The sequence below is a fragment of the Cupressus sempervirens genome, chromosome 8 (assembly GCF_028749045.1).
Source record: "Cupressus sempervirens isolate cs-2001-9-10 chromosome 8, ASM2874904v1, whole genome shotgun sequence".
NCBI classification, from domain to species: Eukaryota; Viridiplantae; Streptophyta; class Pinopsida; order Cupressales; family Cupressaceae; genus Cupressus; species Cupressus sempervirens.
The window spans coordinates 635,643,483-635,704,562 of NC_143125.1; the positions used below are offsets into that span (position 1 = coordinate 635,643,483).

Consider the following 61,080-nt stretch of genomic DNA (forward strand, 5'->3'; position numbering starts at 1 on the left):
CACAAGGCTCCTAACTTTAACCCTCACCTAACCTCACTTTCCTAGCCTAACCCATCCTTTTAACCTAGGTATATCCTCTTAGCCACCAAGTAATCCTAGTTTCTCATCTAATCAAATTCTTAATCATTTGCACAATCCTAATCAAAGGACTAGCAAACCCTAGTCACATGTGACATGTGACTCTTACACACTTACACATTTTTCCCCCTTCACATGTGAACCAAATGTGTCTCACGCATGTCTGAAAAACCTTGAGCCTCCATACCTCTTACACCTGTCATTGACCCATCACTTTCAAAGGTGTCTCACACATGTGCGAGAAACCTTGATCCTCCAACCCTCTTACACCTGTCATTGAACCATCACATTAAAGGTTTCTCACACATGTATAAACATCTTTCCTCCTTTGAATATTCAAAGCCCTAATCCACATGGAGTCCACTTGGCCTCCACCTCATGGACACCTCATCAATCCTGGGAGATCCTAGCCCTTCATCTTACATTGAATCTCAACCATCCATTTCATCTCACTTCCTATAAAATAATAATCCTTCCTCATTTCCATAAGTAATCTTCAACCCATTGTTATGTTGTAGGATTTGTGAGCAACCACACACCCTCAACAACAACAACATCACCACTTCTTCATTTTGGGGAGGTTTACATGTGTTGTATTGAGTATATTAAGTTAGCTTCTTATTTTTATTTCAATACATTTGCATGATTTCTCCATATCTTTCATGCATGAATATGTAGGAATAGGCTTTAGTTGCTTATTGTTTATTCCTTTGTTATATTTTATGCAATACACTCCTCTTCTTGTGTTTTGGGACACATAACCTTAGTCAACTTCAAATGACTAGGTAAAGGTGTTTTGAAAGCTTTAGCATTCTCCATAGAGAAACATTGCAACACGTTCTCAATATAATCAACCTAAGATAATGTCAATTTTTTTTTCTTCATATCTCTGCAAATCTTCATACCAAGGATTTTTTTTTTGCCCACAAATCCTTCATAGAAAATGCATATGCTAACTAGTGTTTTAGCCCCTTAAGGTGATCCATGTTAGATCTAGCTAGAAGGATATTATCAACATATTAACATAGAATAATGTAGTTGTCATCATCCAACCTCATAAAATAAACAAAATGATCTGAATGACACCTACTATATCCATGCTCATGCATAGACCTATCAAATTTTAGATACCATTGCTGAGGTGATTGCTTCAAGCCATATAAACTTTTCTTCAATCTACACACTAAGTTATCCTTACATTTGACCTTGAATCCCTATGGTTGTTATATATATATCTCTTCATCCAAATCACCATGAATAGAGTTTTTTTTAATGTCAAGCTACTTCAAATGCAAGTCTTTAGTAGCCACAATACTTAAAGCAATGTGACTAGAAGTCATTTTAACAATAGGAGAAAATATCTCATCAAAATCAATGCCCTTTTTTTGTTTGAATTATTTTACAACTAACCTAGATTTAAATATTTTCTTACCTCTATCCTCTTCTTTTAACCTATAAACGTATTTATTTTGTAAAGCCTTTTTACCTTTAGGCAACTTGCATAAATCCCATGTCTTATTTTTCAGCAAAGAGTCCATTTCCTCTTTCAATGCAGACTCTTATTGAATCTTTCTATCCATCTACATAGCTTCATCATAACATTCAAATTCACCAGCATTAGTAAGTAAAATAGGTAAGGAAACTCAGGTGCAAAAATAATTTCTACACTAATCTCTTAAGGAAAATATTGTGCGAATTCTTTTAAATCCTTACAATTTGAGATTCACTTTGGGTAAGACAACAATATTGCAATCAACCATGAATATAGAAAATAGATAGAGAAATAATAACACATATACACAAACATATGTCGGTGGGGAAAATTCTTTCAGTGAAACAACCCCACCCCTTCAAAACCTTCACAATGTATTATCTTCAACTCAAAGATTACAACACACTTACAGTAAACTCTTTCAGGATATAGAAAACTTATCCAATAGCAAAGAACAATTCACTACTCACACTCTCACACACTCAGAACTATGTATAGCCCTCAAAGTGCTTATATAATGGACTTTCCATTGTTAGGGCATCTTCCAAAGATAGCTCTTATGCATCATAGGAATTTTTCATAACTATTTCGGTTATGATTCCCTTACATGCAATTAAATATTCCAAAGATAACTTTATGTGTCATAGTAATCTGTCATAGGAATCCATCATAAGAATCCATCATAACCATTTTAGTCATGATTTCCTTATACACAATTATAGATGCCGACACATGCAAGTGGAGTGACACATCAACATGTCAACTAGACATGTACACTGACACTTAATTAGATTATTTGCAAAAAATACATTTACAAAACAAATAATAAGAATAGGAATTATCCAAGGTTGAGAAACCTTATTCCTAACATTCTCCCACTTGTTGAACACCTTATAAGAGCAATAGGAACATAACAAGAACTAACCACTATAGGTTGAAAGGCCCATAGACTTTGAACACCATCTGAACTTCTCTACACCTACTAGTTTCATCAATGCATTTGCAACATTATTTATAGTATCTATCTTCTCCAAATTTACCATTCCATCTTCCATCATATCTCTCATAAAGTGAAATTGCACATCAATGTCCTTTTTTCTGGCATGGAAAGTTGGATTCTTTGTAAGGCAAATAGCACTTTGACTATCGCAACAAATAACAACCTATCCTACATCAACACCAATATCAAAATATAATCTTTGAAGCCAAATGGCTTCCTTACAAACATGAGTAGCAGCCATGTACTTAGCTTTTATAGTGGACAAAACAACTAGGGGTTGTCTCTTACTCATCCAACTAATGGCACCACTAAACATAATGAACACATAAGCACTAGTGGATCAACTACTGTCAATATCACCTACCCAATATGAATCCACTAATCCACAAATACAAACCAAATGCAGAGCTCTAGAAAAGAACTACCATGATAAAAAAAATGGAGTAATCTGATGTACCCCTCAAATCTTGCTTAACTGCATTCCAATGTACCCATCCAAGATTAGCCATAAACTAGCCCAAAAATCCCACTTCTTAGGCAATGTCTAGTCTAGTATAGACCATAGCATATATAAGACTACCAAATACACTAGCATAAGGTACTCTAATCATGTCCTCCACCTAATAAGGAGATTTTGGAGAATCATCTACAAATAACTTTGTTCCCATAGAAATAGGAACACATAATGGTCTACAATCTGCCATGCTAACCCTTTCCAACACAGACCTCACATACTTGCTCTAACTCAACCCAAGATGTACTTCACTACCCGAAGACCTTTCATCTCAAACTATGTTGACAACTAAGTTTAAAAGTAGAAATCATACCCTTACCCTTCCCAAAAAACAACATATCATCAACATATAATGTAACAATATTAAGGCGATCATTTTCAAATTTGAAATAAACACAATGATCTTATTTTGATCTTACAAATACAATTGACAACCCAAAGGCATCAAAGTTAAGGTACCACATCCTAGGAGATTGTTTCAAACCATACAAAGACTTCTTTAATCTATAAGCCAAAGATTCTTTACCTTTAACAATGTAGTGCTCAGGTTGTGACATATAAATCTCTTCCTCCAAATCACCATGAAGGATAGCTATCTTGACATCCATCTATTCTATCTGTAAATCATATGATGTAGCAAGAGATAACATAAATCTAATGGATGTCAACTTTGCAACAAGAGAGAATATTTCACCATAATCTACTCCCTCTACCTATGAGTACCCCTTCATAACCAATCTAGCTTTGTACCTTTCAACACTGCCATTTGCATAGAATTTCTTCTTAAACACCCATTTGCTACCAATAGGTTTTTGTCCTTTAGGGAAAGGTATATGGTCCCAAGTTTTTTTTTAATCTAATGAAGCCATCTCATCATCCATGGCCTCAATCCAAGAATTTGCATCTTCCATATCCAAAGCATCTTTCATAGATCTAGGCTCGTCAGTGTTAGTAATCAAAGAAAAGGCACAACTAGAATCTAACATAGAATAACCAAACATAAATGGCTACTTCCTTACTCTTGTGGATCTCCTCAAGGGCTAAGGTTGAGGTTTTTCTTCCTCTTCTTCAAAATTGTCAGATCTACTAGAGTTCTCCTCATCACTAGACCCAACATGGTCTTTATGTTCGGTCATTTTAGGGGTAAGAGGAAATTGAACAATATCTTCCTTCTTTACCTATTCATCTGGTTGTAGCACAATAGTAGAAGATGTTAGCTCTTTAAAAATAACATTTCTTTTATACAATACCTTACTAATCATATGGTCCCAAAGCTTGTAGCCTTTCATACCAATACTGTATCTGATGAAAATACATTTGACAACTTTGTTTTCCAACTTAGATCTTTTCTCCTTTGGAACATGTGCATAAGCTTCACAACCAAACACATGAAGATGTCTAGTTGAAGGCTTCTTACTAGACAACACCTCCATGGTTTCCTTACCAACAAGAGTTGATGTAGGAGATATATTAACTAGATAGCAAGCAATGGCCACAACTTCATCCTAAAACTTTTGTTCAAGACCAGCTCCACTACACATACTCCTAACTTCTCCATCAATGTTATGTTCATTCTTTCTAAAACTCCATTTTTCTCTAGGGTATAAGGAATTTTCTTATGCCTCTCAATAACTCATTCTTTATAGAATTTTTCAAACTCTACTGAGAAAAACTCACCACCATTGTTAGTTCTCACATAGTTAATCTTCTTACTAGTCTGATTATCTACAAGAACTTTAAATTTGTTGAACCAAATAAAGACTTGTGTCTTAGTTTTCATGAAATAAATCCATGTCCTTATACTATAATCATGTATGAAAGATATAAAAAATAGAGACTTGGAGATTGAAGGAACTTTTACAGGACCAAATACATCAAAATGAATAAGATCCAAAACATCAAAAGATTTGTGACAACTAGAGTAAAATTGAACACAATTTTTTTTACCATAGACACAATGTTCATAGAATCCAAAATTGAGATTACAATAATTTCACCCATCAATGAGGTTCTTGTTCTTCAGGGTTCTGAGACCCTTCTCACCAATGTGACCAAATCTCATATGCCACAACATTGTCTTTTCTATAGCAAGTTTTCCTTCCAATGTGTTTGCACCCTCAGGTACACATGTTGCACTACCATTAGAACCAATAACCACAGTCTTCTTTACTACTTTTTTAGATGGTGGGGATGAAATGATAGTTTCTCTCTTCTTTGAAATAGAAGAACTATTACATTGAGAAATGCATGCATCAAGATGAAACAGAGTACTTGTCCTAGTACCCTTAGCAAGCACCATAGCTCTACTCATCATCTTATATCCATCTTTAGAAAAAACAACTTGCACACCTACATCATTCAACATTCTTATAGATAATAGGTTTCATGCTAGGCTAGGGATGGGCAATACACTATTGATCTCCTTTACTCATCCATCAAGGAATCTGATAGTGAGTTGTCCTCGTCCAACTATCTTTAGGTAAGAATCATCACTCAAGTACACCCTTCCATCATAAAAAACTTCATACTTTTAGAACTAGCTTTGATGAGAGGTGATGTGAAAAGAAGTAGCCAAGTCTATTGACCACACATCATCAGATGCATGTACTACCAAGGCTATAATGAAAGCATCACCATCTTCTAGAGATTTTTTTGAACCTAAATTTGAGGCCTTCTTCTTCTTCTTTGGCTCTTTACAGTCTTTACAAAAATGCCTAGTCTTATCATAGTTCCAACATTTTTCCTTGGACTTACTAGGAGTCTTTGATTTTCCATGGGATTTTGATCTACCCTTTCAAGATTTGTTGTCATTTTTCTTGTAGCTGTCATTGGATCTACTATGAAAAATAAGAGCTTCCATAGTGAAATCTAATGACTTTCTCTTCATCTCCTCGGATAACAATGAAGACACCACATCATCCTTTTTGAAAGTGACTAAAGTGCTTCCAAGAGCCATCAGAAGATGGTCCCATGAATCCAACAAGGAACATAATAGGGTCATACATCAATCATCCTCCTCTATCTTGACACTAGATGATGTCAACTATGCAATCAGTAAATTAAAAGCATTTAGATGATGTATAATAGATGCTCCTTTCTCCATTCTTAGAGAATACAACTTCTTTCTTAGGAACAACTTGTTTACTAGAGATTTGGCCTGATACATAGACCCAAGTTATGTCCACAAACTATTTGTGGTCTTCTCATCAAGAACATTCAAGAGAACTAAATTAGCTAGACAAGGTCTAATAAGACCCTTACCTTTCCAATCCTTCAAATCCTAATCTACTTGACATATTGTTGTGGGTCTCACATCAAGTGAAGTCACCTCCCATAGATCATGATCTTCAAGAAAGTATTCCATCTTAAGTTTCTACAACTCAAAATTATTTTCATTAAATTTCTTCACCTCCATTTTTCCGTATGATGAACTAGCCATCTCAAACTATAAATAAGATTCAGAATGCTCTGCACAAAACTCCCACTCAACTTGAGATTAGCTCAAAAAACCCTACCCAACAACTAGGATCAAAAGTTGATCAAGCTCTAATACCACTTGTAAGGAAACCCAAGTGTGGAAATAAATTCCTACACTAATCTCTTAAGGAAAGTATTATGCAAATTCTTTTAAATCCTTACAATTTTAGATTGACTTTTGGTAAAATAACAATGTTGTAATCAACCATGAATATAGAAAATAGATAGAGAAATAATAACACATAAACACAAAGATATGCTATTGGGGAAAAACATTTTGGTAAAACAACTCCACCCCTCCAAAACTTGCACAATGTATTATCTTCAACTCAAAGATTACAACACACCTACAATGCAAGCTCTTTCAGGTCATGGAAGACATATCTAGTAGAAACCAACAATTCACTACTCACACTCTCACACACTCACAACTATCTACAACCCTCAAAGTGCTTATATAATGCACTTTCTATTGTTAGGGAATCTTCCAAAGATAGCTCTTACATGTCATAGGAATTCGTCATAACCATTCAATTATGATTTCCTTACTCACAATTAAATATTCCAAAGATAGCTCTTACATGTCATATGAATCCATCATAGGAATCTATTGTAATTGTTTTAGTCATGATTTTCTTACACACAATTCAAGATACCAACACATGCAAGTGGAGCGACACATTAACATGCCAACTAGACATGTTCACTCACAGTCAATTACATTATTTGCAAAAAATACATTTACAAAACAAATAATAGGAATAGGAATTATCCAAGGTTGAGACACCTTATTCTTAAAAAAATAGAATACAATGAAGGAGAAAATATTTCTGTAGGTCTACTTAGCCTTGTTGATCATCTAATATTCACTAGGGTGTGTGGTATTTGTTATTGTAGATCACGAGGAATCGTTGGAACATCATCTTTTGGAGTATCATCCAACACTACATAATCATCTTCTTTCTTCTCATGTTGCTAAAACAAATCTTTGTACAACACTTTCTCATTGAATATGATATCCCTGCTTTTTACAATTTTATGATTTTCAAAATCCAAAAACCTATAACCGAATTCATTAATCCCATATCCAAAAGATACAAATTTCTTTGACTTAGCTTTCAGCTTGGTTCTATTTTTAGAGTCTATATGAGTGATTACTTCACAATTGAAGGTTTTGAGAAAAGAATAACTCACCTTCTTACCAATCCATGCTTCCTCTAGAATACCACAACCCAAAGGAGTAGAGGGACCTCTATCAATCAACTATATATAAGTATTGATAACCTCCACCCACATGTTTAAGGGCTATCTTACATGCAACCTATTTATTCTTGAACACTCCATTATTATTTTATTCATGCATTCAACCACTCCATTTCCCTATGGAGTCCTTGGAATAATTTTTTGTCTATGAATACCATTAGTGGAACAATAATCTTCAAACTCATTACTGTAATGCTCACCACCATTATTAGATCTAAGACATTTTAATTTCTTACCAGTCTCATTTTCAACCAAGCATTTCCATTTTTTAGAAGTTTGAAATACATCAAATTTATGGCTAAGGAAATAAACCCATAGTTTTCTAGTTGCATCATCAATAAATGTAACATAATAATGAGAACCCAAGGGAAGATACCTAAGCTGGTCCTCATACATCTGTATGCACCACCCCTAATTTCTCACTTTTATTTTCCTTCCCAGTCTTCATGAAACTCACTGTCTTTTATTTTCCATACACACAACTTTCATAGAAATCAATATTAACACATTTCAGACCTGGTAAAACTTTCTTTGAATGAAGTACTTTCATACCTTTCTCACTTAGGTTCCTAAGTCTATGGTGCCATAGCCTTGTATTAGAATCTACAACATTTGTTTGTTCTCCCTACTCAACTATAGTAACTATTCTCGAACACTCATTTTTCTCTGAAACAATCAAAGTAGAAGGAACAATATGACCTATAAAAAGATATAAGGTGCCTAATTTCACACCTTTTCCTACTACAAGGGAACCTTTTGAAACCTTCCAATTTTTTTTCATTATAAGTAACTACAAAACCTTCATTAACTAGTTGCCCTTCTGAAATTAAATTCTTACTCAGCCTTGGAACATGTCTTGCCTCATGTAGTAACCAATGATTCCCATTTTGCAACTTAATCTTAACTTTGCCTTTTCCAACAATCTGACATTGTTCATTATCCCCCAAATAAAAAGGCCCAAAATTCCCTTAGACATAATCAATAAAATAACCTCTACGAGGTGTAGCATGAAATGAACCACCAGAATCTAAAACCCATGAATCATCAATGGTTTCTAAAGAAAGAAGCAAAGCACCCTTTTCAAATTTGTTACTTACCACATTTTCCTTCTTGTTCCCTTATGATTTATCTCCTTCATTTTTCTTTTGAGTCTAACAATCTTTCTTCTTATGCCTTAGTTTACCATAGTACCAGCAATCTCTTGGTCCTCTGGATTGAGGCCTCTTCCCCTTTGACTTTCATCTTGATTTTCCACCATTACTGGAATTATTTGGTATCTTTGTCATTCTACATCTACTTTGTGCATTCAAAGAACTTCTTGGCATAGATCCACTTGAGGTTTTCCTACGATTTTTCTCACTCAAAATAACACCGATCACACCATCAAATTTTAGGGTATTAGATCTAGAAACAAAATAACTTACAACCATTACCAAGCCATTCCAACTTTCAAGCAAAGAACAAAAAATCAAGAGAGCCTTAATTTATTCATCAAAATTAATACCCACAGAATATAACTGACTAGTAATAGTATTAAACTCATTTAAATCATCCACAATAGATCCACCTTCTGTCATCTTTATATTAAATAAATGATTCATGAGAAATACCTTGTTTGAAGTGGAGTGCTTTTCATACAGTTTCACTAGGGTTTGCATCAACTCTTTTTTTGTCTTTGATTTTGTAATATTAAATATCACTGATGATGCCAAACATAATTGAATGTTTCCAAGTTCCTTTCTATTTGAAATCTCTTAGTCCTCATCTATCATAGTTCCCTATTTCTCAAGGATTTTCCTTCCAATAGCTTCCATAAGTTCTTCTAATAAAGATAGTCCTTCATTTGCATCTTCCATAATTGAAAGTTCTACCCATTAAACTTCTCCACCTTTAGCTTACCCTCGTCTTCCATTGCTCCAACTTAATCGTGAGACAACCACTCAACCGTAAGACCTTCTTGCAGAGGATTGCCAAAAAAATCAATATCAATGGTCTAGCCAAAAAAATATTAATTTTGACTATCTGGCTCTGATACCACTTGTTAGGATTAACCTCAAACATAAATTATAGTTACATGCAAATAGAACCAATATCACAAAATAATAAACCTCAAGGAATAAAACACAAGACACCAAGATTTAATGTGGTTCACCCAATCCCTAGGCTACATCCACCAACAAGAAGTTCAATATTATTATTATGTAGTGATTACAACTTGATTACAATTTGTAATCCCTTAAAACTCAATACTGCCACAAGAACCAATTTTTGCATCACACATTATGAAAATCTCTAACCATAAGCCTTTTTATACAATCTTTTTGCCACTTACGAAATTGGGGCAAGAATAATAGAAAAAGAGTAGCCCCAGGACCCTGTAGGGATGCTACCCTTTGACCACATCTCAGGGGCGCTATCCCCAAACCCACATAGAAATAATATGGGGAGAGAACTACACTGAATAAACCTCCAAGTTTAATTAGAATCCACATCACAACACAATGGAGTCTTGGGGAGTCATAGTTGCTAGGGGACTAACTAAAAGTGATGGGTTGGGTGAAAGTTAAAATTTGTAGAGTTTGAACATGAAGGACTGATGTAATATATAAAAGGGTTTTCATTCTTCCCTCTCTTCTTAGACATTAAATACACTATCCTCTATCAGATGCCAAATAAGGTGCGAGAAAGAGATTAAGCCTTGGTTTCTAAAGTGATTTAAGATGGGGAAATAGTAATAATACAACACCTAGAAGCGATATTCAACTGTAATGTAGTGCATGATGGCATAGCACACAATGTCCCATGGCTTACATAGGTCCTTTCAAGAGAAGCCACCTCACATGCATAGGGGTTCCTCCTTAGGGCAAAGAAATTTTGAAAAAACTCATTTTGTTTGAAACTTTGGGCTTCTTTTGAAAACTCTTCCATTCAAGAGACAAGCCACCCACCTTAGCAATGAGCTCCTCTATCATTTCAAAGTCAACCCCATTAATGGTCACCTTTCTCTTGGCCTAGGAATTCACAAATTGCATGGACACATGGTCATCATACCCTTCAATACACTCCATCAATGGTGAAATCCCGCTTTCCTACAAATAGACATATATTGCCTCACTATCTTTGATGTAGGCTTCAATTTCATCCAAATCAATCACCAAACCCTTAGTTTGCATTGATATTCCCTTGTTAGAGGACCAATATTGAGAGTGAAATCCATTTAAGATTAGATCACAAAAGATGATCTCTTTGAAATAATTGATTCCCATATTATGATCGCAAGGCATCACATTTTACTACTTCCATCTCATCTTTCCATGTATGAATGGTACATTTCCCATCGTGGTTAAGAAGTGCCAGCTATGCCTCCTTCCCATAGATTGTTACACAAGGGAATCAACATTATTGTCTTTCAATACGCTTTTCCTTAGTGATTGTAATCCTTTGACATGATCCTCGCAGATCATCCTATTGCCATCACATTAGATATTTATGGTCAGAATGCCACAAAGTGAAATATTTTCAATATCTTTTCGATCATTAAAAAATTTACAACACTCAACCCAAATAGTGACCCACCCTCCTAGCTCAATGATAATTTTCCACCAACTATACCTCTTCATAACGTGCCACAATGAATTAATTTGCTATCCACTAGACATTAGGTGGATTGTGGGTTCTGGATGACATCATCCCACTCTTTTATTCCCTCAAAGATATGACCAAGTTTAGTCAAGTCATATGCCACAATATTGCCTTCCTGATAAATATAGTTCATGTGGACCTCATGAAGCCCATCCACCAAGGTGAAAATTTCCTAAATGTTCAACTTAATCTTCCAACTACTACTTCCATCTCCCTTAACATTTTTTATAATTAACAATGAATCTCCCTCAACAATTAATGTATCAATTCTTTTTACTTCTGCTATCTGAATACCCCATAGAAGGGCCAAGGCTTTTGCTTCATTATTTTATCCCCATCCACAATTTCCCACATAGACCACTGCCAGTTTCCCCATATTGTCCCAGATAACCCCACTAGTTGTAGTCCTCCCAACAATGGTCGAGCCATCAAAGTTAAGTTTCATCCAAGAGTCTAGGGTGGGTGCCACACTATTTTATGTCTGGCATCAACTTTAGATTTGTTGAATCTTGCCATATTCATGTTGGGGCCCCATGAAGTAGTATTTTAATATTGTGGTCACTTAGAGGGTTTAGTACAAATAAATAGTATACTTTTATCATGTCATTTTTTATGATGTATAAGACACTTATATGTTTTCTTACTAAATTACAAATTTATAGTACTTTCATTATTTCACAAACAACTCTTTACTCCCTTGTTTCTCCTCTTCATCGATCTTCATCTCCCTCTCTCACTCCTTATCTCCATCCTTTTCACTCATATTTCCCTCCCAATTACTCTTCATTTCTACTTCTACTTATCCTCAATTGCTAACAATGAACATTAATACTTTGGATCTCTTCTCAAAGATAAGAAACTTGTTTTACTCAAAAGTGAGTTTTCTCCCACCACTACCACTAGTAGTTGCATGTTTTTGTGAATGCAATAATGAGTTGATAGGAAAGACAAACTAAAATTTAAGTTAATTTTTCTATATAAACTTGAAAAAAGAGTTAAGGAACAGTCAAAATCCAACCCTATGTATTTATTAGAAAGTTATCGACACAAAGGGATATTCATTCATGTGATAAATGGAAGATGAAAACAAAAATTACATAAGATCAATGAATAAAAGGTCAACCCAATACTCGAAGTGTAACCATTGATCATAGAAATATGATTTTTTTTTATTTGATGTAATTTTCTTTAGTTGTTTCAATTGATCATGTCTAGTTCATTTGAAAACCATAGAAAACCATGAAAATGAGTGGAACTATGTTGTTGGCACTCATACCTACACCAATAATCATTTATAAGACTAACACTTTTAGGTAGGTTAACTTCTGTGTGAGCTAGGTCAATACCAAATTTTTTGATTTGGTACAACACAAAGAAAGTTTCAAACATATATGATAATGTTAAGGAAGACTTAAAAACATCAAATACAATACAAAAAAAGTTTCAAGTATAACTATTTAGTTTTTTTTTTTATTGATTAATTTATCTTTGCTTTTTCCATATTCATTTCCTTTACTAATTCTTGATGAACAATGGAACTCTAAATTTTATTCATATGTAATCCATTAAAGTAAATGATATTTAATATCCTAGATTGAGTTTCTATTTAGAATTGAAATGTAGAAGTAATTTTATGAACATGGACAAAATGAATTGTGCAAAAGAAAAGTGTAGCTTGGCTACCAAATGACCACAAGGCTCAATATAATGCTAGCAAATCTTGAAAAATCAATATAAATTAGTCATAATTCTTTGTAGAAGTTAAATGCACATTTTTAGAAATTTATGAGAAATATTGTAACTCTCTGAAGGAGCTTCATATAATGTTTTACTATATATATATATATATATATATATATATATATATATATATATATATATATATATATATATATATATATATATATATATATATATATATATATATATATATATATTATTGTATCATATAATTTACATATTTAAATTTTAAAAAAAATCAATTTAAACTATTTTTTAAAATAATTTTTAAAAAAATTAATATAGAACATGTTTTAAGAAAACTAATATAGACTAATTTATAATATAATATAATATTACTATCAATACTATTAATATTTTCATTATTAAAATATAAAATTAAAAACATATTAAATACAAACTAATTTAAAAAGTACATGCAATTGAAAATTGAAACAACTGACAAAATGTGGGGTGAATCTTACAAAAAGTGGTAGACAAATTAAGACTCCTAATTGATCCAAGTCTTATGCATAAGAGGTTGCATGTAGATTAAAAAGAAAATAAATCTAAATAAGAAAATAAAAATAATTCTTTAAAATAAAACTAATTCTTAAAAGTACAACTAAGTTAATAAGTAATCTAAATTAGAAATGAACCAATCTAAAGTTAAAATCAATCAAAATTAATCAAAAGTAAACACAAGCTATATAAAATAGTTGAATATGAAGTTTCTTTTTATTTTCAAAAAAATATATCAAAATCTTTCTAAGATCCTCCAACAAATATGAACACTTCCTATTTACAAAAGTTTGTACAATTTGTATTGTTCAAAATTTTTTAAAAACTTGGAAAAACTCTATAATCTAATTAAGCTAAACTGGTTTGAAAGTAAAATTGAATTGACCAGTGACACAAAATCTGACATGCATAAATATTCAGTAGTTTTTAGATAAAAATTACAATTGCCATTACCATTTTAAAAAATTCATAAAGAATTCAAAAGTCAAATATAAAAAATGTAGAAAAAAAAATATTACATTATGCAAAAAGTTATGTTTCACAACAAATTGACATCTTTAAACAAAATTGTATTGGTTTCAGCATAATGAAAAGTCAAAAATATTCAGAATTTTAATAAGACAGAATAAAAAGTCTGCCAGTTCATGACAAAAATTATAATTAATATAGTTGAATGCCTCTTCTTTGACCGATCATTTATTGTCTTCCCTGTAAAGATGATTTTGCATTCCCCTCCTACAAAATCAAATAATTGAAGAGGAAGTTTCGTGTAACCAGTTTCTTCCACAGTGGAGGTTGTTTTGTCCTATCTATCTCCCACTGTCCTGTTTCATCCCCAAGATTCATACTTGTTGACGCGGTTTCATACTTGTCTTGGACAGCCGCGGAATACAAAGCTATTTTCTCCATTGTAAAGCTAATATATCTTAGTGGATCATTGCTGTTGTGCTCTCTAAGAAGAATTCTTCATTATGGTTCAGTGAAAAGAGAGGGCTATCTTCTTTATCCCAGATTCTGCTGGATTGTCAGATCTGATATTTCAAGGTGTGGAACTTTTCACTCTCTTTCTTGTAGACCTCATACGTATTTTTGTTTTTGTGATTGTTAATTTAGGTTTCTTTTGTTCATCTCACCAGTACAGTGTCTGTAGTTATAATCATTTGAATAGGAAGTGGTTCTTCTAAATTGTTTTTAATAGCTTGAATTATAATGATTTGAATAGAAAGTGATTCTTCTCTTAATTGTTTTTTATAGCTTAAATTATTGAAGTTTATCTGTAAAGCGACAATGCAATTCTGCAGATTAATGTACCTAAATCTAAGAAATCAAAGTGCTAGTATAAGACGGGTTCTTACTCTTTAATTGTGAGATTTTGATTTATAATAAGTACCAACAGAATTGGAGATATGTTTTTTTTTTTGGGATGTGGATAAATTCAAATTTTTAAAAGGAATTAATTTGAAGAAAGTCGTTTATTTTTCTTTTAAAAACAGTTGCAAAAGAAAAGATATTATTCTTGAATAAGACTAGCTTATATATATTATATATATACATAATAAGCTGAGAGATATCCTTCTCGAGGCGCCTATTACACTGAGTGATATTATGAAAATAGGTGCCTCGAGAACGATATCTCTTGGCTTATTTTATATATATATATATATATATATATATATATATATATAAAAGCTAGTAGCACTCGCGATGCAAAATGAAAGACATTATTTTTTAACTTATAATTCGTTATAGTTAATATATTATGAAATTTTTAATTAATAAATATTTAATATTATTATGATTTACTAATTTACAAGAATAAATAATAATAATTATATATATAATATTTTATGGTACATTATAGATTCCTTTTGAAAAAATAAATAAATCACCACTTATATAATAATTAATACAATCAATTTTATTTTTTGTTGAACTAATTAGAATTAAACTTTGGAAAGAAATCAGAGTTTTGATTTGAATTAGTGATAACTTAAGTTTTATCCTTAAAGGTAGATTATTATTTTCAGTAGAGAAAAGGTCATAGTGGGACTTCTTTAAGGAAATCAAGAGTTAGAAAGTTACTAAGGCTTCAACTTTTATAATACATGGTTTGTGTATTATTCATTAAATTAAAGTCTCAAAAACTCTCTCTTGTTTCTTTATCTCTCATCCTTCAAACTATGCCTACCTTACTCCTTAACCCCCACCCCCCCTCTTGCGCCTAAATTATCCTCTTTCTATATTTACCTCTATCTCTCCCCACTGCCCCTTCTATCTTTCTTCCATCTCCTTGCCCCTCTAGTGATTGCTTCCTTCTAAATACCTTATATATCTTTACATCATATCTCTTACTCTCTCACACATCTCTCTTTCCCAAACATATAATACATATATCTCCCCCCATAATTATTCTCTTTCCCTCTCTCCCCACCCTCCTCTCAATATATCATCTCCTATTTAACCCCTCCACCCCCGTCCACCCACTTATCAATATTATCCTCTCTTCCTTCCTTCATTACCATGTCCATATTCCCTAATTATTATAATTACCCCATCTCTCCCCTATTCCATCTACCATTCCCTCTTTCTCTTACATCCCTCCCCCTCTAACCATCTATTCCTCTTGATTACAATATAGCCCTTGGCCATGTCTGTCAACCTCTAGGCAATCTCTCTCTCTCTCTCTCTCTCTCTCTCTCTCTCTCTCTCTCTCTCTCTCTCGGGCCTAAATTATCCTCTTTCTATATTTACCTCCATCTCTCCCCACTCCACCTTCTATCTTTCTTCCATCTCCTTGCCCCTCTAGCGATTGCTTCCTTCTAAATACCTTATATATCTTTACATCATATCTCTTACTCTCTCACACATCTCTCTTTCCCAAACATATAATACATATATCTCCCCCCATAATTACTCTCTTTCCCTCTCTCCCCACCCTCCTCTCAATATATCTTCTCCTATTTAACCCACCCACCCCCGTCCACCCACTTATCAATATTATCCTCTCTTCCTTCCTTCATTACCATGTCCATATTCCCTAATTATTATATTTACCCCATCTCTCCCCTATTCCCTCTACCATTCCCTCTTTCTCTTATATCCCTCCCCCTCTGACCATCTATTCCTCTTGATTACCATATAGCCCTAGGCCATGTCTATCAACCTCTAGGCAATCTCTCTCTCTCTCTCTCTCTCTCTCTCTCTCTCTCTCTCTCTCTCTCTCTCTCTCTCTCTCTCTCTCACTCTCTCTCTCTCTCCCTCCCTCCACCTCCCCCTCCCTCCCTCCCTCCCTCTCCTCATCATGTCTCAATCTCTTTTGGACTGTAATTTTCATCCATCTGCTAATTACCACATCTCTCTCTCTCTCTCTCTCTCTCTCTCTCTCGGGCCTAAATTATCCTCTTTCTATATTTACCTCCATCTCCTTGCCCCTCTAGCGATTGCTTCCTTCTAAATACCTTATATATCTTTACATCATATCTCTTACTCTCTCACACATCTCTCTTTCCCAAACATATAATACATATATCTCCCCCCATAATTACTCTCTTTCCCTCTCTCCCTACCCTCCTCTCAATATATCTTCTCCTATTTAACCCCCCCACCCCCATCTAGCCACTTATCAATATTATCCTCTCTTCCTTCCTTCATTGCCATGTCCGTATTCCCTAATTATTATATTTACCCCATCTCTCCCCTATTCCCTCTACCATTCCCTCTTTCTCCTATATCCCTCCCCTTCTCTCATCTATTCCTCTTGATTACCATATAGCCCTAGCCCATGTCTGTCAACCTCTAGGCAATCTCTCTCTCTCTCTCTCTCTCTCTCTCTCTCTCTCTCTCTCCCTCTTCTCATCATGTCTCCATCTCTTTTGGACTGCAATTGTCATCGATCCGCTAATTACCAAATCTCTCTCTCTCAGGCCTAAATTATCCTCTTTCTATATTTACCTCCATCTCACCCCACTCCCCCTTCTATCTTTCTTCCATCTCCCTGCCCCTCTAGTGATTGCTTCCTCCTAAATACCTTATATATATTGACATCATGTCTCTTACTCTCTCACACATCTCTCTTTCCCAAACATATAATACATATATCTCCCCCCATAATTACTCTCTTTCCCTCTCTTCCCACCCTCCTCTCAACATATCTTCTCCTATTTAACCTCCCCACCCCCATCGACCCACTTATCACTATTATCCTCTCATCCTTCCTTCATTACCATGTCCATCTTTCATATTCCCTAATTATTATATTTACCCCATCTCTCCCCTATTCCCTCTACCATTCCCTCTTTCTCTTATATCCCTCCCCCTCTGACCATCTATTCCTCTTGATTAACATATAGCCCTATGTAACGCCCCACCAAGGGATCCAAAAGAATTAACCTAAAGTTTCACTAAGTTTGCTAAACATTTTTTTTTTTTTTTAAAGTAAGAATGAATAGCATACACATCAAACATATAGTAGCGGAAGCAATAACATGTAATCATCGACAACCATACATTGCAAGTTACAATTCTTAAAGATCCCAAGACGTTGAGTCACGTTTAAATTTAATTAAATTCTAAGTCTAACAACTAATACATACATAATAAAGAATAATCAGAAACTCCAATGTCCATAATATACATTTGTTCCGAATGCTCCTTGGCAAATTAATTCGGAATGCTCCATCATCCACTGTACATGTCACAGGGTATGAAAGGTTTAAAAGAATATACATATGTAAAGATCAAGATACAACATCCTCAAATCCATGATACAAGGTACAGTAAAAATATATGAAACTATTCACCATACATGATACATCCATACATCCATAATGATAAAACATCTATCATAAAATCTAACCATCCATCATAATAATCCAAGAACATAGTGAAGGTAAAAGCCAATCACGAAATCTCCAGCCACGGTGACCACGGAATGGATCTCAATGGTAAGAGTAAAAGCACTACCACCCGACTGCGTGGAACCTAAATGGTCCACTCCCACCGCGCTGAGGAGATAGTCTCAAGTTCCAAACAAGGTATCAAAACACAAAACACAAGTACTCTCTAAGTCTGGGAAATCCTAAAAGTATACTAACTCAAGGGTTCCAACATAGATAGACATCTAGACCTAGAGGCACCACAAAGACACGTAGGAAACCTAATATGCAAGTGGGAAAGTGTCATCGCAAAAGTCACGTAGAAGTTACCCGAGCAATCCCTTAGGAATCTCGGGTCCCTACTGATCCCTACGGCCATTAGTATCCTCTCGTACTGACGAGGCATACTATGGAATGCAAGGTCGTAACCAAGCGTTCTCTCTACCCCATCCTAGTCTGTACTAGCACTCAAGGCATGGGAGAGAACATACAATTATCTTATTAGGTTCATTTTCCCTTATTTAGTGTAAATGTTTTCACTTATTAAAACAACTTACAATGGGTTACTCCAGGCAGCCTCTTAGGGCCCCGATCCCCATTGCAAGCCACTTCCCGACTCTACACATAGATAACCTACCCTAGGCTCATGAAATCACAAATCATGAATCATAATAAAATCACCTCGGTCCTATACAAGCAACTGAAAAACATCATAAAAGATAAGCCACAAAATTACATCAGTTCTTCATGAGCAACAAATAAGCATCCAATAATAATCATATGATCATGACAGTTCTCTATCAGCAACTGAAGGCATCAATGATAAATCACAAAATCCAATGGTTCTCCAATGAGCAACCAGAAAGTATCCCAATAGTAAATTACAATATTGATCGAAGACTCCAAAATGATCAAGTCAAAACATGACATCATCAAGAACATAACAAACACTTCAGTCCTCTCAAGCGATCGAAAAGCAAACCAAGTATAATTGATTGAGACTCAAAAATGGTTAAGTCAAGTATCTCAAATACATACACCTTAGCTTCACACAAGGAAATTAGAAAGAAATAACAAACAGTAAATACATCCATCATAGAGCATACTATCACATTACCTTGGTTGGTTTGAAAAGATCGAAAAAAAATCATCATAACATCACATTCACAACCCCGAGCCTTTGGGGACAACCTAACCTGGTCAACGCTAAACCAACCCCATAACACTCAAACATAAACAATATATAGAAAACATCATAGTCCCACAATTGGTTTTGATTTGAAATATACAGTTGAGTTAAACAATAAGGTTTCAGTTTTCAGTGTTTATTTTCAAATAAAAAGTTTTATAGTTTAATTTGATTGATAATATACTATTGAGTAAATGTGAGGTTTCCATTTCCAGTTGAACGTATGTTTTAAACAAATAGAACCCATAGTTCACCTTTACAAATTAACCCGTTCCTAACTCCAAATGAAACACCTAATTACCCTTAATTGATCTTAAGTCAAAGTCCTAAAACAATCTAAGGTAATAATTAAATTATTAGTAATCCTTGTTGATTATAATAATCTGAGCTTCTATTAAAATCGATGTTATAATATTAAACTTGCTTACACAAATATTCGATTTAATTAATCTTAATTAAGTCAAACTATAACTAAGATTAATTAATGATACATAAGAAATCATATTATATTTATTAATAATTTATTTATTTATAAAATTATTAATAAATAATAATAAAATTTCAATATAATTTAAAATTTAATAATTTTAAATTATCTAATAACAATATTAAATAAAGTAATTCTATTTAAAACGTTTTTTTTTTTTTTTTTTTAAAAGATTTATAAAATTTTTAAATCGTAATATTTTTTTTTTAAAATAAAACACTGGTGTTTTTAAAGGCCCGCCGGCCTGCCGTCCACCTGCTGTGGCAGTCGTGGGGGAGCGTGTGGGGCATGGGAAGTGGTGGCCCCGCCCCACCCAAAATATTTAATTAATAATTTTTTTTTATTTTTTTATTTTTTTATTTTTTATTTTTATTTTATAAATGTATAAAATTAAGTTTATTTTAAATTAGATTTATTTAACAATATATATAAAATAATTAATGTTTATTAAAAGACAACCCTTCTCATTTAAGTTCAATAATATATGTTTTATTATTACATATATTTTACAATTAATTAATTCTAAATTTTTAATTTTTAATTTTTTTTTATAAACATTCACAAATATAATCTGATAGAGAAAATAATATTAACCATTCGAATTTTCAACTACAATTTTCATTTCCAAAGATTCAAACTCCTGCCAAATTTAAATTCTTTAAGTCTATTAATTAAACACAAATCCCAATTTGATCCCAATTTCCCTTTTTACCTACGAATGAGGTTTTCTAAAATGGTTCTCCAATCTAGATTTACAGATGAAATCGAATAGCAAAAAGGTCCAGAATGAAGAATTGACACATTCATACAATGAAATTTGAGATGACAAGTTCTTACAATCACGAAGTAGACAGAAATATCAAATTGCATAATTCAAGCAATGATCAAAACACAAGACCCTACCTGAATCTGATGCTAACACACAAACACCCAAGAATTGTGAGAAGATTTGCCTCCCAAAATCCGTGTCCAAATTCGTCTCTAAAAATGTTGTCTCCAATTCCCCCTTTTTAAGAATGAACCCCCAACGTTTGTGATAAGCAAATTTTCTCCTCAAACCGGGGCACTTAATTGTGCGTTCACCCGAGAAGACTCTTTGCACAACTGAGTTAACTCCAATTAACCTTTCTTATCTTTTATTTTATTTTGCATTCATCTTTCATGCGCATTAAGTTGATTTATTAAATAACTTTATTTAATATTCTACTTGACTTCTATTTTAGATTAATTTATTACTTTAATCTCATGTGCACTTCATGAAATTAAAATAACATTATTAATTTCTATTATTTAATCTTTTAATTTAATTCTCATATTTAAACTCATGCTTAGATCATGCGATCTAGAATTCTTAATAATTTAATATCTTTCAACTTTTAATTTATTTTAGAACTTAATTGATAACATATTTAATTAATTTAATTAACAATAATATTTAGCATTTATTTAAAAATGAACTCTAAATATATTATTATTAAATTAAATAAATATTATCTTGTTCTAAATTTATGTTTGAAATTTAATCTCCAAATTTAGTTCTTTTATTTAATTAATTTCTCAATTAATTAAATATTAAAGATATCAAAATAATTCTCTATTAAATTAAATCATTAATTAATCTTTTTAATAAATTTCTTTTATTTTAAACTTATGCACGCATCATGCAATGTAGAATCTTTTTAATAATTTAATATCTTTTCCACTTCTTAATTCATTTTAATAACTTAATTAATAAAATATTTATTAATTCAATTAATAATAATATTTAGCATTTATTTAAAAATGAACTCTAAATATATTATTATTAAATTAAATAAATATTATAATGTTCTAAATTATCCTTAAACTTTTATCTCCAAATCTAATTCTTTTTATTTAATTAATTTCTCAATTAATTAAATATAATTAAATATTAAAATATCATAATAATTTTCTATTAAATTAAATCATTAATTAATCATTTTAATTAAACTTAATTAATAGAAAATACATCAAGGACTCATAAAGCAACATATAAAAACCCATCATAGAAGAACCATACTAAATCAAACAAAAAGGGATATAATCACGAAATAACATCATTTGATGCATTCGGAGGGTACTTAACTCAGATACTTCTCCTAATTATCAATTAGGACAATTGGCTAAAGGGTTTAGGATTTGGACTTAAGAGTTTATCTCCCCTCTCTTACCATTGAGATAATGCGATAGGGTACGCTCATCCTAGCAATTCAGGGAAGTCGATACCCGGTACCTGCAACCTGCATAAAATTCATGCATGTACGGACACAATATTCTAAGCTAAACAGACAATGGCAGGAAGTGGTGTATCGTGTAGATCCCGACTAGCAGGTGACTACGACTCCCTTCCTTAACCACATCAGAAACACCATACATAAAGAAAACAAACACGCACACCATACACATGCAGTATGGGGTAAGTATCCATAAGAAAGCACGTGTGATAATAAACCATCTAACTAATCATCATCGATAACTGAAAATATTGAATAATCATCATACATGCATGAAATATAGAGTACCAAGTAATCTCATCATATAATAAACTGAGTGTACAACAACATCTAATAATCTCTAAAAATAATAATACTAATCATCAAACATAAATTGGCCTAAAAGAGTTTGGCAAGGATGACAGAAATGCGACTTAGGGGCAGGCACTACATCCACCCCCCTAGACTTAGGCTTACTCCTGGAAGCCTACAAGAAAAGAAAAGCTAAGGACTCACTGTGCGGGTCCCATTGGACCCTTTCCCCCCGTAGGAGGATAAGACTCCACTATGTACACTCTCTGGGCTCTATCCATGCCACCAACTGTGGGTTCTGAAGCTGCAGGTCTCTGGCCTAAGAATTGTGGTTTCCCTTGAGGGCAATGAGATGACTTGTGTCCGCGTTGTCCACATGAGAAACACTCTCCATTGAAGCTCCTCTAAACTCTAGGTGCACTAGACTGTTGGAAACTACCCCCACTAGGATAAGACTGAACACTCTGAGATGGTTGGTCATACTGGATGTGCTTGTTGCACTGAGCATTGTGATAGTTCCTAGTATTGGAACCACCACCACCACTCTGTGCTGGAGGATAAGTACCCTCCTGCTGCTGATTACCCCCAGTAGGAGGTTTCCTATTGCCACCTGTTCCCTGACCACCCTTCGATCCTGATGTTGAAGGTGCTCCTAAAAAACCCCCATGTCCTAAGTTCACACTCTACTCTATAAGGACGGCTCGATGTACCGCATCCTTGAGGGTTTTAGGTTCAAACACCTTAACACCCCCAATTAAACGGTTGTTCAAACCTCTAATGAAATGTTCTGCCAACTGCGCTGGGTTGTCACTGAATCCTGAAAAGGGCATGAGCTCAAAGAACTTGCGCTCATACTCTATAACAGTCATAGTGTACTGTCTTAGGTTATGGAACTCATCTGCTCTATGCTGCTTCCATTCCTCTAGTAGGAATCGCTCATGAAAGCTCTCTAAGAATAACTCCCATGTGACACTGTCCATGCTAATGCCCAACTTCTTTTCCTCGATAGTCCACCAGGTGGCCCCAAAGAACTCTAGGTTGGTGATAGCAAACCTCGCTTTGACATTACTGTCAAAGTCCTGCATAGCAAAAATCCTATCAAGGGCAATAAGCCACTGCTCAGCTACATATCCAGAACCCTACCCATTAAAGGGCTTGACCCTGGACCTCTGAAGGTCCTTCATCTGTGAAGATACAATGGATCTATGTCGATCCCTCAAAGGGCTCCTAGACCTAGGTCTATGCTCATGTCCTGCCCAATGTGCTCTATCCTGCTCAAGAACAGGAGGTAGGCGATCAATGATGGTTCGCATCAATTGCCTCATGTCAACCTCCTCCGAGTCAGCATGCTCCTCTCTATGGTCCTCTTCCTGATGCTCACTGATATGCTCTTCCCTATTCTCTTCCTGAATGGGGCTCTCGTGGATAGACTCATGAACACTAATACCTCTGCCTTGTCCACGACCTCTGCCACGGCCAAGGCTACGGCCTCTAACGGAAGATCTCATCCCAGATACCATCCTACAATAATATCCAAGACACAAGATGCTAAAATAACCATGAAACATACTACTGAAACACATAGATAAAAGACACATGTTTTGCAAACAAGATATTTTCAATTTTCAGTTTACCTATAATTTCAGTTTAAGTATGATTTCACTATTGAAGCCTAAGTGTTGAAGTAAGAAAAATAGGTAACTAATAGTTTACATAATGTTTCAGTTCAACTAGTTTCAAGTTCCAGTTTAAGGTTTGCATTTTTGTTCAACTAGTTAACACTAGTGGCGTTCCAATATACCCAGAGCTCCCAATGTAGAAACTCATGCTCTGATACCAGATGTAATGCCCCGCCAAGGGATCCAAAAGAATTAACCTAAAGTTTCACTAAGTTTGCTAAACATTTTTTTTTTTTTTTTTAAAGTAAGAATGAATAGCATACACATCAAACACATAGTAGCGGAAGCAATAACATGTAATCATCGACAACCATACATTGCAAGTTACAATTCTTAAAGATCCCAAGACGTTGAGTCACGTTTAAAGTTAATTAAATTCTAAGTCTAACAACTAATACATACATAATAAAGAATAATCAGAAACTCCAATGTCCATAATATACATTTGTTCCGAATGCTCCTTGGCAAATTAATTCAGAATGCTCCATCATCCACTGTACATGTCACAGGGTATGAAAGGTTTAAAAGAATATACATATGTAAAGATCAAGATACAACATCCTCAAATCCATGATACAAGGTACAGTAAAAATATATGAAACTATTCACCATACATGATACATCCATACATCCATAATGATAAAACATCTATCATAAAATCTAACCATCCATCATAATAATCCAAGAACATAGTGAAGGTAAAAGCCAATCACGAAATCTCCAGCCACGGTGACCACAGAATGGATCTCAATGGTAAGATTAAAAGCACTACCACCCGACCGCGTGGAACCTAAATGGTCCACTCCAACCGCGCTGAGGAGATAGTCTCAAGTCCCAAACAAGGTATCAAAACACAAAACACAAGTACTCTCTAAGTCTGGGAAATCCTAAAAGTATACTAACTCAAGGGTTCCAACATAGATAGACATCTAGACCCAAAGGCACCAAAAAGACACGTAGGAAACCTAATATGCAAGAGGGAAAGTGTCATCGCAAAAGTCACATAGAAGTTACCCGAGCAATCCCTTAGGAATCCCGGGTCCCTACTGATCCCTACGGCCATTAGTATCCTCTCGTACTGACGAGGCATACTATGGAATGCAAGGTCGTAACCAAGCGTTCTCTCTACCCCATCCTAGTCTGTACTAGCACTCAAGGCATGGGAGAGAACATACAATTATCTAATTAGGTTCATTTTCCCTTATTTAGTGTAAATGTTTTCACTTATTAAAACAACTTACAATGGGTTACTCTAGGCAGCCTCTTAGGGCCCCGATCCCCATTGCAAGCCACTTCCCAACTCTACACATAGATAACCTACCCTAGGCTCATGAAATCACAAATCATGAATCATAATAAAATCACCTCAGTCCTATACAAGCAACTGAAAAACATCATAAAAGATAAGCCACAAAATTACATCAGTTCTTCATGAGCAACAAATAAGCATCCAATAATAATCATATGATCACGACAATTCTCTATCAGCAACTGAAGGCATCAATGATAAATTACAAAATCCAATGGTTCTCCAATGAGCAACTAGAAAGTATCCCAATAGTAAATTACAATATTGATCGAAGACTCCAAAATGGTCAAGTCAAAACATGACATCATCAAGAACATAACAAACACTTCAGTCCTCTCAAGCGACCGAAAAGAAAACCAAGTATAACTGATCGAGACTCAAAAATGGTTAAGTCAAGTATCTCAAATACATACACCTCAGCTTCAGACAAGGAAATTGGAAAGCATAACAAATAGTAAATACATCCATCATAGAGCATACTATCACATTACCTTGGTTGGTTTGAAAAGATCGAGAACAAATCATCATAACATCACATTCACAACCCCGAGCCTCTGGGGACAACCTAACCTGGTCAACGCTAAACCAACCCCATAACACTCAAACATAAACAATATATAGAAAACATCATAGTCTCACAATTGGTTTTGATTTGAAATATACAGTTGAGTTAAACAATAAGGTTTCAGTTTTCAGTGTTTATTTTCAAATAAAAAGTTTTATAGTTCAATTTGATTGATAATATACTATTGAGTAAATGTGAGGTTTCCATTTCCAGTTGAACGTATGTTTTAAACAGATAGAACCCATAGTTCACCTTTACAAATTAACCCGTTCCTAACTCCAAATGAAACACCTAATTACCCTTAATTGATCTTAAGTCAAAGTCCTAAAACAATCTAAGGTAATAATTAAATTATTAATAATCCTTGTTGATTATAATAATCTGAGCTTCCATTAAAATCGATGTTATAATATTAAACTTGCTTACACAAATATTCGATTTAATTAATCTTAATTAAGTCAAACTATAACTAAGATTAATTAATGATACATAAGAAATCATATTATATTTATTAATAATTTATTTATTTATAAAATTATTAATAAATAATAATAAAATTTCAATATAATTTAAAATTTAATAATTTTAAATTATCTAATAACAATATTAAATAAAGTAATTCTATTTAAAATGTTTTTTTTTTTTTTTTTGAAAACGATATATAAAATTTTTAAATCGTAATATTTTTTTTTAAAAAAATAAAACATTGGCATTTTTAAAGGCCCGCCGGCCTACCGTCCACCTGCGGCCGCAGGTGTTACTGCTGCCGTAGGCAGCAGTACCACCTGATGCGGCAGTCGTGGGGGACCTTGTGGGGCGTGGGAAGTGGTGGCCCCGCCCCACCAAAAATATTTAATTAATAATTTTTTTAATTTTTTTATTTTTTTATTTTTATTTTTTATTTTGTAAATGTATAAAATTAAGTTTATTTTAAATTAGATTTATTTAACAATATATATAAAATAATTAATGTTTATTAAAAGACAACCCTTCTCATTTAAGTTCAATAATATATGTTTTATTATTACATATATTTTACAATTAATTAATTCTAAATTTTTAATTTTTAATTTTTTTTTATAAACATTCACAAATATAATCTGATAGAGAAAATAATATTAACCATTCGAATTTTCAACTACAATTTTCATTTCCAAAGATTCAAACTCCTGCCAAATTTAAATTCTTTAAGTCTATTAATTAAACACAGATCCCAATTTGATCCCAATTTCCCTTTTTACCTACGAACGAGGTTTTCTAAAATGGTTCTCCAATCTAGATTTACAGATGAAATCGAATAGCAAAAAGGTCCAGAATGAAGAATTGACACATTCATACAATGAAATTTGAGAAGACAAGTTCTTACAATCACGAAGTAGACAGAAATATCAAATTGCATAATTCAAGCAATGATCAAAACACAAGACCCTACCTGAATCTGATGCTAACACACAAACACCCAAGAATTGTGAGAAGATTTGCCTCCCAAAATCCGCGTCCAAATTCGTCTCTAAAAATGTTGTCTCCAATTCCCCCTTTTTAAGAATGAACCCCCAACGTTTGTGATAAGCAAATTTTCTCCTCAAACTGGGGCGCACTTAATTGTGCGTTCACCCGAGAAGACTCTTTGCACAACTGAGTTAACTCCAATAAACCTTTCTTATCTTTTATTTTATTTTGCATTCATCTTTCGTGCGCATTAAGTTGATTTATTAAATAACTTTATTTAATATTCTACTTGACTTCTATTTTAGATTAATTTATTACTTTAATCTCATGTGCACTTCATGAAATTAAAATAACGTTATTAATTTCTATTATTTAATCTTTTAATTTAATTCTCATATTTAAACTCATGCTTAGATAATGCGATCTAGAATTCTTAATAATTGAATATCTTTCAACTTTTAATTTATTTTAGAACTTAATTGATAACATATTTAATTAATTTAATTAACAATAATATTTAGCATTTATTTAAAAATGAACTCTAAATATATTATTATTAAATTAAATAAATATTATCCTGTTCTAAATTTATCTTTGAACTTTAATCTCCAAATTTAGTTCTTTTATTTAATTAATTTCTCAATTAATTAAATATTAAAGATATCAAAATAATTCTCTATTAAATTAAATCATTAATTAATCTTTTTAATAAATTTCTTTTATTTTAAACTTATGCACGCATCATGCAATGTAGAATCTTTTTAATAATTTAATATCTTTTCCACTTCTTAATTCATTTTAATAACTTAATTAATAAAATATTTATTAATTCAATTAATAATAATATTTAGCATTTATTTAAAAATGAACTCTAAATATATTATTATTAAATTAAATAAATATTATAATGTTCTAAATTATCCTTAAACTTTTATCTCCAAATCTAATTCTTTTTATTTAATTAATTTCTCAATTAATTAAATATAATTAAATATTAAAATATCATAATAATTTTCTATTAAATTAAATCATTAATTAATCCTTTTAATTAAACTTAATTAATAGAAAATACATCAAGGACTCATAAAGCAACATATAAAAACCCATCATAGAAGAACCATACTAAATCAAACAAAAAGGGTTATAATCACGAAATAAAATCATTTGATGCATTCGGAGGGTACTTAACTCAGATACTTCTCCTAATTATCAATTAGGACAATTGGCTAAAGGGTTTAGGATTTGGACTTAAGAGTTTATCTCCCCTCTCTTACCATTGAGATAATGCGATAGGGTACGCTCATCCTGGCAATTCAGGGAAGTCGATACCCGGTACCTGCAACCTGCATAAAATTCACGCATGTACGGACACAATATTCTAAGCTAAACAAACAATGGCAGGAAGTGGTGTATCGTGTAGATCCCGACTAGCAGGTGACTACGACTCCCTTCCTTAACCACATCAGAAACACCATACATAAAGAAAACAAACACGCACACCATACACATGCAGTATGGGGTAAGTATCCATAAGAAAGCACGTGTGATAATAAACCATCTAACTAATCATCATCGATAACTGAAAATATTGAATAATCATCATACATGCATGAAATATAGAGTACCAAGTAATCTCATCATATAATAAACTGAGTGTACAACAACATCTGATAATCTCTAAAAATAATAATACTAATCATCAAACATAAATTGTCCTAAAAGAGTTTGGCAAGGATGACAGAAATGCGACTTAGGGGCAGGCACTACACCCTAGGCCATGTCTGTCAACCTCTAGGCAATCTCTCTCTCTCTCTCTCTCTCTCTCTCTCTCTCTCTCTCTCTCTCTCTCCCCCTCCCCCTCCCCCTCCACCTCCACCTCCCTCCCTCCCTCCCTCTCCTCATCATGGCTCCATCTTTTTTGGACTGTAATGTTCATCCATCTGCTAATTACCACATCTCTCTCTCTCTCTCTCTCTCTCTCTCTCTCTCTCTCTCTCTCGCTCTCGGGCCTAAATTATCCTCTTTCTATATTTACCTCCATCTCCCTGCCCCTCTAGCGATTGCTTCCTTCTAAATACCTTATATATCTTTACATCATATCTCTTACTCTCTCACACATCTCTCTTTCCCAAACATATAATACATCTATCTCCCCCCATAATTACTCTCTTTCCCTCTCTCCCCACCCTCCTCTCAATATATCTTCTCCTATTTAACCCCCCCACCCCCGTCTAGCCACTTATCAATATTATCCTCTCTTCCTTCCTTCATTACCATGTCCATCTATCATATTCCCTAATTATTATATTTACCCCATCTCTCCCCTATTCCCTCTACCATTCCCTCTTTCTCTTATATCCCTTCCCCTCTCACCATCTATTCCTCTTGATTACCATATAGACCTAGGCCATGTCTATCAATCTCTAGGCAATCTCTCTCTCTCTCTCTCTCTCTCTCTCTCTCTCTCTCTCTCTCTCTCTCTCTCTCTCTCTCTCTCTCTTCTCACCATGTCTCCATCTCTTTTGGACTATAATTGTCATCGATCCGCTAATTAGCAAATCTCTCTCTCTAAGGCCTAAATTATCCTCTTTCTATATTTACCTCCATCACTCCCCACTCCCCCTTCTATCTTTCTTCCATCTCCCTGCCCCTCTAGCGATTGCTTCCTCCTAAATACCTTATATATATTGACATCATGTCTCTTACTCTCTCACACATCTCTCTTTCGCAAACATATAATACATATATCTCCCCCCATAATTACTCTCTTTCCCTCTCTTCCCACCCTCCTCTCAACATATCTTCTCCTATTTAACCTCCCCACCCCCATGCACCCACTTATCACTATTATCCTCTCTCCCTTCCTTCATTACCATGTCCATCTATCATATTCCCTAATTATTATATTTACCCCATCTCTCCCCTATTCCCTCTACCATTCCCTCTTTCTCTTATATCCCTCCCCCTCTCACCATCTATTCCTCTTGATTACCATATAGCCCTAGGCAATCTCTCTCTCTCTCTCTCTCTCTCTCTCTCCTCTCTCTCTCTCTCATCATGTCTTACCTCTATCTCTCCCTACTCCCCCTTCTATCTTTCTTCCATCTCCCCGCCCCTCTAGTCATTGCCTCCTCCTAAATACCTTATATATTTTTACATCATGTCTCTTATTCTCTCTCACACATCTCTCTTTCCCAAACATATAATACATATATCTCCCCCCATAATTACTCTCTTTCCCTCTCTCCCCACCCTCCCCTCAACATATCTTCTCCTATTTAACCCCCCCACCCCCGTCCACCCACTTATCACTATTATCCTCTCTTCCTTCCTTCATTACCATGTCCATCTAGCATATTCCCTAATTATGATATTTACCCCATCTCTCCCCTATCCCCTCTACCATTTCCTCTTTCTCTTATATCCTTCCCCCTCTCACCATTTATTCCTCTTGATTACCATATAGCCCTAGACCATGTTTGTCAACCTCTAGGCAATCTCTCTCTCTCTCTCTCTCTCCCCCCCCCACCCATCACCAATTCTATCTATTCAATGTCCTAAATTTTTTTTCTATCCACCCCATCTCTTTCCATTTCCCTATTTTCCCTTTCTACCTCATCTCCATCTATCCTATCATACCATTTCCCCCTAATTACCATATGCATTTGTATCTCTCTCTCTCTCTCTCTCTCTCTCTCTCTCTCTCTCTCTCTCTCTCTCTCTCTCTCTCTCTCTCTCTTTGCCCCCTCCCTTGCTTCCTCTCCCTCTCCATCTCTCTTTCTTTTTTCTCCCCTCTTCATTCCCCCATCATCATTTCCATCTATCCCCTAATGTAATTATTCTCTCTGTCTCTGTCTCTCTCGCTCTCTCTTGTTTCACTCTCTCTCTCTCTCTCTCTCTCTCTCTCTCTCTCTCTCTCTCTCCTCACACTCTCTTATTTTCTATCTCCCTCTCTCTCTATTGTTTCACCCTCTCCCTTTCCTCACACTCTCTTATTTTCTCTCTCTCTCCCTCTCCCTCTTCTCACACTCTCAATTTCTCTCTCCCCCACACATATATATCTCCCTAATTTATCACTTTAATGTTCTCCCCTTCCTGCTCTCACAATCTCTCTCTCTCTCTCTCTCTCTCTCTCTCTCTCTCTCTCTCTCTCTCTCTCTCTCTCTCTCTCTCTCTCTCACACCCTCTGCCTTTTCTTGCATTGTCATTTTATCACTCTCCCTCTTGTGTTTGACCCTCTCTCTCTCCTCACACTATCTCATTTTCTCTCTCCTACACATATCTATCTCCCTTTCTCTCATAATATCTTTATGCTCTCTCTCTCTCTCTCTCTCTCTCTCTCTCTCTCTCTCTCTCTCTCTCTCTCTCTCTCACACACACACACACACACACACGTCCTTATCACTCAATATTTCTCTCTCAAATGCATGTCTCTTATCCTTTATCCCCTTATCTCACTCTCTCTAATGCATGTCTCTTCCTTCATATCACTTTATCTCTCAATTTTTCTCTCTATATCTACCTCATGTTTCTTGAACTTCCCCCTACCCCTCTAATATTTTCTCCTTTTATAACCGCTTACTTTCTTTGTCTCATTTATATTTATCTGTCACCCTCTCTCGTAGTGTCTACTTTATGTGTCACCCTCTTTCCCTTGTCTCATTTCCTCTCACATCACACACTCATTTTCAAAATTTATTACATGTATATGCTTTGAATTTATTTATAAAACCTAATTTTATTTGTAAACTTAAACTTTATTTCAAAGCATTCGCTTAACATTCAAAATTTAACATTACTTCTAAACATTCATTTAAGTTTATCTTTAAAGGTTTGACTACATTGTAAGGTTTGTCCAAATTTTTAAATTTCAACCTTAGTTATAATTTTTTATGTAATATCTAACTCTTTGTTTCAATTTTAGTAGGTTTATAAATTGATTTGATATATAAATTTTAATATGTTTTAAATTAAATTTGATATAACGATATATTTTTAAACATTTAAATATGTTTCTAAATTAACTTTGATGTATTTTGATATTCTTTAAAAATGTATTTAAATATAAATAGAAGATTTATTGTCAATATCATAAATGCTTGTAACTAAAATAAATTTTAATTTTTATATGTTTCTAAATAAAATTTGATTTTCTTTAGCTTTTTAATATGAATAATAAAAGAAGTAATTTAAATTGAAAATTATTTTAAATTTGATATGACCTGATATATTTTAGTATGTTTCTAAATTAAAATAGTTACTACAAAAGAAACAATAAAAATCAAAAGCAATATTGAGGGGAAGAAATTAGAAGTCCAAAGTAGAAATCTATGAGAAAAAGAGAAACATGGACAAAACAAAGAAATAATATCTGAAAGTAAGGAATCAATTGAACTAAAATGGATCCAGAATTGTCATTAAAAGTTCCAGAGGTGGATCTGTAATCGCCAGTAAATGAACCAAAGCCCGATGAAATTTTTTATTTGTTTGCCCCATCAAACTGTAAAGGCATCATGCTATACATACGTAGCAAGGAATGAACGTGGTAAAGCTAAATAAAGAAACTAACCTGTAATGTGTTACTCTATACAGATTAAAAGATAAATTAAAAAATTAACCACATTAAATTTTAGCTATGGAGAAGCATCTTCCGATAAATAACATAAATCTCATGAAAATAGTAACGCTGTAATGGATTGTCCAGGTTAAAGGAGGAATTATTAAGGGTATTTCAAGCAACATTAACCCGATTCCATGAAGTCGGCCAAGATGTCTTGCTCTCGAAAAAGCTCTGAAAAATAATCACTCGCTCCCATTTCGCCCTCCTCTGATGATTCTCTCTTTATTTCCGAAGGAGGAGCACACAATTGGATTGCCTCGACCTCCTTTACATGCACATTCTCCCAATTGACAGTTTGTATGCAGCGAGAAAAATTAGATCGGGAAACATGGCTGCTCTTGAAATCAAGAGAAGTTGGGCAGACATAACCATTTCTCTTCCGTTTTTTTGATGTGCCCACAGAATGGTGTATTAACTTAAACTGTAACTATAGTGTGCAGCTATATATTAAACTATTTACGTTATAAATAAAATATTTACTGGAAAGCATTGAAATTTGGAGCGACTGATGGAATCTATTTTTAATGCTTCCATTGTCCACTTGTATGTAGTGCAGATTTGATGCGGCTGACCCAGGTAAGATCATGCTTACCTGGAAGAAAAATGATAGAAAATGAGCTGGAAAAACTTGTGTAAATAATAAAACAATTACGAGTTTAATGGAAACGGAAACACACACGACTTCCAAGTGGAGCCGGACGTGGCAAAAACAATTCATCATAAAACAGTCAGATGAATGTCAATTTTTTTTAAAATACTAAAATGTTTACATTGACGAATGCTCTCACTGTAGAAAGCCTCTCGACTTAATTATATTGTAGTTAATGTTTATGTTCTTTATAAATCAAACTTCTTATTAGTACTATTGTAATATTCTCAAACAGCTTCAATCAACTAGTCATCAAAATTATATCTATAAATCAATTAAGAATTGTTGCTTTTCTTACTAATTATATACTTTATGTTTGACATAATGAAAGTGAAATTTTTTTAAGTTTATAATATTTAAAAATTATTTATTAGTTCTACACAGATTTCTTTTACTTCCATACTGCATCTTAAATAATTGATATTTTTATAAAGACTTTTACTTTTATATTTGTTATATATTAAAAAAAGTATATTATAAAATACATAAACTTATTTTTGTTTCACAGATAAAAAGCACCGATGACAACATTCCAGCTGGATTTTCAACCACCTTCTTCTCCCGAGGATTCTCCCGAGGGTAAAATATCAGACGCATTCACAAACGGTATCAATAATTCTTTAAAATCAATTACAATAATTTCTATAGTAACTGGTAAGCAATTTGTAAGTTTCGAAATTTACTTTTCCCCATGAAAAACATTTGGCAACAATATTATTTTACTTTTTTTCATTTTCCTCTGGTGCAGTGATTGCAATTGTGTTTTTGGTTACAATCGGTATCATTTACAAGATGAGGTCCAAACCGAAGCAAAAACGAGAAGCAACAAGTTCCCCTTCACCTTCACCCCAAGCACATATAATGGAGCGAGCTGATGTTGAACAAAATCAGGTTCAGTCAAGCTTATCTTCCAATCTTGAAATGGCTCCTCTGAGAACTACTACTCCTCATAGTCCTTACACAATTCAATTAAATGGGATTGGAGAAAGAGGAAGAATTGTAGATATAGACTCGGGTCTCTCCTCTAATCAAGAGCTCCCACTTGTGCCTACACATATTTATTCGAATCTCACACTTGATAAGATTACTTATATCAAAAGCTGTTGCCATGAGTCTCTTAAACTTGGGGAAGGAAGCTTTGCACGAGTTTACAGGGGGGCCTTCCAAGGCAGAGATTTGGCTATAAAGGAAATAGAACACAAATCACCTGACACCAAAATGTGGGTGGAGAATGAAGTTGAACTTCTACAGGGGTTGGATCACATCAACATAAACAAGCTATATGCTTGGTGTATAGAAGCAAATATATCCTACTTGGCTTACATGTATATAGATGGGTGTTCTCTTGATGACTATTTGAGGGGAAATCGTTTAGGGTTTGCCTACAGTTGGAAACAAAGCTTAAGAATGGTAATGGGTATAGCGAAGGGAATTGAATTCTTACACAGGAATAAAATCATTCATGTTGATATCAAGCCTCAGAATATCATGTTGGATAGTAGTGACAATGAGGCAAAGCTTGTTGATTTTGGGTTTTCTAGGCATGTGGATTGGGAGGGGACACACAGGTCAACTGATAAAATAATAGGTACTAAAGGATATTGGGCTCCAGAGTATTGCTGGAATAACAAGCTCTCATATAAACACGATGTTTACAGCTTTGGGATTGTTGTGTTGGAGATGATAACGGGACAGAGGCATGTTGATCGAGCACGGGGTTCAAGTCAGTTTCATATTCCAGGGTATGTGAGGCACATGATAGAGAACAACCGTTTTGAAGAAGCTGTGGACTCTAAACTTAAACAAGATGGGTGGGACAGCTTTTCTGTAGAAGAAGCCTTCGCTGTTGCAAACATTGCGCTCACATGTGCTCACCCTGATAAGGCAGAGCGACCTGATATGGATCTTGTGCTCGCAAAAATCACTTCACTAAGGAGCAGCGCCCACAACCATGTTAGTCTTGGGCAGGAAGAAGAAGAGGAGATTGCAATTGTAACTTCCACATGAAAAACTAGTCCATGTTCTGTGCACCAGAGGCAACAGGGGATACAATTTGGTGTTATCTGTCCATGTTATTTTTCACTTAGGAAGACAATCGATATTGGGTTCATTTGGAACTATTCAATTTGATCAATAGATCAATGATCTATTTACAATAATATACTTTTAATCATAACTTCTATAGTCTATTTTTTCTTAGTATTAGTTCCTAGAGAACTATAAATAACAAACTTAAATTAACTGGTGATTGATAATGCTATTTTAAGCTAATAATGTTAAAGGGCTGATTTTTGAGAAATATTTGAGATATTTGTTTGGGATTGAAAAGCTTTGTTCATAAGTAATAAGAATGTTATTAGTTTAACCCATAAAATTGTAAAGAATATTTTGTAGATAGAAAATATTTATTATTCTTAAAGTTTACATGTGTTTTTAAAATATAAATATATATTATGGTCCAAAATTTAGGAATAAGTGCAGATAAACAAAAGAAACTAAAAAAGATTGACATTTTCAAATTCTCTTAAAATAAATTAATAGATATAGAAATAAAGTTTATGTGGAATATCAATTTTGTAATGCTTTATTGGCATGCTCCATTACTTTTACCATAAATGAGCAGTTATAGATGGAAACCTTGGCTACAACATGTTGTTAATTTGAGTAAAGTTATGCCCATAAAGCCTACTTTCTGCCTCCAAGTTTGTGGGACTTAACTAGTGTACCAAGCAATTCAAAGCCAATGAAGAAACATTGAAAATATTTTTGGTTGAAGGAAATGAATTTGGAAGTGAGGTGTGTTATATATTGTATTGTATGACATTGATTGTGGGCTTATGATCATCTTTACAATGTTAGGGATTTGAAGTGGGTGTTTCATTTATTTATCATTTAGTAAGTTTGTGGATAGTATTGGATATTGAAAAAGTTCAAGATCTTTGAACTTGAGTTCTTAGATGTTACATTTTTTAGTTTCTACAAATCATTTTAAAGATTTTTTTTAATCAAGTTATTTTCTTTAATGGGACAGATAAACAATAAAATACACATTCATATTGACTTATCCATAAATACCAGTCTTTATTGTTGTTTTAATCACAGTGCAAGAAGTTGGGTCTCACTTTTGGTCAAAAGGTGGAAGTGTTTTTCATGCTTTTGAAATATATTGTCAATTGATGCCAAAATTGGAAGCATTTAGAGATAAAGTATTAAGAAAAAATCATCGATAAAATTGTAGCATCTGGAATCTCCTTTTTGAATATGTAATTGATTTGTATGCCCATATGATAGATTATTTTTTCGGTATGGATCTTTAAAAATCACTTTTTCAAAGTGCCTATTTCAAGACCATTTCACTTGTCTGGATATATGCAGGATCATGGTGTGCCAAAAAGTGGCGATATGAAAAACATATAGTTTTGAAATGTCTAAAAGCATTTCAAAATGCACTTTGACTTTTTTCCCACCCATCTTGGTACCAAACCAAAAATGTATTACCTTGCTTGATAGGGTATCCGATTTGAGAACAAGTATCGATTTGGGGATGGGTATTAATTGATTTGAGAATGGATACCAGATCAATGTTCTCAAATTATGGCACCAAATTCAAATGTAAAGGGAGTGGCAACCAATTTTTAAGATAAATATTGATTTTTATTTACCAAACTCAAAGGGGGGACCATTTTTTAAGTTATATCAAGTCCTAGTATAATATAGTTAGAGCATAATAGTGGGGGGACCAATGAGTATATATAGTTAATAAAATTTATTAAATAGTATTAAATAATTATTATTATTTATTATGTAATTATTTTACAGAGTTATTACTTATTATATATTAAAATATTATTTATTATATAATTATTTTATATATCATATATATTATTATTATATATTATATATATTATTAACCTAAGTTAATAAACTATATGATGATATATGTTCAAGTCTAATTAGGGACATGCATGTTTTCCAATGAGTCCAAATGGGCTATGGGATACCCTATGACCCATTTTGACCCAGTATACAACAACATATCTTCCTAAGGATCAAAAGATGCCTAAGGACATGTATATCTTGTGTTTCAATGGGAAAAAAGGGGTTATGGAGTATCCTATGACCCCTTTTGACCTAATACATAATAACATATGATCATAGGGGTCCTGAGACCCTTATAGACATATATTTTGTGTTCCAATTAGTCAAAAGAGTTCATAGAGTATCATATGACCCTTTTGACCCATTACATGATAACATACATTCCTAGGGGTCATAGGAGCCCTAAGAACATATATTGTCATGTAATGGGTTGAAAGAGGTCATAGGGTATTTGATGACCACTTTTGTCCATTGGAACACAACATCTATGGCCCTAGGGTATTAAGACCCTTGGGAACATATGTTATCATGTAATGGGTCAAAATTTGACCCATTGGAGCACAACACACATGATGATAAGGGTTCTAGGATCCCTAGCAACATATGTTCTTGTGTAATGTGTCAAAAGGGGTCATAGTATATTCTATGACCCTTTTCTACCCATTGGAATATAAAAGGTATGTCCCTAAGGGTCATAGGATACCCTATTACCCCTTTCTATCCATTGGAACACAACTTATGTGTCCCTAGGGGCCCTAGGATCCTTAGGAACATAAGTTATCATGTATTTAATTCAAATGGGTCATAGGTTATCTTATGACTCCTTTCAACCCATTTTGACACAACATGCTTATCCCTAGAAGTCTTAGAACCCACAAGAACATATTTTTTCATGTAAAGGGTCGAAAGGGGTCATAAGATATCATTTAACCCAATTCAACCCATTCAAACACAACATGTATGTCCCTAGGGGTTCTACAAACCCTATGAACATATTTTGTCATGTAATAGTTGAAATATGTCATGTCATGCCCTATGACCCCTTTTGAAACATTATAACACATCATGTATGTCCCTAGGGGTCCTTGGTCCCCAAGGAACATACATCATGTGTTTGAATGGGCCAAAAGGGTTCATAAGGTTCCCTATGACCCAATTTCACCTATTAAATGATAACATATGTTGACAGGGGACCTAGAACCCCTAGGAAAATATATCACATGTTAAAATGAGTTGAAAGGGGTCATAGAGTACCTCATGACCCCTTTCAATACATTATATGATAATATATGTTAATAGGTGTCCTAGGACCCATAGGGACATAAATCATGTGTTTAAATGCGTTGAAAGGGGTCATAGGGTAATCTATGACATTTTTTGACACATTAAATGATAAAATATTCTCCTTAGGGTCCTAGGACCACTAGGAAAATATATCATGTAACTGAATGAGTTAAAAGGGGTCATAGAGTCTCCTATGACTTCTTCTGACATATTTCATGAGAATATATGTCTTTCAGGGTCCTAGGACTCCTAGGGACATATTATAATCATTTATATGGGTTGAAAGGGGTCATAGTATAACCTATGACCCTTTTTGACACGTTCCATTAAAACATATATCTCTAGGGGTCCTAGGACACCTAGGGACATATTATAATCATTTATATGGGTCAAAAGAGGTAATAGGACAACCTAGGACCCCTTTCAACACATCTCATTACAACATATGTCTCTAGGGGTCCTAGAACCCCTAGGGACATATTATAATCATTTATATGGGTCAAAAGGGGTCGTAGGATAACCTATGACCCCTTTCAACATCTTTTATGACAACATATGTCTCTAGGAGTCTTTAAGACACCTAGGAACATTTTTAGTGTAAATAATTAATTATTATTATACTTTACTTAAGTTTACTTAGATTAAATGTATTATTATACTAGTTGTCATGTAGACACCTAGGAGTATGCATACTCATATGAGTTGTTTTGTTGACAACACAAGAATTAGCAACTCATTTTAGCACATGGTGTCTACAACATAAGAGTTTTCATATTCAACTAAGTTGTCATGTAGAAAACATAGTTGTTTGCACTCTAATCAAACGTATGGTGTCAAAAACATCTTTTTATGTGATACACCTATGTAAGCTTATCCTCTCATCATCACACAAACTCATGTGCTCAATGGACGATAATCCACTCTTGGTGAACATGTTCTTAGTTGTGAGGCTTATCACTTTGCTAACTCATCTTCATTCTAGAGGCCTTTATATGTAGGCACTTCTAGTGTGTATTAATCAATTTATTCATTCTCATATTGTTATTATGGTCATACATCATTTGGTCCATATTATGATTTTTTCTTGAGCTTCTCGATCTTGGTGTCATTTTTCCCTAAGGTGAATCATTACATGGTATCAGAGTTGAGGGAGCATCATTTCATAGCCATTGGAGACCTTTTTCGCTTCCTTCACCTCTTAGAGGACCACGATTTAGATCTATAGTATTTGCAATCATTAGGAGCATCTAGAGCCAAAGAAAACCTCACCATTGCATCTAGATTGTCAATTCGATGAATTTTGATTATAATTTTTCCTATGCTAGGGCATAGTCAAATTTGAGGAGTTTTTTTTTACAAATTTGGATGTTAGCTAACCATTTGGATGTTATCATCATCTATACAACCATGTAAGCTAGAGGGCTATTTTGTTGCTATTTTTTTTGTATAGATGATGATAACATCCAAATGCTTAGCTAACATCCAAATGGCCAAATTACACTATTATGATAACCATTTGGATGTTAAATTTAACCTAGTAGTTTCCTACATAGACCCCACTCCATATGCAGTTTTGATTTGATAATCCAACTTCGAGAGGTAATATCTCAATCATCCAGACTCCAAATCACATGTAATTTTTTTTTTATTCTGGCTACAATTTCTTGAACATTTTAGTGGCACTATTATTTTCTAGGTTTGTGCATAGATTTGTCAAAAAAATTAGTTTTTCTATACTATACCTATCCAATCCTACTTTTAGCAACTTCAAATGCTCCATATGGGCTCACCTAGACACATTTTCAAGTTGCATTTTTTTTGAAAGTGCATAATTTTTTGTCTTCTTTCTAGATATACAATTAGATTATAGGCTTGTGTAGACAAAAATACCACTTTGAGAAATAGGTCATTTTTGGATTGTATTGCTTTGCTCAAACTTAAAAAAATTGTACATCTAAGATAGAATGCTTAGTACCAGATTCAAACTCCAAAAGGAGGTTGTAATCGACAAAATTAGAAGTCCGCTAAGGCCAAAATTGGCAAGTGGCTATTGTAAATGCACAAAGTATAGAGTGCCAAAATCATTCATTTGGGGGGTTATTTTTTATTCAGTGAAAGGGAGGGGGGGTTTCTCTTGGTATTTTGTTCTTTTTTTTCTTGTTATCTTTCTTTCCTTGCATTATGAGAAACCTTAAGATTCCAAAATTAACACTACATAAATATACCACATGGTTAGGTAAAAAATTGTGTGAATTAATGAATGAAGAAGTTTCTCAATATGTAGATGCATCTTTTCCTAAACGAATAGGTGATCATGTATCTCAAAGTGAAATTAGTGATTTGAAAAAAATAGATAGGAAATCCTTAGGACTCCTTAGGTTAGCGGTCGATGACAAGATCCTCTATTAGTTCATAAAATATAATACATCCAAGGAAACTTGGGATGCCCTTAAAAACCTATATGGGAAAGTGAGTGAGGATGATGTCTACAAGGTCGAAGATGAGCTTATCTCCCTAGATCCTAAGAGCTTTGATTTTATCCAAGATTTTATCATTAAGGTGAATGAGGTGAGAATAAAACTTAATGATTGTGGTAGTGCCATTAAGGATGATAGGTTGATTTATCTCATTCATAATAAGTTGCCATCAAAATACTCCACATTTGTCTCTTCTTTCAACACCACAAAGACTACCTTAGGGGATTCCTATAAGAAAATCACTTTTTATGACTATGCTCAATTGTTAGAGGATGAACAAGATAAGTTGATTACAATGGGGATTCTCAAGTCTTCAAATTCTTTAAGACATTGGTGGCTGACAATGAGAGTTCTAAAAATTCAGCTAGTGAAAGTTCAAACAAAGGCAACGAAAAAAAGAAGAACTGGAAAGATAGCAAACAAGGGGAAAAACAAAAGTCAACGCCAACATCAAATCAACAACAAGGCAAGTCTTCTCCTAATACCAACAAAAAGGGGGACAATAATCAAGAAAAGAAGAAGTGTGCCTACTGAAAATGAATTGGTCATGATGAACATCAGTGTTATCACAAGCAAATTGATGAGTTGAGAAACATCATGAAGAAACACAATGTTCCATTGCCTAATGTTTATAAGGAAAAGGGGTCTTTATCTTCAGATTCTAAGAGCAAAGAGCAAGATTTACTCACAAACATTGTTAGTTAGGGAGAATGGATTATTGACTCAAGTGCCACACATCACATGGGTGCTTCGAAGAGAGATTTTTCTTCCAAGACACCTTTAGAGGTCCCTCACATCATTGTAGAAGATGATACTAAAGTGGGAGTTGAAGGAAAGGGTGAAGTTGAGATGGAAAATGGAGCATTCAAGGATGTTCGCTATGTTCCTAGTCTTACCTCCAACCTTCTTTCAGCTTACCAAATCACTCACTATGGAGGTGGAAATAAGGTCAAATTTCTTCTAGATTCAGTGGTAGTGAAAAGCATCAAAGATTATTCTATGGTTGCAATAGGTGAAACTAATCATGATTCAAGGCTTTATACTTTCTCTTCCTTTTTTCCTAAATCTAATGAACAAGCCCTGTTAATGCATTCAAATATAGAAAGAAAACTATGGCATGAGAGATTTGGACATCTCAACTAGAGGTATCTTTAACAACTTAGTAGCAAGAATATGGTTTATGGTCTACCTCAATTCCAGTTTCTAGATGGTGTTTATTTAGGTACTTGGGAAGCATCCAGAAAAAATGTTTGACAAGGGGAAGCCTTGGAGAGCACAATGTATTTCTGAACTAGTTCATAGTGATGTGGTAGGCCCATTTTCAATGCCATCATTTGGAAAGTCTTTCTATGCACTCACCTTCATTGATGACGACTCTCGCTATACTTGGGTATTCTTCATGGCTCATGATAGTGAAGTGTTTGAAAGATTTCTTAGCTTCAAGGCTCAAGTAGAAAAGAAGTTAGAGAAATCCATCAAAGTCCTTTGAATAGATAATGGAGGGGAGTATGTGAACTCAAGACTTGTAGACTTTTGTACTCAAGAGGGAATTAACCTTCAACATTCAATACCATACACTTCATAGTAGAATGGTGTTGCCAAAAGGAAAAACAAAACCCTCAAGGAGATGACCACTTGCATGCTACTACATAAGACTCTTGATCAAGTCTTTTGGGCTGGAGCAATGAATTGTGCTAACTACATCCAGAATAGGAGTCTTCATAAAGATTTGAATGGTGTAAGTCCTTTTGAAGCTAGGACTAGAAGGAAACCTTCTGTCAATCACTTTAGAGTCTTTGGTTGTCTAGCATGGGCACGAATACCTCCAGAGAAATGCAAGGCATTGGAAGTTCAAAGAAAACCTTGCATCTTTATTGGTTATGTGGACTCTCATAAATCCCACAAGTTGATGGATCTAGAGATAAATGAAATTTTTTATGAGAGGAGTGTACACTTTAAATAAAATTGTCCAAGCTTTACTTCTTCAATTTGGATGTGGCAGAACCATTGGTAGGGAATCCTTCAGATGCTAGGAGGACAAGATCACAACACAACTCACTCCCTCATGCTTATATTGTAGTTGCTTCTAATCCACAATCATTCAAAGAAGCTTCAGGTATTGCAGAATGGGATAAAGAAATGGAGGAAAAATATAATTCTCTTATCTGAAATGACACATGGGACTTAGTCTCTCTTCCCAAGGGAATAAAATTGGTTTGGTGTAAGTGGATCTATCAGACCAAGTTTGTAGAGGATGGAAGTGTTGATAAATATAAGGCTAGACTTGTTGCAAAAGGTTTCTCTCAAGTACCTAGCATCAAATACACTAAGACCTTTGCTCTAGTTACAAAAATGAACTCCATTCATTTGACACTAGCTATAGCAGCAACTTAGAGATGGGTTTTTCATTAGATGGATGTGAAGAGTGCATTCTTGAATAGTGATCTTCGTGAGGAGATTTTTATAGAGAAGCCATAGGGGTTCATTAAAGATTCCACCTTGGTTTGCAAATTGATAAAGTCTATCTATGGAATCAAACAAGCTCCAAGAGCTTGGTATGCTAAGATGGATTCTTTCCTTTTCCTAGTAGGGTTCACTAGATGTCATTTTGATATGAATTTCTACATTCTTTAGGGGGATGATTCTCACTTGCTACTTGTGCTTTATGTTGATGACTTGATCATTACAGGGAGTACAACATCCATCATTGATAGTGTCAAGGCTACTTCATTATAGACTTGGGTCTACTTCATTATTTCCTTCATATTGAGATACATTAGCCTTCATCAGGGATCACATTAACACAACTTGAGTGTGCTCTTGATATACTTGCTCGATTTTGCATGAGTGACTGCAAGGCTACAACTACTCCATCTCTTTTATGTATTAAGTTAGAAGTAAAGTGTTCCACTCCAGTTGTTGATGCTACTTTGTATAAAGAGTTGGTTTGAAGCCTCATATACTTGACACATACACACCCTAACATATCCTTTGTAGATGGCATGGTTTCTCACTTCATTCAAGAGCCATATTAACTTCACTAGATGACAGCCAAACACATCCTACACTATATCGATGGTACACATACATATGGGATATGATATGCAACTTACTATACTATAGTTAGTGGGTTATATAGACTCAGACTATGTGGGAGATATAGATTCTCACAAATGCACTTCAGGATACATGTTTCATCTTGGTTCTGGCCCCATTTTCTAGTAGAGTAAAAAGGAGAACACTATTGCTCTTTCATCAACTAAGGAGAGTATTGAGGAGCTGTGACTGTGGTGATGTAAGCTATTTGGTTATAGCATATTCTTAAGGAGTTTGGTTTTGGCATACCTCAACCCATAGTCATACATTGTGATTATCATAGTTCTATTGGAATATCAAAACATCCAGTGTAATGTCAACACACAAAACACATTGAGGTTCATATGCAATACGTTAGAGAGTTGATTCATGAGTAGGTCATTGTATTGCAATATTTTCCTTCGGAGCAATAGATTGTTGACATCCTCACCAAGCCCTTCACTAAGGTCAAGTATCTTCATTTACAAGATCTCTTGTGGGTGTGGGATTTTTCACTAGGGGGGTCACATGATTCTTCTCTTCTTTTTTGTACTTATCTCTCATTTTGGGGGAGGGTTTTTCCCATGAGGTTTTCCAATTTTCTCTATTTTTAGAGAGATTGCATTGCATTGCATAGCATTTTATGTACATCATTTCATTTGTACATGGGTACCTAACATGGCCTAGTAGTTGGGACCCATCATGCATTTTCACCATAGCTTTTGTGAGCTTAAGGACATTCTCCTAAGTTGCACATAAAGGAGGATTTTAGTGTAAATAATTAATTATTATTACACTTTACTTAATTTTACTTAGGTCAAATGCATTATTATGTTAGTTTTCATGTAGGCACCTAGGTGTATGCATACTCATATCAGTTTTCTTGTTGATAACAGAAGAGTTAATAACTCATTTCAGCACATGGTGTCTACAACATAGGAGTTTCCATATTCAACTGAGTTTACATGTACACAACATAGTCATTCACACTCTAATTAAGTACATGGTGTTTGAACCATATTTTAATGTAATGCACCTATGAAAGATTATCCTCTCATCAGTGCACAAACTCCTATGCTCAATGGAGGATAATCCACTCTTGGTGGATATGTGCTTAGTTGTGAGGTTTCTTACTTTGCTAACTTCTAGTCATTCTAGAGGCCTTTATATACATAAACTTTTAGTGTGTATTAAAAAATTTATTCATTCTCATATTGTTATTATGATCATACATCATTTAGTCCATATTGTGCTTTTTCTTTTTCAGATTATTGATCTTGGTCCATATTACAATCATTTATATGCATTGAAATGAGTCATAGCATAAGCTTATGACTCCTTTTGACATGTTTTAATGAAAACACATGTCCCTAGGGTTCCATGGACTCCTAAGGACATATTATAATCATTTATATGGGTTGAAAGGGGTCATAGGATAAAGTTTATGACCCCTTTCGACAATTTTCATTACAACATATGTATCTAGGGGTCTCAAGACCCCTAGGGACATATTATAATCATTTATATGGGGTCAAAATGGGTCATTGGAAAACCTATGACCCCGTTCAATACATTTAATTAAAACATATGTTTCTAGGGGTCCTAAGACCATTAGAGACATATTATTATCATTTTTATGGGTCGAAAGGAGTCATAGGATAACCTCTAACCTCTTTCGACATGTATCATTACAACATATGTCGCTAGGGGTCCTAACACCCCTAGGGACATATTATAATCATTTATATGAGTCAAAAGGGATCATAGGATAACTTATGAACCCTTTCGACACATTTCATTACAACATATGTCTCTACAAGTCCTAGGACTCCTAGGGAAATATTATAATCATTTACATGCATCGAAAGGGGCTAGAGGATGACCTATTACACCTTTCAACATATTTCATTAGAACATATGGGTCAAAAGTGGTCATAGGATAACCTATGATCCCTTCGATGCATTTCATTACAACATTTATCTCTGGGCATCCCAAGACCCCTAGGGACATATTATAATCTTTTATATGGGTTGAAAGGGGTCATAGATTTTCCTATGACCCTTTTCAATGCATTTTATTACAACATATGTCTCTAAGCATCCTAATACCCATAGGAACATATTATAATCATTTATATGGGTCAAAAGGGGCCATAGCTTGACATATCACCCCTTTCAACATATTTCATTACAACACATGTCTGTAGGGGTCCTAGGAACCCTAGGGACATTATAATTCTTTATATGAGTTGAAAGGGGTTATAGGATAAGCGATGACCACTTTCACCACATTTTATTACAACATATGTCTCTCGGGGCCCTAGGACCCTTAGGAACCTATTAGAATCATATATATGGGTTGAAAGGGGTTATAGGATATCATAGGATAACCTATGACCCCTTTCAACAAATTTCATTATAACAAATTTATATGACCCCTTATAACATATATTTAATATTATTTATATTATTTATTATAATTTAAATGTGATAATAATTAGATATATTATCATCTTATTGATTTACATTGTAATTACAACGTTTATTCCTTGTATATATTGATATTATTATTATGAATAATAATTTCATTATATTCATATAAATAATATAAATAATTAAGTAAAATAGATCATAAATATTTATAGTTTATCAATATTATTTATTTAGGAAAAGTATATGAATTATTATTATATTTTATCCCATAATTATAGGATTCTCTTTAGGATTTCTCACGCGCCCTTTTCACTGTCAATGTACCATCTCAAGATGATTGTAATAAGGAGAGAGAAAGATTCCTATCCATTAGATTAAGATTCATTTTCTCATCCATATTATGATCTCTTAAGATAGGGAGTTGGTGGAGGGAGAGGTAGAGTAAATTTGAGCACCTAACAGATATCCTCTAGGGAACCGCTTGTAGCTTGTTTTCGCGTGCCCTTTGCACTGTTAATCTACCATCTCAACATGATCGTAATAAGGAGAGAGAAATATTCCTATTCATTAGATTAAGATTCATTTTCTCATCCACATTATGATCTCTTAAGATAGGGAGTTGGTGGAGGGAGAGGTGGAGTAAATTCGAGCACCTGACATATATCCTCTAGGGAACTGCTTGTAGCTTATTTCACACGCCCTTTGCACTGTCAATCTACCATCTCAAGATGATCGTAATAAGGAGAGAGAAAGATTCATATTCATTAGATTAACATTCATTTTCTCATCCACATTATGATCTCTTAAGATAGGGAGTTGGTGGAGGGAGAGGCAGAGTAAATTGGAGCACCTGACGGATATCCTCTAGAGAACTACTTGTAGCTTGTTTCACGTGCCCTTTGCACCGTCAATCTACCATCTCAAGATGATCATAATAGGGAGAGAGAAAGATTCCTATTCATTGGATTAACATTTATTCTCTCATCCATATTATGATCTCTTAAGATAGGGAGTTGGTGGAGGGAGAGGCAGAGTAAATTCAAGCACCTGATGGATATCCTCCAGGGAACCGCTTGTAGCTTGTTTCATGCGCCCTTTGCACCATCAATCTACCATCTCAAGATGATCAGGAGAGAGAAATATTCCTTCCAAAGGATTATGTAAATAAGAAAAGGGAACCCAACCACTTTCCTATGGAGTCTGCAATCAAGAGAAAACACCCTATTGTAGTGCTAGTTAAGGGAAAGATAGTAATGGCTTCTTTTCACAAGAACCTTTCTAGCCAAAAAAGCAATCCACTAAGGAGACCACCTCATGTGGATGCCTAACACCCACTATCGGGGCCAAGGGGGCCAAAGTTCCACTCTTGGGCTTAGTATGAAACTGGCTTGGATTAACTTATTATTATTATTCAAATTTATTTGAAGCTTATATATATTTATATACATGTATTGATGCTTATTTTGTGGTTGCAGGGTTCATAAGCCTAATGAAGTATAGTCATTGCACATTGTTAATTTTAGGATCTAATCAAGGTTATGTACATGAAGTTTTTGCATCGTGTTTGCTCCATGTCTTCATCTATCTACATCATGTATACCTCGTGCCTTCATGCATCATCTATCTTCATCGTGTATGCTTTGTGTTTACATGTGTCTACTTCATGCATGCTTTGTATTTGCTTTGTGTCTTCATACATTCATGTGTATACTTTGCATTTAGATGCATACTACATATGTGACTCTTTTATAGAACAAACGAAGTAATATTACAAGTAAAAAATTGAATATGATCTAGTAGTCAATTTCTTTTTATAAGGTGAAACAAATATGAAAATGTTTATTGCTTGAGGACAAGAAAATTCAAGAGGGGCAGACTTGTCATGACCCCTCCTAAAGAGAATCCTATAATTATGGGACAAACTATAATAATAATTCATATACTATTCCTAAAGAAATAATATTGATAAACTATAAATATTTATGATCTATTTTACTTAATTATTTATATTATTTATATGAATATAATAAAATTATTATTCATAATAATAATATCAATATATACAAGGAATAAACATTATAATTACAATGTAAATCAATCAGACGATAATATATCTAATTATTATCACATTTAAATCATAATAAATAAGATAAATAATATTAAATATATGTGATATATATATAGTATATATCAAAATACGTATAATAATATATCAGTATTTAATATAATGATCTTAGGGTATGTTTAATAATGATATAGTTATAATTTATCATAATATCTAAGATTACATAATATTGTAATAGTCTTTACATAATTTATATAATATAGTTAATATAATAATATAGTTTATAATCATTAAAAATAATATATAATTAATAAAATAATAAAATACCTTATTAATATAATTAATATTAATTTGAAAGGACACGACTCTATGAATATACTCATATATATAATATATCAATGCATTGGAAAATACATCAGAGAAAAGATATGGAAAAAAAGGGATACAAATTATAGAAAAAGTCACAAACAAATGACCCCTAAAAGTCATTACAAATGGAAGGACTTGGGAGAAAACATATTTATAATAAGAAACCCTAATGTCCCAAAAAGGGTCATTACAAGGGGTCCTATGACACTTAATGACATATTATAATTGTTTATATGGGTCAAAATGGGTCATAGGTTTTGACACATTTCATGACAACATATGTGTTTAGGGGTCCCAGGACCCCTGAGGACATATTAGAATTGTTTATATAGGTCGAAAGGGGTCATAGGATAACCTATTACCCTATTCAACAAATTTCATTAGAACATATGTTTCTAGGAGTCTTGAGACCCTTAGGGCCATATTATAATCATTTATATGGGTCAATTGGTGTGGTAGGATAACCTATGACACATTTTATTATAACATGTCTCTATGATTCCAAGGACCCCTAGGGACATATTATAATCATTTATATGACTTGAAAGGGATCATAGGATAACCTATGACCCCTTTCAACACGTTTCATTACAACATATGTGCCTAGGGGTCCTCGCACCCCTAGGGACATACTATAATCATTTATATGGGTCGAAAGGGGTCATAGGATAACCTATTACCCTTTTTGACACATATCATTATAACATATGTCTCTAGGGGTCCAAGCACCCCTAGGGACATATTATAATCATTTGTATAGGTTGAAAGGGGCCATAGGATGTCATATGACCCCTTTCAACATATTTCATTACAACATATGTCTATAGGGGTCACAAGACCCCTAGGAACATATTATAATCATTAATTCTATGGTTTGAAATGGGTCATAGTATAACCTATAACCCCTTACAACAAATTTCATGAAAACATATGTATTTAGGGGTCCTAGGATCCCTAATGACATATTATAATCATTTAAATGGGTTGATAGGGGTCATAAGTTAAACTATGATCCCTTTCCACACATTTCATGACAACATGTGTCTCTAGGGGTCCCAAGACCCCTAGGGAGATATAGAATCATTTATATGGGTGAAAAATCATTATATGATAACCTATAACTCTTTTTAATAGATTTGATTACAACATATGTTTGTAGGGGTTGAAGGACACCTTGGGACATATTATAATAATTTATATGATTCGAAAGGGGTCATAGGATATCATATGAAATCTTTCGACACATTTCATTACAACATATGTCACTTGGGGTCCTATGATCGCTAGGGACATATTATAATCATTTATATAGTTTCAAAGGGTCCTTAGGATGACCAATGACCCCTTTTAACATATTTAACTACAACATATGTCTCTAGGGCTCACAAGACCCCTAAGAACATTTTATAATCATTTCAATAGTTTGGTAGGGGTCATAGTATAACCTTTTGACACATTTCATGATAAACATAGCTCTCTACCGGTCCTACGACCCCTAGGGATATATTATAATCATTTATAGGAGTCAAAAGGGATGATAGGATAAACTATGACCACATTGCACACATTTCATTACAACATATATCTATAGCTATCCCATGATCCCTAGGGACATATTAGAATCATTTATATGGCTCAAAAGGGGTCAGGGGATAACCTATGACCCCTTTCAACACATTTGATTACAACATATGTCTCTAGAGGTCTAAGGACCCCTAAGGACATATTATAATCATTTATATGGGTGGAAAGGCATCATAGGAACACCTATGACCCCTTTGACACATTTCATTACAACATATGTCTCTAGGGGTCCCAAGAGCCCTAGGGACATATTATAATAATTTATATGGGTGGAAAGGTGTCAAAGGATAACCTATGACCCCTTTTGACACATTTCATTATAACATATGTCGCTTGGGGTCCTAGTATCCCTAGGGACATATTATAATCATTTATATGGGTTGAAAGAGGCCATACAATGACCTATGACCCCTTTCGCCATATTTCATTACAACATATATCACTAGGGGTCCTAGTACCCCTAGGGGCATATTATAATTATGTATATGGGTTGAAAGGGATCATAAGATAACCTATGACCCCTTTTGATGCCTTTTATTACAACATAAGTATCTAGGGGTCATAGGATCCTTAGGGATAGATTATAATTATTTATATTGGTTGAAAGGGGTCATAGGATTACCTATGGAACCCTTTTGCCACATTGCATTATAACATATGTCTCTATGGGTCCTAGGACCCTTGGGGACATATTATAATCATTTGTATAGGTTAAAAAGAGTCATTGGATAACCTTATGACCCCTTTCAACATGTTTTGTGACAACATATGTCTCTAGGGGTCCCTAGACTCCTAAGAACATAGTATAATCATTTATATGGGTTGAATGTGGTCATGGGATAGCCTATGACCCCTTTCATCACATCTCATTACAACATATGTCTATAGGGGTCCGAGGACCCCTATGGACATATTACAATTATTTATATGAGTCGAAATGGGTCATAGGATAACCTATTACATCTTTTGACAGATTTCATTACAACATATGTTTCTAGGGCTCCTAGGACCCCTAGGGACATATTATAATTTTTTATGTGGGTCGAAAGAGGTCATAGGATAACCTATGTTCTTTTTCAAAATATTTCATTACAACATATGTCTCTAGGGTCTTATGACCCCTAGGGATGTATTATAATTATTTATGTGGCTTGCAAGGGGTCTTAGCATAACCTATGACCCCGTTTGACAAATTCCATTGCAACATATATGTCTAGGGGTCCTAGGACACCTAGGTACAAATTATAATTGTTTATATCGATCAAAAGGGGTAATAAGATAACCTACGACCCTTTTCAACACATTTCATTAGAACATATGTCTCTAGGGGTCACAAAACCCTTAGGAACATATTATAATCATTTATATGGGTCAAAAGGGTTCATAACATACCATGGGACACCTTACGATATGTATCATTACAACATTTGTCTCTAGGGTTCCTAGGACCCCTACGGGCATATTATTATCATTTTTTATGGGTTGAAAGGGGTCATAAGATAATCTACGGCCCGTTTTGACACATATCATTACAACATACGTCTCTAAGGATCCTAGGACTCTAAGGGACATATTATAATCATTTGTATAGGTTGAAAGGGGTCATATGATAACCTATGACACCTTTCATTACATTTCATGATAACATTTGTGTCAAGGGTTCCCCGGACCCCTAGGGACATATTAGAATTGTTTATATAGATCGAAATGGTTCATAGGATAACCTATGACCCCTTTCAATATATTTTATCACAACATATGTGTCTAGTGGTCCCAAGATCCCTACGAATATATTATAATCATTTATATGGGTTGAAAGAGGTGATAGGATAACTTATAACCCCTCTCATTACAACATATGTCTCTATGGGTCCCAGGACCACTAGAGGCATACTATAATCTTTTATATGGATTGAAAGGGGTCATACGATAACCTATAACCCCTTTCAAGTCATGTTTCATTACAACATATCTCTAGGGTTCCTAGGACCCTAGGGACATATTATAATCATTTATATGGGTCAAAAAGGTTCATAAGATATCCTATGACCCCTTTCAACATGTTTCATTACAACAATTGTCAGTAGGGGTCCTAGGACACCTAGAGACCTATTATAATCATTTATATGGGTTGAAAGGTGTGATAGGATAATCTATGACCCCTTTCAACATGTTTCATTACAACAATTGTCAATAGGGGTCCTAGGACACCTAGAGACCTATTATAATCATTTATATGGGTTGAAAGGTGTGATAGGATAATCTATGACCCCTTTCAATGCAATTCATTATAAAATATGTCTCTAGAGGTCCTAGGATGCTTAGGGACATATTATAATTTTTTATACAAGTTGAGGGGTCATAAGATTACCTAATATAACTTTCAATGCATTTCATTATAACATATGTCTCTAAGGGTCTCAAGACCTATAGAGACATATTATAATTGTATATATGGGTCAAAAGGAGTCATTGGATAACCTTATGACACCTTTCGACATGTTTCATGAAAACATATGTCCCTAAGGGTCCTAGGACTCTTAGGAACATAGTATAATCATTTATATGGGTCAAAAGGGTTCATGGGATAACCTAAGACCCCTTTCAACACATTTCATTATGACATATGTCTGTAGGGGTTGTAGAACCCATACAAACATATTATAATCATTTATATGGATTGAAAGGGGTCATAAGATATCATATGACCCCTTTCAACACATTTCATGAAAACATATTTCTTTAGGGGTCCCAAGACCCCTAGGGACATATTAGAATCATTTATATAGCCTAAAATCTTATGGTCCCTTTCAACACATTTAATTACAACATATGTCTCTAGGGGTCTGAGGATCCCTAGGGACATATTATAATCGTTTATATGGGTCAAAAGGGGTGATAGGATAACCTATGACCCCTCTCAACACATTTCATTACAACATATGTCTCTAGGGGTCATAGGACACCTAGGGACATATTATAATCATTTATGTTGGTCAAAAGGGGTAATAGGATAACCTATGACCCCTTTCAACACATTTTATCACAACATGTCTCTAGGGGTCCTTGTTAGAGGATGGACCCTATTAAGAGTCTATTACAACATTAAGTACAAATGAGTCCCTTTTATGAGACTTTAAATCCCTTTTAGGAGTTATGCCAACCCTATTTGGAGTTATGGAAGGTAGAAGGACCCACTGTTCAAAAAGCTTCTATGGAAAGACCACTAAACTCACTATCCAATTGATCTTTCAACTATTCCTTGTAGGATAATTCTTTGTATTGTTCTTTAACTTCTTTTCTCTATCTTTTCAACTAGACCAATCATTTTCAGACCTTGTACACTAGGTCTTGAACCTTAGATCCAAACATCAAACTACAGATCTCATAATAAAACCTCAACAATGATGTTCTCTTCAACTTCGCTCTACTCTAATTATCTTTGCATTCTACTATTCTTGCTTCTTACAATCATTCACATCTTCCATACATGATAAAGTAAAATTCCCTTCCTTTATACCAAATCTATAAAACAATTCCTTGAGTTGGCTATTACACCTTCTACATTAATTATTATAGGACCTCATTAAGAACATGTTAAACTTAGTGATAACATTAATCTTTCAAGTTGTAACCTGAATAACTTTCTATACATGATAAATTATGATGAGTGAGCTTAGGTACATCATCCCTTGAATGTCTTCTTCACATCTTTAGCTTTGGCTTCTTAGAATAACAAATTTGCTAAGAGATATAACAAGTTTATCAGAACATGTTTTTGTAAACTCTATCTCAGAACAATCCTCACCAAAACTTGGATAACTTCTTATAAAGTTAATAACTTATGCTTCTAAGGTTAGCTGTATATACTAAACACTTAGTATTATCTTCCTTTAACCTCACTTAGTGAAAATGCTCAATTGTCTATCTGTATCAACTTGATCTTCACATATGTTCTTCTATTTGATACCACAAAAAACTACTATGTTGACATCAATGACAAACATAGTCATGAATGTAACATATCATCATGATAATGATCTAATTATGTGTCTATAAGACTCCCCAGTAGAAGTATCATCAACATTCATACTTTTGACACTTTTCCTCTTTGTTGGCCTATAGGAAGTAGAGGGTAGTGGTTGCAAAGTGCATAACATTGGTGGAGAACTCCACAGGGGTTTCAAATATATGGAAAATAGTAGGATGGTTATCCACTAGGTCTTTCATGGCCTTCTCAGGCCTCTCCATTTTCATCTTAGTGTGGCTAATTTTTCCTTTCTTCCCAACACCCTTGGGAGTTTCCTTCCTAGGAGAGGTGATGTCTTCCCCCCAAATATGAGTTGGAGTAGCTTCCAGGGTATCAGAGACATGGGATAGTATAATAGAGCTTGGAGTAGGTTTAATATCTTGGTGGAGGCATTTCTTTTTAGCAGGTTTATCCTCACTATCAGAGGAGTGAGAGTTGGAATCATACTTTACAGGGATCTTGAATTTCTTTAGTTGGAGGTGCTTGCTAGTTCTCCTAGCACCCTACTTTCCTTTCCTAGTGTCCAAGTCAGACTCAATAATGCCAACTTTGACATCAGGGCTAATTTTGACCTTGGTGGTATGGGATTTCTTGGATTTCTTAATGGTAGAGTAATGGCTGGGGTCCGAGGAAACCTAAGGGGTGGTCAAGACCAAAGGGTTAACTAAAAGAGGAGGATTATAAGCTAGGTATTCGTTGAAGAGTTTATTAATGAAGCCCTACTAGATATGGTAGAAGGGTTTCCCCTCATGTTTCCATCTAGCATTAAAAATACTATCCTCCATTGAATGTAGAAGAAAAAACAAAAAGGAGATAAGGTAAAGATTTATAAAGTTATTGAGGATAGGGAAATGATAGTAGTATAGGGCTTGACAATAGTCCTCCAAATTAATGTATCTAATGATCGTGTAGCATATGACATCCTAGGGCTTAGGGAGGGTATCCCACACAAATCCACCACACAATCTCATTAGTTCCTTGTTAAATTTGAAGAATTTTTGTAAGCTCACCTCCTCATTGACCTTAGCTTGCCTCCACCATTTCTTCTTATCCAACAAAATTTCTTCCGATCTAGCAAAAAATCCCCTACCCTCACAATGGTTTCCTCAAAAATTTTAAAACTCATACTACTCATAGTAACTTTTCAATCTTTCTAAGTTTGAAAAATCTACATCAAGATGACTTCATTGTTTTTAATCATGCCCTCTATATAAGATAAAAAGCCTCCTTCATGCAAGTAGACCATTATCCCTCCACTTCTAGTGATACACTCCTCCACACCCATTGGTTCGATATGATTTCTACTACCCATGTCTCCTAGGTCCACCACTAGCTCTTCCAAGAACGTAGCCCTACACTAGTTTTTGAAGTTGAAAATATAAAATGCAAAGACACACTAGAAAATATGAAAGGAAATTGCACAATCATCATAAAAAAGAAATTTTTCCCAAAACTCAAAAAATCTCCCAATTCAACACATGTTGACATATCCTTTTCCTTTGCAAATGGTCATTGCAAGTCATAGCACTTCTGGGAATTAACCAACATGTCTTTATGATCATTTTTTAATCTCACTAAATCTCTTCCCCACATAACTTTACAATAGTAATAAATATTCATGATAGTTAGGACATAAATTTTAATCAACTTCCATACACACCAAAAATACCTTTTATGGAGCACCACATTCCCATGGTCATGTGTAAGAAAAGAGATCTACTAGCAAGTTTGAAGATTCATTTATCATTATTGAAGGTACTCTCCCTTGCCAACACAACTTGAGTTGATAATGGCAATAAACTAACATCATCCCACATAGCTAATTGTGTGATATCATGGCCAAATTTGGCTAAGTCATCCACCACACAATTCCCTTCTTGGTATATATGTGCCACATGGATGTCATGGTAATCTTTGATTAACTTGTGAATTTCATCGATTATGGTTTTAATCAACCAATTACATTTTTCCTCTCCCTTGGTAGCCTTGATAATAAGCATAGAGTTCCCCTCAATGACCATTTAGTGACTTCTCAATCTCTCAGAATTCTTAGAACCTAGAGAAGTGCAAGAGCCTCAACTTTATTATTGAAGCCTCTGTCACAAATACCCAAATATGTAGCCACTAGAACTCCCAAATTATTTCAAAGGATACCCCCATAGCATTGCTACCCTTCATGGCTGACCCATCAAAATTTAACTTAATCCAAATCTTGAGGGGGTGCCAAACCATCTTCTTGCTAGCTAGGATTTTTGAATTGTCAAATTGTGCCACCATCTAGTCCACACTCCAAACCAATGCCCACTTCATATTAGTTTCACTCAGGGGATGGGGGTTCCTAGCACTAGACCTTGCTACATTCTTTTAGGAGCCTAATAACTTATTGGGCCACCCCAAAGCTAGTGTTGGTTTGCTTCCTAAAAATCTTATTGTTTCTCTCCTTCCTAATTTTCCATGAGACATATGGTGGGAGAATTGACCATAGGTTTTTTGAGGTAAAGGTGGGTAGTCAAACCATCCCAGTGGATGAATTGCTTCAACTAATTATCCATGCACCAATATACCTCCCATAGAGGTAGAACATATATCCAAACATTCATGGCAAAGGGATAATGGATGAGCAGGTGTGGAATAGATTCAACATCTTTGAGGCATAAAATGCAATAGTTTGCAACTTGGCAACCATGACGTTGGAGGTTATTAATAGTGAGAATCAACCCATGTAGAGAAAACCACTAGAAGAAGTTTGACTTTTGTAGTATCCAAGGGTACAAAGTTTTATGCCAATCTATCTATGCCCCCTGCCCTACTAGAGCACAAAGATAAGAAGATTTGACCATGAACTCCCTTGTGGGTGTGAGTTTGCAAACCAAAGAATCCTCAACCTAGGTGAGAGGAATCCTATAGGTGCATAAGAGGCCCTACAATTCTTGAGCAATATTCATATCCCTTAGCTAAAGGTTCTAGAAAGTAATCCATTGTCTGTCAAGGATAACAAAGTGTCAAATCTGAGGTCCATGTATTTTAATGCACATCTCACATAGAGAAGAAAACTTAGTTTTCCTGAGGGGTCATCATGGATCCATTGAGCTTCCTAGAAGTCAATAGAATTACCATTCCACATAACCTAGTGACACCCCTTTCTCAAGATCTTCGAAGTGTTAACAATGTTATTCTAGATCTTAGAGTCCTAGGGTAGAGCTTGTTCCCAAGTAAATTAGCGTGAAGCCAATCCCCAAAAGTACTTATCCATAATGATGCTACTCTAGTTACACTAGGAATTGGCCATCCTCCAGCCAATTTTAGTTAAAATTTCCTTATTCAAGTGTCCAATTCTTCTCAAGTTCAATCTTCCATGAGTTTTATGTCTACAAACTTTATCCCAGCTAACCAAGCTCATTCTATCCTTTTCTTCAGTACTAGACCATAGAAAATTATGCTAAATTTTCTCAATGACACCTCTAAATCTACTTGGTAGTTTGAAAATAGATAGTAAATATACTAGGATACCTTGTAGGGAAGCTGAAAGAAGTTGGAGATTCCTAGCATTCCTCAATAGTTTTCCTTTCCAGCTAGCTAGCTTCCTTTGTAACCATTCCATGAGACCATTCTAGAACTAGCTAGGGACCTCCTTAATAGTGACTGGAAGACCAAGATAGGTTTCAGGGAGGGTAGCCTCCTCGCATCCAAGGATACTAGTAACCCTTTTCCGTAAACTAGCACAACTATTAAACAAATACACTTTTCTTTTTTGGTAGTTTATGCATTGGCTAGAGACTAGCACGTACATATTTAGGGTGTCTTTCCATTCTCTGGCTTCATAGATAGAAGAGGTGACAAATAGGAAAGTATCATCTATAAACTATTGTAACACTTGAGGGAGACACTGAGAGGTAGGTTTGATCCCCTTTATTCTACTAGAGTTAGTTAAATAGACTAAAATTCTGCTTAGAACTTTTTCTACAACAATAAAGAGAGGAGGCTAGGAGGTTACCTTGGTGAAGACCTTGAGAGGAAGAGAAGAAGTTACTCAGTGCACTATTTACAATCACCAAGAAAGTAACCTAAGTCACAAAATTCTTTATAATTCTTATAACCTTCTCATTAAAGCCAAGCTTGGCCAAAATATCAAACACGAAGTCACACTTAACCTTATTATAGTCTTTAGATATGTCAAGTTTAAGGGCCATACCTAGGTATTTAGATTTTTCCATGGAGTGTAACACCTAATGGGTAGTTATAACCATATTGAAAATCTATCTCCCAAGCAAAAAGCTATTTTGATGAGGGCTAATAAATTTTTCCAATAGGGGCTTGAAGCAATTCACCATAACTTTAGCAAAGATCTTGTAGATAGTGTTACAAAGACTAATGGGTATGGAGTTTTCCATTCTTTTGGGGCCCTCAATCTTAGGAATGACAATACTAAAGGTTTGATTGAGTTCCCTCAATAGTTTTTCTATTCTAAAAATATCACCAACAACATGAACAATATCATACTTAACAATGTCCCAGAATTCCTGGAAGAAGGCAGGGGGAATCTGTCAGGGCCGAGGGACTTTGTACTAGTTCATAGTGAAGCCAACCACTTTGACTTCCTCCTCTTTGACCTTATACATGATCCCCTCATTGATCTGGTCATTAATCATAGGTTGGAAGTTCTGTAGGATATCACTCCATAAGTTACTTTCAACCTATACCAGTGGAAGGTTATATATTTCTTGGAAATAGGAGTTGGCTCTTTCTTCAATGTGGTCCATTTTTGTGACCTCCAAGTTATAATCATCCTCTAGCATGATTATAGTGTTTCTCTTTCTTCTCCTTGAGGCTGATATATGGAAGAAAGCCATGATTTTATCTCGATCTTCCAACCATTGGACCCTAGATCTCTATTTCCAGAAGATTTCTTCCCTATTTAGGAGGGAGTTCCATTTTTTGTGGCACTCCCTCTTCTCCTACTATCACTCAAGCTAAGCTCCACTTTGTGCAATTTGATTTTGGAGCTCAACCAACTTCTTTTTTGTATCCTTCTTGTCTTCGACTAAATTCCCAAATGAAAACTTGTACCATTCCTTAACCTCCTTGCAGATTCTCTCTAATTTTTTGGAAATTCAGAACATGGTTGTTCCTGCCACTGGATCACTAGGTCCTTCCACTTATTAGAAATATAGTTTCGAAATTCATTATGTAAGTGCCACATAATCTCATATTTGAATGACCTTTGTCTACTTAGGTTTTGTGTCCAGCATAACAGAAGCAAGGAATGATCCAAAATGGTCCTAGGATAAGCCTTTAGGGTAGTGTGTTGAAGAATGTTCCATCTAGCAAAGATGAGAGCCTTCTCAAGCCTAATGTATATTAGGTTTCTCTCTAATCTATTGTTAGACTAGGTGAAGGCTGAACCCTAGATATCAATATCTATCAGATTGTTTCTTCTCAAGAAATCCTTCGGATCTTGCATACTATCCGAGAAGTCCTCCAGTCCCCCCATCTTCTCTAAGGGGTACAGAGGGGTGTTGAAATCCCCCATACATATGATGTTTTCTATTTTTATAGAATCATCCATAGTGGTGGGCTCTTTCTAAATGGAAAGCCTACCACTGTGAGTATTAGGGGCATAAAAACTAAAAATAGTCTAGCTGCCAGAGTAGGTGGTGAATTTGTTGGCAAGAGAATGGGTGTTGGCAGAAATATCCACTCCCACTACCTTGTTAAGATCCCACATCTTGGAAATACCTCATAAAGAACCATTAGCCTCACAATAAAGATAGCTAGTACCTAGCCACACATAACTAGGAACTATCAAGAAG

The 61,080-nt window shown here is 34.4% G+C and overlaps 1 protein-coding gene across 1 annotated transcript; it reads left to right on the forward strand.

Annotated features, from left to right (window-relative positions):
• Positions 1–30,899: 30,899 nt before the first annotated feature.
• LOC149544035 (pto-interacting protein 1-like) lies at positions 30,900–36,081 on the forward strand (the record flags this gene model as incomplete). The annotated part of the gene is made up of 2 exons (XM_089795878.1): positions 30,900–30,915; positions 34,799–36,081. Coding segments are annotated over 2 exons (1,299 nt in total), but the record flags the coding sequence as incomplete, so codon positions are not given.
• Positions 36,082–61,080: the final 24,999 nt, after the last annotated feature.